Raw genomic sequence first — 72,089 nt, forward strand, 5'->3', positions numbered from 1 at the left:
GCTTCCAATCTTTGGGTCAGTTTCAAACTTAGATCCCAGAGGTGAAGACCAGTTTCACTGAGTGCGCCATGTTACTCACAGAACAAGGATACCTGGCATGAGAAACAGAAAATATGACATCCAGTGCTGTAAGAGATATTCTTCTGAGGGTTTTGGTGAAGTACGTCATTGGGCCAGATTAGGGTAAGGATATCACCACTTTAGTCCCAGAGTCTCCAAGAATTAGAAATTCAACTCCTGGACACTGCTACAAGCAACCTAGGAGAAAAATCATCGGGGCATTAAATAAAATTGTGCCTATTCATTTTCTCTGCTCACTTCTTTTTAATTGGTTAGAAAAGTATTGTTGATAGAAACTGGGTGGGCCAGCTGCAAGTGGGAGGTCTCCTGATGACACCTCCAGGAATATGTTCAACCAAATTTGGCAATCTTAGTGTCGACCACGAAGTACTTGGTGCTAATGCTCGAGGGTGGAAATTGGTATGCGTACACTTATTGTTTGGGTGTAAAGTGGGCCCATAATATACTAATTTAGCGATGGGATGGCTAGTGCCAATCTGTACAGGCTTTCAGCACACTGTGAAATTCGTGGGCCCATTTTTTAGGCAACACAGTGGCCCCCTAAAACAGGGGTTAGTCCTTTGCATATATTAATTAGTGGCCTATTTACCTTTTGAAGGACCCTTCTGTACAATTTGTTTCCAATGTGCGACTCTGGTGTTAGGCCAACGATTCTTCTGCTTCTCCTGTGGCCGCTAACCAAAGGTGAGTTTTAGAGAACCTTTCTGCAGAGCTAGGGATTGCTTGAGTGACCATCCGGTCCTCTGCCCCATCCCCTGACTCCACTCTCCTGGTAATTCCTCCCTCCCTGTTGACTCTGGAGAGCTGGCTGGACTTTTATCAACCTCCTCACAACAATTTTATTACCTGATATTGTAAGATTGATGTTCAGACACCTGTTCTAGAGAGTGACATACAATCATACAGCACAGAAGGTGGCATTCGGCCCATCATGCCTGTGCTGGCACTATGAAAGAGCTATCCAATCAGTCCCACTCCCAATAACACTGCATATATATCCTTTTCAATTTATATCCAATTCCCTTTTGACAGTTACTATAGAATCTGTTTCCACCACCCTTTCAGGCAGTGCATTCTAGATGATAACAACTCGCTGCATTTAAAGAATTCTCACCATCTCCCACTCGGCTCTTTTGCCAATTATCTTAAATCTGCATCCTCTAGTTACCGACCCTCCTGCCAGTGGAAATGATTATACTATCAAAATGCTTCATAATTTTCAAAAGCTCTCTTAAACCTCCTCTTAACCTTCTCTATCTAAGGATAAAAGTCCTAACTTCTCAAGTCTTTCCACATAACTGGAGACTCTCATCCCTGGTATCTACTGCAAGAGGGACAGATAACCAATGTAGCACCAAAGGCTTACTGGGAAACCCACTTGTATGTGTGGTGGTTTGTGGGTCAGGAGAGTTGGGTGGAAAATTGCTGCACCTGTCTTTGATTCCTAACACAGTGAATGCCTTTTCAACTGCCATTGGGTAGGCAGGTGTAAAGGGAGATACTGAACACAAACTTGTCATTCGCTGGGGGCAGATTGGGAGTGGGGGGGTGGGGGGCAAGGGGGTAATGACAGTTGGCATAAATCCCTGTCTGTCCCAACCTATGGAGAGTGGCATGCAGCTGATTGCCAGCCTGCCCACTCAAAGCTCACCCGATGATCTTGTCGGTAAGTGGGAGCTTGGTGCTATCCAGACCCAAGGGACATAGCTTTGGTCACCAGTCTGTGCTGATCCCAAACAGTCCGGCAATTGACCTCGGTGCTTTGGGCTTGGGAGGGGAACAATTAGACAGGCTTTTCATTCCGGATTGTAATTCAGTGACAACCCCAACACTGGAAATCATGGGGGAATTTATAATCTGCCAGGTGGGTGGGTGTTGTTACAGGCAACCAGTTCAAAAAGCAAGAAAATGCTGGCACACCAGGAAACCTCTGTGAGACAGACAGCTCTGCTATTAACATATGTTAAAAGGCAATTGAATGCATTTTTAACCCTGGATTCTGTCTTTAACTGAAAGCACGCAGATTTCCTGGGCTTCCTGGAACTCACCAGATTGAACAAGGACAGCGGGGAGTAACCAGCGCTGAGCAACTGACAGTCTGAGAAATGACGGCTCCTTCTTTGCCTAAGTGTAAGATATTTACTCACAGGACTTGTTCTGAGAGTGTGCTTTTACTGCTTTGGAGGCGATTTCCAAGACTTTGGAGGTAATTTCTGCTACTTTGGAGTTTATTTGCCTTTAATCTGCTGTTCTCAGCAGTTAGTCTTTGCAGCAGCATGGGAGCTGCTTATGCAGATTTACCTCTTATGAAGAGCAAGAGGAGCAGGACCAGCAACACCAGCAGCAGTGGGAGCAACACCAGCAGAAAGGAGCAGTTGTCTTCTCCACAGCTACCTACTGCTCCACAGGACAGAGGGGATGAACACAGAGATCCAAATCGCAGGAGGCGATTATCCCCGCAGAGGATACATAGACAGAGGATTAGCTTTCTGGATATGACTGAGCAACAGTGCCTCAGGCGGCTCAGACTTTCCCGTCAGGCCACTGCTGACAGTTGCAGCCTCCTGGAAGTAGACCTCCTGCCAAGTGGACCAGGTGGAGATGCAATGCCAGTAGCTGTCCAGGTCACAACAGCCCTGAATTTCTTCACCTCCAGCTCCTTCCAGGGATCTACTGGTGACATTAGTAGAATTTCATAATGTGCTGTGTACACATGCTTCTCCCAGGTGACAGATGCCATATTTGCCAGGCCCGTCACTTAAGTGAACTTTGCTAATGATGAGGCCGGTCAGAATGAGAAGACCCTCAGATCTGCTGCTCTGGCTGGATTCCAACAGCCTGACGTAGTCCGACTCACCAAATCGTACCTTGCAGCCAATATCCCAGACTCCTCATCACCATCCCTGAGTATGTCCTGACCCACCAGCAGGACAGACCCACCAAAGTGGTGGCACAGTGGTATACAGTCCAGAGGGAGTGGCTCTGGGAGTCTTCACCATTGACTCCAGACCACATGAAGTCACATGGCATCAGATCAAACACAGGCGAGGAAACCTCCTGCTGATTACCACCTACTGCCCTCCCTCGGCTGATGTATTACTCCTCCATGTTGAACACACATGGAAGAAGCACTGAGGGTGGTGTAATGAGTTCTTTTTATGTTGTCTAATGCACCATAAATGAGATGTGTGGAGTCCTGTCAGTTGAAGATCTCAAACAGATTTATTACAGCTAACTATTATATACAGTACAGAACTAATTATTTACAGAGCCTTACTCTGGGTGTGACAATAGCAGACTGATGTTAGCATGTAGTCACATGACTGCATCCAGGTACTTAGCTCATTAGCACACTAAGATCTTAAAGGGATATCACTCTTAAAGGCAATCATACAGCAGGTAGCAGAGGCAAAGAATGTACTCTGGGTGGGGGACTTCAATGTCCATCACCAAGACTGGCTCGGCAACATCACCACTGACCAAGCTGGTCGTGTCCGAAAGGACATATCCACCAGACTAGGCCTGCGGCAGGTGGTGAGCAAAACAAGAGAGAAAACTTACTTGACCTCATCCTCGCCAATCTACCTGTGGCAGATGCATCTGTTCGTGACAGTATTGGTAGGAGTGACCACCACACAGTCCTTGTGGAGAAGAAGTCCCGTCTTCACACTGAGGATACCCTCCATTGTGTTGTGTGGCACTACCACCGTCCTAAATGTGACGATTCAGGACAGATCTGGTAGCTCAAAACTGGGCATCTATGAGATGCTGTGGACCATCACCAGCTGTAGAATTGTATTCAACCACAATCTGTAACCTCATGGTCCGGCATTTACCCCACTCTATCCTTATCATAAAGCCAAGGGATCAACCTTGGTTCAATGAAGAGTGCAGAAGGGCATGCCAGGAGCAGCACTGGGCATACCTCAATATGAGGCGCCAAACTGGTGAAACTACAACACAGGACTACTTGCATGCCAAACAGTGTAAACAGCATGCGATAGATAGAGCTAAGTGATCCCATAACCAACGGATCAGATCTAAGCTCTGCAGTCCTGCCACATCCAGTCATGAATGATGATGGACAATTAAACAACTTACAGAAGGAGGAGGCTCCACAAATATCCCCATCCTCAATGATGGGGGAGAACAGCACGTCAGTGAAAAAGACTAAGCTGAAGTATTTGCAACAATCTTCAGCCAAAGGTGCCGAGTGGATGATTCATCTCAGCCTCCTCTTGAGCTCCCCAGCATCACAGATGCCAGTTTTCAGCCAATTCGATTTACTCCATGTGATATCAAGAAATAGCTGAAGACACTGGATACGGCAAAGGCTATGGGCCCTGATAACATTCCGGCTGTAGTACTGAAGACTTGTGCTGCAGAACTAACCGTGCCCCTAGCCAAGCTGTTCCAGTACAGTTACAACACTGGCATCTACCCAATAATGTGGAAAATTGCCCAGGTATGTCCTGTACACAAAACACAGGACAAAAACAATCCAGCCAATTACCAGCCCATCAGTCTATTCTCGATCATCAGCAAAGTAATGGAAGGTGTCATTGACAGTGCTCTGAAGTGACACTTACTCACCAAATAACCTGCTCACTGACGTTCAGTTTGGGTTCTGCCTGGGCTACTTGGCACCAGACCTCATCACAGCCTTGGTCCAAATATAGACAAAAGAGCTGAACTCCAGAGGTGAAATGAGAGTGACTGTCTGTGACATCAAGGCAGCATTTGACTGAGTATGGCATCAAGAATCCCTAGCAAAACTGAAGCCAATGGGAATCAGGGGAAAACTCTCCACTGGTTGGTGTCATACCTAGCACAAAGGAAGATGGTTGTGCTTGTTGGAGGTCAATCATCTCAGTCCCAGGACACTGTTGTAGGAGTTTCTTAGGGTAGTTTCCTAGGCCCAATCATCTTCAGCTGCTTGATCAATGACCTTCCCGCCAACATAAGGACAGAATTGTGGATGTGCGCTGGTGATTGCACAATGTTCAGTACCATTCATGATTTCTTATGTACTGAAGTAGTCCGTGCCTGCATGCAGCAAGACCTGGACACCATTTAGGCTTCGGCTGATAAGTGGCAAGTTGTGCCACACATTTGCCAGGTAATGACCATCTCCAACAAGAGAGAATCTAACTATCTCGCCATGATATTTAGTTGCATGACCATTGCTGAATCCTACACCATCAACATCCTGTAGTTACCATTGACCAGAAAATTAACTGGACCAGCCATATAAATACTGTGGCTACATGGGTAGGTCAGAGGCTGGGATTCTGTGGCAAGTGACTCATCTCCTGACTTCCCAAAGCCTGTCCATCATCTACAAGGCACAAGTCAGGAGTGTGATGGAATACTCTCCAGTTGTCTGGATGAGTGCAGCTCCAACAACACTCAGGAAGTTCAACACCATCCAAGACAAAGCAGCCCGCTTGATTGGTACCCCATCCACCACCTTCAACATTCACTCCATCCTCCATTGGTGCACAGCAGCAGGTGTGTGTAGTATCTATAAGATGCACTTCAGTCATTCCTTCGCTAGCACCTTCCAAACCCGTGACCTCTACCACCTAGGAGAACAAAGGCAGCAGATGCATGGGAACACCACCACCTGCAAGTTCCCCTACATGCCACACACCATCCTGACTTGGAACTATATCACCGTTCCTTCACTATCGCTGAGTCAGAAACCAGAACTTCCTTCCGAACAGCACTGTGGGTGTACCCACACCAGATGGACCGCAGTGCTTCAAGAAGGCAGCTCACCACCATCTTCTCAAGGACAATTAGGGTTGGGCAATAAATGCCGGCCTAGCCAGCGATGCCCACATCCCAGGAACGCATAAATATTAAATAAAGTACCACAGGTCCAGGGAGTCATAGAGCTGGATTTTAGGATCCCATCCAAGATATCGGCAGCGAGTTCAAAAAATGGCATCCCGCACGTGTGGGCCGCAAACCAAAGAGCCACCATGATCTCACGTGCGGTGGCTCATTTATCTAACCAGGGCAGCCCACCCCCGCCCCCCCAATCACATGGAAGGGACGGGCTGTCCATCCCCGGCTATGGCATCAGCTGCCTGTGTGCAGGCGATGACGCCATTTTTAAAGGGCAGCCAGCCCTGCTGGTTAGTTTGAATTTTTAAAGATAAGCCCCCTCAAAATGTATTAAATAAATTACTAGCGCCCCTTTCCCCTGCCCCCCCATAACAATTACATTAACTATTTGCCCTTCCCCCCCTCTTCAAAACACTTACCTTTTAAATCTGACCTTCCCCCACCCCCTTCCCACCATCTCCTACACCCATTACATTTAATTTGATCCCGTTTCACCTCCCCCCACTCCCCACTGAAAATCTTAACTCCTCCCCCTCCCCACCAGTGTCATGCCGGCTTTCCCTGGACGGGGAATTGAAGGCGTGGGAGTGCCGGCCGCTGCGCCAAGGATTGCACCGGGCCTGGAAGATTGAAGGCAAGTTCATTTGAACTTATGGATGTCATTAATTTAAATATTAAAATCCAGGTCCTGATGCACAGCGGCAGGGGACTGCCATGGAGCCTCGCCACTGCTGGGAGGATTGGGCCAGGCCCTCCTGGTGTCGGCCTCCGTGGCAGACCGCTACCGGCCCCATCTTTCGGCAACCCCACTGTCCGCCCCCCCCCCCCCCCCCCCCACCGCCAAGGAGCCTGACATTGAGTGCTTGGTAAATCCAGCCCATAGTTTGCATACATATGACAATTAAGGCACTGTCAGATCTGCTGGTAATATCATCAACTGAAAGGGATTCCACTCCCTTAATGTTCAGCTGGTATGTGACTACTGAAAGATTATCATGCATGTCTTTGCAAGATACCCAGGGAGCTGCCACGATTCCTTCATTCTGGTCCAGTCAATTTTCCTACAGATACTCGCACCTCCAAGTAGTGTCAATGGGTGGCTCCTTGAAGACAAGGGCTATCCTCTGAGGACATGGCTGATGACACCTATGAGGAGCCCTACTACTGACGCTCAAGAAAGATGCAACTGAAGCCACATGTGCACAAGAGTGGTCCTTGAGTAAGCCATCCGGGCGCTGAGGATATGATTCAGGTGCCTGGACAGACCTGGGGGTGCCTTCAGTATGCAGATTAAAGGGTGTCCAGAATGATAATGGTCTGCTGCACCTTGCTCAACTTTGCACAGCAGCAAGACTGGAGCTGCTGGAGGAGGAAAGTGATGAGCACTCTGCATCTTCAGAGGAGGAGGAAGGGAAGGAGCAACAGGAGAAGCAGGAGGACCAGGAGGAGGAGGAGGGAGCTGATGTGGTGAGGGCACCTGCAGCCACTCACTTAGCTGCCAGGGTAGCCCGGGACTGAATGATTCCGGCACATTTCAGCTAATCTGAGGCACTGCAGTCATCTGTCATACCGATTCTGAACCCATTGTGCCCACAACCATCACAAAGCAGTCCCACAGTCAAACAATCCATCTCTCTCACTGACACCCATTGCTCATCTTCTACTTTAAGGAAGGATGTAAATGCATTGGAAACTGTCCAGAGAAGGTTTATTAGACTGATACCTGGAATGGGAGGATTGTCTTATAAGGACAGATTGGACAGGCTAGGCTTGTATCTGCTGGAATTTAGAAGAGTAAGAGGCGACTTGATTAAAACATATAAGATCCTGAGGGGTCTTGACAGGGTGGATGGGGAAAGGATGTTTCCCCTTGTGGGAGAATCTAGAACCAGGGGTCACTGTTTAAAAATAAGGGGTCACCCATTTAAGACAGAGATGAGGAGAAATTTCTTTTCTCTGAGGGTTGTGAGTCTTTGAAACTCTCTTCCTCAAAAGGCGGTGGAAGCAGAGTCTTTGAATATTTTTAAGGCAGAGGTAGATAGATTCTTGATAAGCAAAGGGGTGGAAGGTTATCGTGGTAGACGGAAATGTGGAGTTAAGGTTACAAACAGATTAGCCATGATCTTATTGAATGGTGGAGCAGGCTCGAGGGGCCGAGTGGCCTACTCCTGCTCCTAATTTGTATGTTCATATCTTCGTATGTACTGGTTGTACCATTTTCATCAAGGTTGAAGGCCACCTGGCCAGTGACAGGCAACAATGAGGAGGACAGGACAATGGAACTTTGAAATACAGTTTATGATTCATAAACATTGAACAGAAAAGTGACAATGCAACACATTGTTAAACACCCCAGTGATTTCCCATATGCAACTACAAATTCTTTCTTTTCCTTTTGATATTACTCCTATTTAGTGTAACTCCTGTGGCTTCAGCAGAGCTAGAGGCAGGCTGCTCATTCCCCTGCTCTGACTGCTCAGATGCTTGTGGCAGACGTCCTCTGGGTTTTGGAGCCTGTGAGTGTCCCGCCAAAGACTGTCCCACCTGCGCTGTGCAGGGGCAGACTCGGTCATCGGGCAGGAAGCAGCATATGGGGCTCTAACTGAGGGGCGGTGGCAAGTGGGGAGGAGTGGAAGCGCTTTGAGCAGAGTCCCTACTTTCATGTCTCCCTTCTCCCTCTTCCCTTTCATGGCCCACCTGCACTTCCTTGCTAACCAAGAGCTGGAGAGCACTTTGCTGCACTTCAGTGAGGCGTTAAATGGCCAAGGGGAGGCTTTCCTCCCTCCTACCTAAGCTGGTACTTTTTTTTAATTTCCAAAATATACAAAATATTCATAAAAATCTGTCAGAAATACATGACAAAACAATTCCAAACAGCACCAAACAAATATTTTCCGGATACAGTTCGAAGGGTTTCCCATGGATCCAACCCCTCAGTTCAGCTTGGTGGGGGGACCTTACACTGTGGTCTTTCCCCATTGAGCCTTTGCTGCGGCTGCCCCAAGCTTTAGTGCGCCCCTCAGCACGTAGTCCTGGACCTGGAAATGTGCCAGTCTGCAACATTCCGTCGTGGACAACACTTTGCGCTGGAAGACCAGCAAGTTTCGGGCAGACCAAAGGGCGTCTTTCACTGATGGTCCTCCAGCAGCAGTTGATGTTTGTCTCGGTGTGCGTCCCTGGGAACAGCCCGTAGAGCACAGACTCCTGTGTTACAGAGCTGCTTGGGATGAACCTCGACAAAAACCACTGCATCTCTTTCCACACCTGCTTTGCAAAGACACATTCCAGAAGGAGTTGGGCAACTGTCTCTTCCCCACCACAGCCACCGCGGGGGCATTGTGCGGAGGGGGTGAGACTTCGGGCGTGCAGGAAGGATCTGATGGGGAGACCCCTTCTCACCACCAGCCAAGCTACATCTTGGTGCTTGTTTGAAAGTTCTGGTGATGAGGCATTCCGCCAAATGACTTTGGCGGCCTGCTCGGGGAACCATCTGACAGGATCCACCATCTCCTTTTCCCGTAGGGCCTTGAGGACATTACGTGCAGACCACTGGCTGATGTATTGGTGGTCAAAGGAGTTTTTCTGCACAGACCTTTCCACAAGGATACGTGGTACGGCACGGTCCAACTGGATGGAGCGTTCCACGGCAATGTGACCAGGCCCATCCTTCGCAACACCGGGGACAGATAGAACCTCAGCATGTAGTGACACTTGGAGTTTGCGTACCGGAGGTCTACACACAGCTTGATGCAGCCACACACGAAGGTGGTCATCAGGATGAGGGCGACGTTGGGTACATTTTCCCCGCCGTTATCCAGAAGTTTGAACATCGTGTCCCTCCGGACCTGGTCCATTTTGGATCCCCAGATGAAGCGGAAAATGGCTCGGGTGACCGCCACAGTGCAGGAGTGGGGTATGGGCCAGACCTGCGCCACAGACAGCAACAACGTGAGCGCCTCACACCTGATGACCAGATTCTTACCCAGAATGGAGAGAGATCGCTGCCCCCACATGCTCAGCTTATGTTGTACCTTGGCTACTCGCTCCTTCCAGGTTTTGTTGCACATCCCGGCCCTTCCGAACCATATCCCCAACACCTTCAGGTAGCCTGACCTGACGGTGAAGGGGACAAAGGATCAGTCAGCCCAGTTGAAGAACATGGCCTCGCTCTTGCCATGGTTAACTTTGGCTCCCGAGGCCAGTTCGAACTGGTCGCAGATGCTCATCAGTCTGTGCACAGACAGCGGATCCAAGCAGAAGACGGCGACGTCATCCATGTACAGGGAGGTTTTAACCTGAGTGCCTCCGCTGCCTGGGATTGTCACCCTCTCATGCTCGCATCCTTCCTAATAGACTCAGCAAGGGGTTCAATACAGCAAACAAACAAGACAGGGAAGAGAGGACAGCCCTGTCTGACTCCAGATTTGATCGGGAAACTTTCTGATTCCCACCCATTGATTGAGACTGCGCTACTGATGTTAGTGTAAAGCAGTTGGATCCAATTGCAGATTCCCTCCCCAAACCCCATTTTGGAAAGCACGTCCATCATGTAGGGGTGCAATATCCTGTCAAAAGGCTTTTTGGTCTTTTGGTCTTTTGGTCTCCTGGTCCAGGCTGATGAGGCAGGTGTCCACCCTCCTGTCCCGTACGTAGGCGATCGTATCCCTGAGCGCGAGAGTATCAAAGATCTTCCTGCCGGGTACAGTACAGGTCTGATCAGGGTGAATAGCCAACTCCAGAGCAGACTTGACTCGACTGGCGATGACTTTGGACAGAATCTTGTCGTCAGCATTAAGCAGTGAGATGGGCCGCCAATTTCTGATTTCCACCCTTTCCCCCTTCCGCTTGTAGATGAGGGTGATGATGCCTTTCCTCATGGATTCTGACATGCTGCCGGCCAGGAGCATGCTCTCGTATACTTCCAGCAGGTCCGGGCCGACCCAGTCCCACAGAGCTGAATACACCTCGACCGGTAAGCCGTCACTTCCGGGAGTTTTACTCGTCTCGAAGGACTTGACGGGTTTTGTCAGCTCGTCCAGAGTTAGCGGCTTGTGCAGTCTCTCCCTCCTGCTGTCATCTAAGACCTCTGTGATAGATGACAGGAAGGACTGGGAGGCTCTGCTGTCTGTGGGCTTTGGGTCATACAGCCCAGCATAAAAGGATTTGCTGATCCTGTGTATGTCGGACTGCGAAGACGTTACCGAGCCATCCTCTTCCTTCAGGCTCAGCTGGTACATGACTGTGCAGGGCCAGCCTGCAATTGGTGACCTGCTGTGTCTGATTCTTCAAGCAGGTGGACACCCTTTCAATGGAGGTGGACATCATCACAAAGGCCTGAGATATAATGGCACTCATGGTGGAGACAGAATTCTCCAATCTCTCTCCAAGGGTACGCAGTGCCTCTGAAAATGCTGACTTTACCTCACACATTTTCTGCTACTGCTCTGGAATTGTTCCCTTCCTCAATGACACACAAGACTCAGCATTTGCATTCAGCTGAGTAGAACTTGGTGGGTCCTTCACTGTCTTATGGGGACCCTGCCCTGCTGTCCCTCTCTCTAACACCTAACAACAATATGTCTTGGAGGTCCCACTGAGGGGTGTGTATCTGAGCAGGCGGAGGGTGCTCATGAATCTTCCTCAAAGTGAGTGACCTCCTCTGTGGTGGCCTCATCCTCCTCCGGTGGCAGCTCTTGAAGGATGTTCTCAGGACCTGTAGAAGATGAAAGACTTGAATGAGAACTGACAAGATGAAAGGGTTCTCAGTAAGCATTGTGCAAATCATCACTTTTCATTGCCGGCTGACATCAAGTCAACGTGAGTGAGTGTTTAATGCCATGTGGATATGTGACATTTTATCCTGTCACCAGGTAGCTGGGAGACCCCCATCTCTCTATCACCAATGGTCATGCCAAGAGTCTGCTTATCTCCAGCATGTCGCTCTCCACAGCCATGAGGATGACTGGAGGGCCACCCCTGTTTCTCTGCCTCTTACTGGCTTTCTGTGCTCTCCATTCCTGCAAGGAGCGGTCAAAGAGAATTATGTGTGGGAAATGGACAGTTTTGAGAAGATTGCAGCACAACGGGCCGGATTTTCTGCTCATCCTGGTGCCGGGTTTTGTGACGGGGGGTGGGGGAGGCTGGAGAATTGGGGCAGAATCGCCTGCTCCCAGCTCCGATTCTTCCAGGGGCGGGATAGGCTGATGACAGCCTTCCTGTCCAGAAGCCAAATGAGGGCCTCTTCCTGCCACTGCTGGGATCTTACCAGCAGCGGGTGGGGCCTCCGCCATGTGGCGATGACGCCTTATAAAATGAGACGCCCTCCCTGTGTGCTTGGGGTGGGGGAGATCCCTCGTTTGTGGGCAATTTGTGGCCCATGGAGGACCTCCACTGGGAACAAATGTATGCCCCGGGACCCCCTCCACTGGGATCCCCCTCCCCCTGGACTGATCACCCACACCCCCACCCACCCTCGCTGGGGCACTCCGGACTGGCCTTAGCGACCCGGCCTCACTTACGTGAGGTCTGGGGTTCCACCGCTGGGTCTGGGTCTGTGTCCTCTGCAGTACCGGCATTGGCCACTGCTCCCAATGGCGCTACCGATACTGCTGAGCTGCTGGCTCTGTGATTGGCAGCAGCTCTTGGGGGCGGGATCCCCGTCTCCATTAAGTGTTTAAAGAGACAGGGATCCCGCCTCCTTAAAATTAGACACCAAAAGACTGGAGGATCACTTCAGGGGTCAGAAAAAATGCAGAGGCGGGGTTCCCCTGATGTTTCTGCCTGGCGCCGGGAGCCTTGCCTCCTGCATAAAATCCAACACATTTGTGGAGGGTCACTGTGAGGGATGGGTGTGACATTGCTATAAGTTGAGGGTGTGTGTCAGTGGTGGCTGGTCAGGTGGTCATGATTCCCGCCACCTCCACCCCCCCCACCACCCCCCACCCCCCCGCCCCACTCTAATTGGTCAGGAAACCCAGAAGTGGGATGCTAATAGTGTGGCTGAGTTAAAAAGTCACTGAGAAACCCAGAGATCCAGATTCTCAAACTGCTGCCAGCCTCCCTCGTTGCGAGCAGGAGCAGGTGAAAACGGTAGAACTCCGCCCCGTGTATGTGTGGATGTTGAGTGAGAACAGGATCAAGCTGAGCTACGATGACCCCTCTAGTATCACAGCTTCCTAACACTCACTGTCCAGGATCACACAGGAAGAATGGGTTGAATGGAATAAAAGTTGGCGACCAGCCCGTGTGGATCTGTACCCCAATAAGACTCAGCAGACTTCTGGTGCTGGACCCCAGTGAGGGAGTATTTTGACCAGCACGAAGGCCAGGGACTAGGAGGAAATAAGTAAACATTATAAACCTGTCATCTCTTTCGTCCAAGGGGTTAGTTGCAAGAACTCCGTCGGATTGCAGTGCATGAGCTGTGTGCTGAAAAAGAGGACAGAACAGTGAAGTATGAAGCACCAGCCAAGAGCTTTAATTAGCTGTTCGAGACTGGAGCCGACAATTTCTGGCTCTAACGCCATAAACCATTAGTGGGTGGATTGGAGCAGTTTCCTTTATTGAGGTGCCTCATTCTGCTCTGGGAAACTTCTAATTAAGTTTTTAGACTATGGAACTCTATTGGAGATAAGTGTGAATTCATCAGTGAGTCATCCAGTACTGTTTTAATAAACTATTAAACATATTTCAGGACACAGTTACTGTCAGTGAACATGGGCAGGATAAAATGAACATTTTTTTATTTGTATTATTAGAAGGAAGCTACTGCAGCATCTGGAGCACTCTTCAAAACCTGGGCACACGTCAACTGAGAGCTTTGGCAATCCAATTCTTTCCTCTCAACTTCCCACGCTAATGAGCCCAGGAGACGTGCATCTCTGATATCCACGCTGGACTGTCTATATGGAAACCTCTTGCATTGTTGGAATCAACTTAAACTGACTTCTGTTTGATAGACGCTCACTTCCTAAAGACACATGGAGCGTCTGGCACTTGACAAGTAATCAATGGCTGTGTTTACAGTTGAACCGCAATGTCCCTGCTAATTGGGAACACGGGTAGGGAGGATGTGAATCAGATACTTGATCTGTTTGGGGAATCAGTCTCTAATTGAGGGGACAAATTATTATGAACTGGAATGCACTGCCTGAAAGGATGGTGCAGGTCTATGGAGAAAGGGCACAGGAGTGAGACTAATTGGATACCTCTTTCAAAGAGCTGGCACAGGGATGGCAGGCTGAATGGCCTCCGCTGGGCTGTATGATTCTTTGATTCTATGATATTTTACAGTACCTCTTTATTTCTGTGCCTGTGTTACACAATGTGCTGTACTGTGAGGGTGTTACTCACGGAGAGAAAGAAAAGGAGGTGAAGGGCCCTAATTTCTGACGATATCGATAATGATTTTTGACACTTTGTGAGTAACTCCCCTCCTGACTCCCCAAAGCCTGTCCATCATCTACGAAGCACAAGTCAGGAGTTTGGTGGAATACTCTCCAGTTGCCTGGATGAGTGCAGCTCCAACAACACTTGAGAAACCCAATATCATCTAAGACAAAGCAGCCCGCTTGATTGGCACCCCATCCACCACCTTCAACATTAACTCCCTCCACCACCGGCACATTGTGACACCAGTGTGTACCATCTACAAGATGCACTGCAGGAACATGTCAAGGCTCCTTCAAACCCGTGACCTCTACCACCTAGAAGAACAAGGGCAGCAAACGCATGAGAAAACCACCATCTACAAGTTCCCCTCCAAGTCTCACAGCATCCTGACTTGGTAACTATATTGCCGTTCTTTCGCTGTCGCTGGGTCAAAATCCTGGAATTCCCTCCCTAACAGCAGTGTGGAAGCATTGCCATCACATGGACTACAGCGGTTCGAGAAGGCGGCTCACCACCACCTTCTCAAGGGCAATTAGGGATGGGCAATAATTGCTGACCTTGCCAGCGAGGCAATATAAATATAAAATATGAATATAAAAAGCTTTCCATTTGTTGGCTTAACACAGCTACTGGACTAAAGACATCTTCTGAGTCAGTTATTGAGTGAATCCTGGAACTGAAGCAAGCCAAACATAGGAGGAATGTGGAGAGAGAATCAGAGTTTACATTTCAGGTCAGTGACCCTTCATCAGTTCTGATGAAGGGTCGCTGACCTGAAACGTTAACTCTGCTTCTCTCTCCACAGATGCTGCCAGACCTGCTGAGTATTTCCAGCATTTCTTGTTTGTGTTTCAGATTTCCAGCACCTGTAGTATTTTGCTTTTATTAGAGGAGGAATGTTATGAATTGCATTCCTGGCATGCAGCTTTGCTCATTCAAATAGGAATTTGGACCTTTATGCTCCATGACTTCCTGCCTGGGAAATGATTGTATTTTTACAGTGCCTTATCACATCCTCAAGACATGCCAAACCTCTTCACAACCAATAGGTTACTTTTGAAATTGTTATTGTTATGAAATTGTAGTTGTTATTGTTATTATGTAGGCAAATGCAACAGAGAACCTATGCATTTCATCGCCTCACAACCCTCTTATATAAAAATGTATTTCCTGTTCTCTCTCCTAAGTTTTTTCTTCCCAAAAATAGACTTTATTCATAAAAATCTGTAAAAAAATAGATTACAACACAGTTCAAAACAGTTCCAAGTTGACATTCCAAAAACTGAAAAGGAAATCAGTTTTCTTCAATACAGAAGTGAGTTGCCTCACAACTCTTCCATTCCATTTTACGTGCCATGTACATTTTACAGTAAGCCCATATTTGATGTATACAGCCCGAGAGGTTTTCCCCCCTCAGGTCCAGCCCCTCAGTTGACTATAGCGGGAGGATCTTACACTGTGCTATTTTCCCATTGAGCCTTTGCTGCAGCTGCCCCAAGCTTTAGTGCGACCCTCAGCACGTAGTCCTGGACCTTGGAATGTGCCAGTCTGCAACATTCGGTCGTGGATAACTCTTAGCGCTGGAAGACCAGCAAGTTTCGGGCAGACCAAAGAGCACCTCTCACCGAATTGATTGTCCTCCAGCAGCAGTTGATGTTTATTTCAGTGTGCGTCCCTGGGAACAGCCCGTAGAGCACAGACTCCTGTGTTACAGAGCTGTTCGGGATGAACTTCGACAAAAACCACTGCATCTCTTTTCACACCTGCTTTGCAAAGACACATTCCAGAAGGAGGTGGGCAACCATCTCTTGCCCACCATAGCCACCTTGAGGGCAGCGTGCGGAGGCGGTGAGACTCCGGGCATGCAGGAAGGATCTGACGGGGAGGGCCCTTCTCACCACCAGCCAAGCTATGTCTTGGTGCTTGTTTGAAAGTTCTGGTGATGAGGCATTGTGCCAAATGATTTTGGCAGTCTGCACGGGGAACCATCCGACAGGATCCACCATCTTCTTGTCCCATAGGGCCTTGAGGACATTCTGTGCAGACCACTGCCTGATGGCTTGGTGGTCAAAAGTATTTTTCTGCACAAACTTTTCCACGAAGGCAGTGACTGGTGGGGTACCGCAGGGATTGGTGCTAGGACCCCAGCTATTCACAACATACATTAATGATTTAGATGAGGGAACTAAATGTAATATCTCCAAATTTGCAGATGACGCAAAACTGGGTGGGAGGGTGAGTTGTGAGGAGAATGCAGAGAGGCTTCAGGGTGATTTGGACAAGTTGAGTGAGTGGGCAAATGTGTGGCAGATGCAGTATCATGTGGATAAATGTGAGGTTATCCACTTTGGTAGCAAAAACAGGAAGGCAGATTATTATCTGAACGGCTATAAACTGAGAGAGGGGAATATGCAGCGAGGCCTGGGTGTTCTCGTACACCAGTCGTTGAAGGTAAGCATGCAGGTGCAACATGCGGTAAAAAAGACAAATGGTATGTTGGCCTTCATAGCGAGAGGATTCGAGTACAGGAGCAGGGATGTCTTGCTGCAATTATGCAAGAACTTGGTGAGACCACACCTGGAATATTGTGTGCAGTTTTGGTCTCCTTATCTGAGGAAGGATGTTCTTGCTATAGAGGGAGTGCAGTGAAGGTTTACCAGACTGGTTCCTGGGAAGTACTGACGTATGAGGAGAGATTGAGTCAGTTAGGATTATATTGGCTGGTGTTCAGAAGAGTGAGGGGGGTTCTCATAGAAACCTATAAAATTCTAACAGGACTTGACAGGGTAGATGCAGGGTGGATGTTCCTGATGGTGGGGGAGTCCAGAACCAGGGGTCATAGTCGAAGGATACGGGATAAACCTTTCAGGACTGAGATGAGGAGAAATTTATTTACCCAGAGAGTGGTGAGCCTGTGGAATTCGCTACCAGAGAAAGCAGTTGAGGCCAAAACATTGTATGTTTTCAAGAAGGAGTTGGATATAGCTCTTGGGTCTAAAGGGATCAAAGGGTATGGGGCGAAAGCGGGAACAGGTTACTGAGTTGGATGATCAGCCATGATCATAATGAATGGCGGAGCAGGCTCGAAGGGCCAAATGGCCTACTCCTGCTCCTATTTTCTATATTTCTATGTTTCTATATTTGCTAACCTCCAATCCGCTCCCTGACTAGTCTCCTTTCTCGCTTTTCTTAATCCCTGTTCAGTCTCCTTCCTCACTCTCCATCTCCTTGTTCTCCTTTGTCCTCTTCCCTTTCCTCACTCCCTATTGATCACCTTCCTTTGTCCCTTTTCCTCACTGATAAGTCAGTGTTGCCCAGATGCCAGTAATGATGGAGCAGGGGAGGGGCAGTCACAAGCAGCATGAACACCCTGATACTCGAGATTCTCACTATACGTGCTGGTATCCGACTATCAGAAGTTAACTGTGGAACTGGCCCAGCTCTCCTGGTTCATTGCAATTGGCATTTCCTAAAGGCTGAGATGCCTGCAGCACACACACTCTATCAGAGTGTGTTCAGTTTCTATGGCAACTCTTAGCACTGAATGTTCGGCATCGGATTCCAACACTTAAGAAAATTGGAACAGAATTTTTTTTATGTGTACTATCCATTAAGAAAGATAATAATGTCGTTTTAAAGGGACAGTTTTGAACATTTATATTAATGTATAATTCCCTATGCTTGATAAGGTTTTTTCAGCACTGGACCTGTGAGTGAAACTGAGCCCTGGGTACATTATCATTACAAACTGATCTTTAATTTTCATAATGAGTGTGAAAGTGTTTTTTTCCAAAAATATACTTTATTCATAAAAATCTGTAAAAAAAATACATTATAAAACAGTTCCAAGTTGACATTCCAGAAAGTGCAAAAGAAATCAGTTTTCTTCAACACAGAACGCGAGTTGCCTCACAGCCCTTCCATTCCATTTTACATGCAATGTACATTTGCATTACACAGCAAAACCATATTTTGGTGCATACAGCCCGAGGGGTTTTACACAGGTTCCAGCCCCTCGGTTCACTATGGCGGGAGGACCGTACACAGTGGTCTTTCCCCATTGAGCCTTTGCGGCGTCTGCCCCAAGCTTTAGTGCATCCCTCAGTACGTAGTCCTGGACCTTGGAATGTGCCATGCAACTCTTTGTACTGGAAGACCAACAAGTTTCGGGCAGACCAAAGGGCATCTTTCACCGAGTTGATGGTCCTCCAGCAGCAGTTGATGTTTATCTCAGTGTGCGTCGCTGGGAACAGTCCATAGAGCACAGACTCCTGTGTTACAGAGCTGCTTGGGATGAACCTCGACAAAAACCACTGCATCTCTTTCCACACCTGCTTTGCAAAGACACATTCCAGAAGGAGGTGGGCAACTGTCTCTTGCCCACTACAGCCACCTTGAGGGCAGCGTGCAGAGGCAGTGAGATTCTGGGCATGCAGGAAGGATCTGATGGGGAGGGCCCTTCTCACCACTAGCCAAGCTATGTCTTGGTGCTTGTTTGAAAATTCTGGTGATGAGGCATTGTGCCAAATGACTTTGGCAGTCTTCTCGGGGAACCATTCAACAGGATCCACCGTCTCCTTTTCCCGTAGGGCCTTGAGGACATTCCATGCAGACCACTGCCTGATGGATTGGTGGTCAAAGGTGTTTTTCTGCACAAACTTTTCCACGAAGGATAGGTGGTACGGCACGGTCCAACTGGATGGAGCGTTCCACGGCAATGTGGCCAGACCCATCCTTCGCAACACTGGGGACAGATCGAACCTCAGCATGTAGTGACATTTGGTGGTCTGTGTACTGCGGTTTTATGCACAGCTTGACGCAGCTGCACACAAAGGTGGCCATCAGGACGAGGGTGACGTTGGGTATGTTTTTCCCCCCTTTACCCAGAGATTTGAACATAGTGTCCATCCGGACACAGTCCATTTTCAATCTCCAGCGGAAGATGGCTTGGGTGACTGCCACAGCACAGGGGTAGGGTATGTGCCAGACCTGCGCCACGTACAGTAACAATGTGAGTGCCATGTACTTGATGACCAGGTTCTGACCCACAATGGAGAGAGATCGGTGCTCCCACATGCTCAGTTTATGGTTTACCATAGCTACTTGCTCCTTTCAGGTTTTGGTGCATGCCCCAGCCCCTTCGAACCATATCCGCAGCACCTTCAGGTAGTCTGACCTGATGGTGAAGGGGACAAAGGATCGGTTGGCCCAGTTCCCAAAGAACATGGCCTCGCTCTTGCCACAATTTACTTTGGCTCCCGAGGCCATTTCGAACTGGTCGCAGTTTGCTCATTAGCTTAAGATCGGATAGCGAATCCGAGCAGAAGACGGTGACATCGTCCATGTACAGGGAGGCTTTTACCTGAGTGCCTCCACTGCCTGGGATTGTCATCGCTCTTATGCCCACATCCTTCCTAATGGAAGCAAAAGGTTCGATACAGCAAACAAACAAGACAGGGGAGAGAGGACAGCCCTGTCTGACTCCAGATTGGATCGGGAGATTTTCTGATTCCCATCCATTGATTGAGACTGTGCTCCTGATGTTTGTGTAGAGCAGTTAGATCCAATTGCGGATTCCCTCCCCAAACCCCATTTTGAAGAGCTGATCCATCACGTATGAGTGCAATATCCTGTCAAAAGCCTTCTCCTGGTCCAAGCTGATGAGGCAGGTGTCCACCCTCCTGTCCTGTACATAGACGATCGTATCCCTGAGTAGCACGAGACTATTAGATATCTTCCTGCCGGGTGCAGTACAGGTCTGGTCAGGGTGAATCACCAACTCCAGAGCAGACTTGACCTGACTGGCGATGACTTTGGACAGCATCTTGTAGTCAACATTAAGCATGAGATGGGCTGCCCTCTCCCCCTTCCGCTTGTAGATGAGGGTGATGATGCCTTTCCTCATGGATTCTGGCATGCTGTTGGCCAGAAGCATACTCTCATACACTTCCAGCAGGTCTGGGCCGATCCAGTCCCACAGAGCCGAATACAAGTCAACCGTTAAGCCGTCGCTTCCGGGAGTGTTACTCGTCTCGAAGGACTTGACGGCCTTTGTCAGCTCGTCCAGAGTTAGCGGTTTGTCCAGACTCTCCCTCGTTCTGTTATCTAAGACCTCTGTGATAGATGACAGGAAGGACTGGGAGGCTCTGCTGTTTGTGGGCTTCACGTCGTACAGCTAATCCTTGGTATGTCGGACTGCGAAGACATTACTGAGCCATCCTCTTCCTTCAGGCTGCTGATCACAGAGCTCTCTCTCTGTACATTTTGGAAGAAGAAACAGGAGCACGTCTCATCCTGCTCAATGGACCTGGAGGCCTCCATGGCTGAGAGCGAGACCTGCTGGCTCTTCACCTCTTGGAGATCCTCCTTGACGTCGACCCCCATCGACTGCAGCCGGAGAAGATTCTGCATTCTTTTCTGGAGTCAGGACATTTCCCTCTGTCTCTCTCTCACCGTCTGAACACCTTTGAGGAGAAAGAACCTCTTGATGTTTGCCTTGATCGCTTCCCACCAGTGCACCGGAGACTCAAAGAGAGGTTTCACAGTTCTCCAAACTTTGTAATCCTTTTGGGTTCCTCAATGTTCTCTGAGGTCAGCAGTGTAGCATTCAGCTTCCATGTCCCCCTGCAAACTCGCTGCTCGTCCTGAAAGTGATAGTCGGCCAGTAAGAGGCAGACGAAAAGGGGGGAATCACTTGACTGGGACTGTACTACAGGCCTCCAAACAGTCAGGGAGAGATCAAGGAGCAGATATGTAGGCAAATCTCAGAGACGTGTAAAAATAATAGGGTAATAATAGTAAGGGATTTTAACTTCCCCAATATCAACTGGGATAGTCTGAATGCAAAAGGCTTAAAGGAGAGCTTTTTGAGCCAGCACGTAGAAAGTTCTACAAGAGAAGGGGCAGTACTGGACCTAATCCTAGGGAATGAAGCTGAACAAGTGGTAGAAGTGTCAGAGGGGGAGCATTTCGGGGATAGTGACTATAACTCTAAGATTTAAGGTAGTTATGGAAAAGGACAAAATGGACTGGAAATAAAGGTACTGAATTGGGGGAAGGCCTATTTCAATATGATAAAACAGGATCTGGCCAAAGTGGACTGGGAGCAGCTACTTGCAGGAAAGTCTACATCAGATCATTGGGAGTCATTCAAAAAGGAAATAGTGAGAGTTCAGGGCCAACATGTGCCCGTAAAGGTGAAGGGTAGCACCAACAAGTCCAGGAAACCCTGGATGTTAAGGGATATAGAGGATTGGATAAGGAAAAAAATGGAGGCTTATGGCAGATTCAGAGTGCTGAAAACAGCGAAGGCCCTAGAGGAGGGTAGGGGGGTCTTAAAAAGGTAATTATGAGAGCGAAGAGGGGACATGAAAAAACACTTCCGGGCAAGATAAAGGAAAATCCCAAGATGTATTTTTAAGTATATTAAGGGCAAGAGCATAACCAGGGAAAGAATAGGACCCATTAGGGACCAAAGTGGCAATCTATGTGTGGAGCTGGAGGACTTGGTGAGGTTTTAAATGATTACTTTTCATCTGTGTTCACTATGGAGAACGACGATGTAGGTGTAGAGATCAGGGAGTGGGATTGTGATATACTTGAACAAATTAGCATTGAAAGGGAGGAAGTATTAGCTGATTTAGTGGGCTTAAAAGTGGATAAATCCCCAGGCCCAGATGAGATGGATCCCAGGCTGTTATGTGAAGCAAGGGAGGAGATAGCGGGGGCTCAGACATAAATTTTCAAATCCTCTCTGGCCACAGGAGAGGTACCAGAGGACTGGAGGACAGCAAATGTAGTACCATTATTCAAGAAGGGTAGCAGGGATAAACCAGGCAATTATAGGCCGGTGAGTTTAACCTCAGTGGTAGGGAAACTGAGAAAATATTCTGAGGGATAGGATTAATCTCCACTTGGAGAGGCAGGGATTAATCAGGGATAGTCAGCATGGCTTTGTCAGGGGGAGATCGTGTCGAACAAACTTGATTGAATTTTTCGAGGATGTGACGAGATGTGTAGATGAGGGTAAATCTGTTAATGTAGTCTACATGGACTTGAGTAAGGCTTTTGATAAGGTCCCACATGGGAGATTGGTGAAGAAAGTAAGAGCCCATGGGATCCAGGGCAATTTGGCAAATTGGATCCAAAATTGGCTTAGTGGCAGGAGGCAGAGGGTAATGGTCGATGGTTGTTTTTGTGAATGGAAGCCTGTGACCAGTGGTGTACCGCAGGGATCGGTGCTGGGACCCTTGCTGTTTGTAGTGTGCATTAATGATTTAGACGTGAATATAGGAGGTATGATCAGTAAGTTCGCAGATGACATGAAAATTGGTGGTGTTGTAAACAGTGAGCAGGAAAGCCTTAGATCACAGGATGATATAGATGGGCTAGTAGGATGGGCGGAGCAGCGGCAATTGGAATTTAATCCTGAGAAGTGTGAAGTGATGCATTTTGGGAGCAATAACAAGGCAAGGGAATGTACAATGGGTGGTAGGACTCTAAGAAGTACAGAGGGTCAGAGGGACCTTGGTGTACTTGTCCAAAGATCACTGAAGACAGCAGCACAGGTAGATAAGGTGGATAGGAAGGCATATGGGATACTTGCCTTTATTAGCATAGGCATAGAATATAAGAGCAGGGAGGTTATAATGGCGCTGTATAAAACGTTAGTTAGGCCACAGCTGGAGTGGTGAGGTGACAGTAACTGCCCTTGACATCAAGGCAGCATTTGACCGAGTATGACATCTAGCAAAACTGAAGTCAATGGGAATCGGGGGAAAGCACTTCGTTGGTTGGAGTCATACCTAATGCAAAGGAAGATAGTTGTGGTTGTTGGAGGTCAATCATCTGAGCTCCAGGACATCACTGCAGGAGTTCCTCAGGGTAGAGTCCTAGGCCCAACCATCTTCAGCTGCTTCACCAATGACCTTCCTTCAATCATAAGGTCAGAAGTGGGGATGTTCGCTGATGATTGCACAATGTTCAGCACCATTCGCGACTCCTCTGAAGCAGTCCATGTAGAAATGCAGCAAGACCTGGACAATATCCAGGCTTGGGCTGATAAGTAGCAAGTAACATTCGCACTACACAGGTGCCAGGCAATGACCATCTCCAACAAGAGAGAATCTAACCATCTCCCCTTGACATTCAAAGACATTACGATCACTGAATCCCTCGCTATCAACATCCTAGGGGCTACCATTGACTAGAAAATGAACTGGAGTAGCCATATAAATACCATGGCTACAAGAGCAGGTCAGAGGCTAGGAATCCTGAGGCGAGTAACTCACCTCCTGACTCCCCAAAGCCTGTCCACCATCTACAAGGCACAAGTCAGGAGTGTGATGGAATACTCTCCACTTGCCTGGATGGGTGCAGCTCCAATAACACTCAGAAGTTCGACACCATCCAGGACAAAGCAGCCTGCTTGATTGGCACCCCATCTACAAACATTCACTCCCTCCACCACCGACGCACAGTGGCAGCAGTGTGTACCACCTACAAGATGCACTGCAGCAACGCACCAAGGCTCCTTAGACAGCAACTTCCAAACCTGCGACCTCTACCACCTCGAAGGACAAGAGCATGGGAACATCACCACCTGCAAGTTCCTGTCCATGTCACACACCATCCTGACTTGGAACTATATTGCCGTTCCTTCACTGTCGTTGGGCCAAAATCCTGGAACTCCCTTCCTAACAGCACTGTGGGTGTACCTACCTCACATGGACTGCAGTGGTTCAAAAGGCAGCTCACCACCACCTTCTCAAGGGCAATAAGGGATGGGCAATAAATGCTGGCCTAGTCAGCGATGCCCACATCCAATGAATGAATTAAAAAAAAGTACTGTGTACAGTTCTGGGCACCACACTATCGGAAGGATGTGATTGCACTGGAGAGGGTGCAGAGGAGATTCACCAGGATATTGCCTGGGCTGGAGCATTTCAGCTATGAAGAGAGACTGGATAGGCTAGGGTTGTTTTCCTTGGAGCAGAGAAGGTTGTGGGGGGACCTAATTGAGGTATACAAAATTATGATTGCATTGATAGGATAGATAGGAAGAAGAGTTTTCCCTTAGCGGAGGTGTCAATAACCAGGGGGCATAGTTTTAAGGCAAGGGGCAGGAGGTTTAGAGGGGATTTGAGGAAAAATATTTTCACCTAGCGGGTGGTTGGAATCTGGAACACACTGTCTGAAGGGGTGGTAGAGGCAGGAACCCTCACAACATTTAAGAAGTATATAGATGAGCACTTGAAAAGCCATAGCATACAAGGCTATGGGCCAAGTGCTGCAAAATGGGATTAGAAAAGATAGGTGCTAGATGGCCGGCACAGACACAAAGGTAATAAAAACAAGAAATGCTGGAAATACTCAGCAGGTCTGGCAGCATCTGTGGAGAGAGAAGCAGAGTTAACGTTTCAGGTCAGTGACCCTTCTTCATACACGAACGGCCTGTTTCTGTGCTGTATAATTCTATGACTCTATGGTTGGAGAAGAACACTGGCTTGACATCAATGGATCTGACCGTGACAGCATGGGACACAAACAGGATGTCAGTCCTGGAATGGGCAGACCTGTCCGGTCTTGACCAGGTGTATCTACACTGCGCTCCATCTGCAGGTTTGCTGAAGACGTCATGCAGCTTGGCATCTTTTACTGTTTCCATTAGGAATCTGGTCAGGTTGCTCATCCACCCTGCAGCCCCCACACTCATCCAAGCAAGCTGAAAGAACCTCAAACCTGTTGGACATTCACAAAGGCTGAGGCTCCTGCACTCCTTGCCCCTGGGACCCCTTACGTGCCACAGCTGCAGCCATACTCTCCTGTCCCTGACCACTGACCAAAAAGAAGATCCTATCCTAAGGGGTGTGACTGCCTCATGGTACAAAGTGTCCAGGTAACTTTCCCCCTCCCTGATGTGTTGCAGTGTGCAGCTCAGCCTCCAGCTCTATGACTCTGAGCCAAAGCTCCTCAAGCTGCAAACACTTACTGTTTGCCCTGAATCACACTGGAATCCAGCAGCTCCCACATGCTGCAGCCGTGACACATCACCTGTCCTGCCATCCTTAATGTGTTTTAATTAACTGCTTAATTATCTTATCCAATTTTTTTTCCTTTTTTATATATTTTATTTACCTCAGCACCAGTTCCTGTACTATTTTAAACCTTTGGAATAGAATAGACCTTAAACACTTACTCGATACTTACCAAACAGGTAGCTTCTTCCCCTGTAGTAAACAACCAAATCCTACAGGGTGAAAAAGTTAGAAAAAGCAAAGGAGTACCTCCTTCCCCAACTTCCTCAACTCACCGAACTCCCATCATTCTGTTCAACTCACACTCAGTCTATTTTTTAACAATCTAATTAGTATCCTGTTTAAACTATCAATTTTAATTACTATCTCCAATCCTGCTCTGTGCTTATACTCTTATTACAGCACTTACTGTTACACTGCCCAATTGAATATTTTTAATTTGCAGGTCTTAATTTGAACCAATACACTCCCTGCTGGTCTCTCTCACTCACTTTGTATGATAAATTATAAAATCCACCTTAGTTTTTAGTTTATATACAAATGAATTGATTAAGTCTTATTTCATTAAAAGCAAATTACAGCAGATGCTGGGAATCTGAAATAAAAACAAGAAACGCTGGAAATGCCCAGCAGGTCTGGCAGCATCTGTGGAGAGAGAAGCAGAGTTAACGTTTCAGGTCAGTGACCCTTCATCAGTTCTGATCTGAAACGTTAACTCTGCTTCTCTCTCCACAGATGCTGCCAGACCTGCTGAGTATTTCCAGTGTTTCTTGTTTTTATTTAAGTCTTATTTCATATTTGATTGATTTAGATTAAGTTAAATTAAAAGCTTATCACTCTGCTCACTGGGCTGGCTTTCTGTTTCCGTGCTCTCTCTGTTAATTGTGACGCCGCTCTGATATCACATTTCAACTTTTTTTCTCCCACTTTGCTCCCGCTGCTCTCTCCGCAGCCTTCTGTCCTTTTGGCAGACTTTTTAAATCTCTGCTCTGCTCTTGCAATCTCCAATCAGGAGATGACACATCAGGAGACTTTCTGGGACATTTTCTCGAGACGTAACCAATGCATGAGCAACATTTATTCTGGAAATTCTCTGAGAGTGCCACATAAAAACGTAACTGCTGTCCTATCGCACCTTATTGGACATGTTATCGGAGTCACCAAGCAGAAAGGGAATGCTTGGTGATGGACATTGTTGTGTGATTGCCTTTAAGAGTGATGTCCTTTTAAGATCTTAGTATACTAATGAGCTGAGTACCAGGATGTGGTCATGTGTCTACATGCCATCCTTACTCTGCAGCTGTGACACCAAGAGGCAAGACCTGCAAATAGATAGCTCTGCACTATATATTCTTGTTAGCTGTTAATAAACCTGTTTGAAATCTTCAATCAACTGAACTCCACGCATCTCATTTATGTTGCATCAGACAACATAAAAAGCTTCTCATTACATAGTGGCAGCTGTGGTGAGAAGACAGAATCCAAGATTGAAGACCACAGGAAAACAGCATTAAAAACTACCTGCAGCTAAAAGAGAGAAGATTAAAAGAAATACTGGCCCCAACAGTGCAAAGAAGAAAAAAACTCACCTTCAGCTGTAGAAGAAACAGCTGAATGACAGGCTGCAAATCAATCACTGCGATCGGGTGAGTCAGAATCCCTGTTGAACAAAAAAAAGTTTTGAGGTGCTTGCAAAGTTGATTTTTGTTAAAGGGCCAGTAAAAGAAAAAACAGGAAAAACCCAATCTCTATCTCAGGCTGATAAATTGTTTTCAAAGGCTCCTCCAGGCTGATCAGGTCCATGCCATTACAGGAGGCACCCGAAAGCAAAATAAAAACGTGAATCCTTCATTCATGAAGCTTGCAGCTGGAGCTATAAAAAGAAATCATTAAATAATTCCAGCATGAAGAGCTTTCATTCAGCTGAAGTTTGAAAAAAAATCATAAAACCAGTCAACCGTGAAGCGTTGCCTATTGAACAGCTGCATAAATGAACTCCTAAAGAAAGCACTTGAAATGCCTATTGCACAGCTATACAAAAACAGACTAGAGTTCCAAAAGCTAGATAAACAGACAAGCTGCTCCTGTCAATCAGACCAGCCAGTCTAAAGTAGAGAATGTTTTTTAAAGGGAAGCAGTACAGAGTCACAGAAGCAGCTTCTTAAAGCAAGGTAAAAGCAAATAACAGCAGGAACATAGATACCAATTTTTCCAGCATGAACTGGAAAGCCTTGGATATCCTATCAGAGTTCAGAGAATGCAAATGTGCTTTACAGATCAAATCATTGTAGAATCAGAAAAACAGGCTGTAAAAATAATGATAGCAATTAGAAATGACAGATTATACAGAATAAACACCTCAGCATATCTGAAGAGGACCAGAAAGATCACGTGATGATATGGAAATTGCTGGAAGATCAACTCAAATTAAGAGTGAATTTTAGAATTCACCGTCTAGAACTGTTGTCCTACAGACAACAGCCACAGGAATCGATACAGCAGTTTGTCAGCATATGAATGCAATTTCTCAGAAGCTGAGCAGTCAGACTGAATAATGGAGCTGGTGATTGTATCAACACCCATTGAAGCATTCCAGAAAGACCTCTTGGGGAAAAAGGTCACGGCATTGATGCACTGCTGGAAGATGGAAGGAAATACGAAGCTGGATAACAGCACCTGCAAGCATCAGGTGCAACCAACAGTATCGGCACCACAACCAGGTCGAGAAGAGAAAGTAAGCTGTGTGGTAAGTGTGGCCTGTCCCACTTACGGTGAAATTACCCTGCATTTGAGACCTGTGTAAGGTGTACTATTTAAAGGACACTGGGCCCGCCTATGCAGGAATTCTGGCTCCAAAGATGCAGCCAGAAATAACGGTTGAACACAAACAAACAGAAGGCAGGTGCAGCAACAGGGCAACAGCAGCAACGAAAGCGCCAAAGACTTGTATAGACGCAAGTCAATTCGTGAAGGCCACAACAAAACAGATCTGAGGCATGACTCAGCTAGGAGCAAGTCTCAGTCAGAAGATGAACAAGCATTGTGAACCTGACACATTGGGCTGGATTTTACATCCCCCCCGATGTCAGGGGTCATGGCGGGCGTGGGGGGGACTGGAAAATGCCTCTGGTAGAGGCCCACCATGGGTCTCGATGCCGGAAAGGTCTGGCCCGATATTGCCGGCGGCGGCGAAGCCTCGTGGTGGCTCTCCTGACGCTTGGCAACAGGAGCAATATCTGCATGTTTAAAAAAATGCAAATAAATGAATTAATTACTTAGTCGCTATTGCCATCCATCCTGCTCCGAGATTGGTACCGGTGGCTGGCACTCCTGTGCCGTCGGATACTTGTCCGGGAATCCAAGGTGGGACACTGGTGGGGAGGAGGGAGCAGCATCAGAGTGATTAGATTGGTGTAGGGGATGGTGGGACAGGGTAAAGATTAAAGTTTGTGAATTTTGGGGCGGGACGTTCAGGTGCACAAGGTAAGTATTTTGCGGGGGAGAGGGCAAGGAATTAAATCTATGCTTGTTGGGCAGGTGTGGGAGAGGGGCTAGATCAATTAATTTAATTTTGAAAACCGATTTCCCTTCAAAGATTTAAATGTAACGATAGGGCTCGAAGCTCTTTAAAAATGGAATCAGTGCCTGCATAAAGGCTGCTGACACCATTGCTGGGGACGGACTGCCAGCCCTCTCCACGTCATCGGGGTGGGCGGTCCATTATTCCTCACTGTCACTGGGTCAAAAACCTGGAATGCCCTTCCTAACAGCAATGCTGGTGTACCTACTCCACATGGACTGCAGTGGTTCAAGAAAGCACTTCGTCACTACCTTCTCAAGGGCAATTAGGGATGGGCAATAAATGCTGGCCTAGCCAGCGGTGCCCACATCCCATGAACGACTAAAAAAAATCATGTTGATGAAGTCCAACCAACGATTTCACCACGATTAACATCATGTGCCCAAAGAAAGCTGGCAAACACACACTCAAGGTCAAGATTGACACTGGCCCGAGTGCAAATATCCTACCAGTCCGAATCCTCAAAGATATGGACCAGAGTCATTGGAGATCGATGGTACAACCGACAACTGCCAAGTTATCTGCATACAATGGGTCACCCATCCCTTGCAGTGGCACATTGACAATACAATACAAATACAGCAAGTCAGCATGGAAACCACAAACGCTGTACCTAGTAGACACAAGTGGACCAGCAGTGGCAGGACTACCACAGTGTAAGGACCTCAACATCATCACCATTCATGATAGCATTGCCCAGGGGAAATGTGCAAGGTCCGGAACCCACTCATAGACTCTGAGCAACATCAAACGGTGCAGTCTGGAAACCCAGCAACAACACAACCATGCTGTGCCTTCACTCTTGCTCTCTAGAGAACTGCCAGCACCACAATGGGCCAGAACGGACAGATATCTCCATGAGATCAAGTATTCTCCCCCAACAAGTCCTCAACCTTGAGCCCCAAGCCTACAGACATGGAGGATGAGGAGAGGCGAAGGACACACAATGTCCTGAGGAGGCAGAGGAGAAATGAGCTGAAGCATTGTCTGTTAGCTTTTTGAGATGAGGGGACAGAACTTTCTAAGAATGAAAAGGCCCCAAAAGTGGTCATCTTGAGAAAAGCAATAGAGTACGTTCGCAGGCTGAAGGCCGAGCAACAGAAACTGAATGCAGAGAGGGAGAAACTTCAGAAAAAACTGCAACAGATGAGGTGCAAATTCCCTGAGCAAGAGTTGTCAAACCACTGGGACGATATATGGACTTTTGAGCCTCTATACTTGGAAAGTTCACATCTCCACCCATGTGTAAATAATTTTGATGTTATCTAATTTTATATGTTTTTGCTTTTAGCATACGAGACTTATCTTTGGAAAGAAGGGGGGGCGTTGTTGTATGATTGCCTTTAAGAGTGATGTCCCTTATGCTAATGAACTGAGTACCAGTATGTGGTCATGTGACTACATGCCAGCCTCACTCTGTAACTGTAACACCAAAAGACAAGACCTGCAAATAGATAGCTCTGCACTGTATATACTTGTTAACTGTTAAGAAACCTGTTTGAGATCTTCAGTCCACCAAACTCCGTGCATCTCATTTATATTGCATCAGACAACATAAGAAGCTTAACATTACAGACATCTTGGTAGGGGTCCCTCTTGGTCTAGATGAGGAATGGTTGGGGGACATGAGGCCAATCAAAGCAGCACCAGCTGCTGCAGGAGAGAGGGACAGTAGGATGAAGTGACTTCCTTCCTCCCGAGGGTACATGACATCCCGCCTCCTCTGGACCTCTCCCACAAGGACCTTGAGAACCTGTGCATCCTCTGCCTTGGCTCTTGAGACTTCCTGCAACATGCTGTTGTGAGTTGTCCAGAGCGCTCCACACGTTCATTGGAAGTGGATGTGAGGACCCTGCTGGTGAAGTGGTGGTGTAGTGGTAATGGTATTTGATTAGTAACCCAGAGCACCAGACTAATGCTCTGGGGACATGTGTTTAAATCCCACCACAGCAGATGGTGGAATTTGAATTCAATTAATAAATCTGGAATTAAAAATCTAGTCTAATAGCAATCATGAAACCATTGTTGATTGTAAAAACCCATCTGGTTCACAAATGTCCTTAGGGAAGGAAATCTGCCTTAAAGCCTGGCTCGGGTATAAAATTAAAACCTGGCCCGAATTTTTTCCACGCCCGACCCGACACGAATACCGTTCATCCATTCCAGCAGCCGGCTAGTCCTGCAGATGGAGTTGTGGGGAATCATGGGTAAGTCTGATCTGTGACCTATGCCCGAGCTCGAATGCTGGCTTCGGAATATAGACCCCAGTCGACCCGAACCCGACACATGTAGTCGGGTCTCGTTGGGTTTGGGTTGGGTAGCCAGGCTTTAATCTGCCTTACCTGGTCTGGCCGACAGACCCACAGCAATGTGGTTGACTCTGAAATGGCCAAGCAAGCCACTCAGTTGTATCAAACTGCTATAAGGTCTAAGAAAAGGAATGAAACTGGACAGACCACCCAGAATTGACCTAGGCACTGGCAACGACAACGGCAAACCCAGCCCAGTTGACCCTGCAAAGTCCTTTTTACTAATATCTGGGGATTTGTGCCAAAGTTGGGAGAGCTGTTGCACAGACTAGTCAAGCAACAGCCTGACATAGTCATATTCACGGAATCATACCTTACATACAATGTCCCAGACGCCACCATCACCATCCCTGGGTATGTCCTGTCCCACCGGCAGGACAGACCCAGCAGAGGTGGTGGCACAGTGGTATACAGTCAGGAGCGAGTTGCCCTGGGAGTCCTCAACATTGACTCCAGACCCCATGAAGTCTCATGGCATCAGGACAAACATGGGCAAGGAAACCTCCTGCTGATTACCACCCGCTACCCCCCACTTTGACTGATGAATCTGTGCTTCTCTATGCTGAACACCATTGGAAGAAGCACTGACAGTAGCAAGGGCACAAAATGTACTCTGGGCGGAGGACTTCAATGTCCATCACCAAGAGTGGCTCAGTAGCACCACTACTGACCAAGCTGGCCAAGTCCCAAAGGACGTATCTGCTAGACTAGATCTGCAGTTGGTGGTGAGGGAGCCCAGAAGAGGGAAAAGCATACTTGACCTCGTCCTCATCAATCTACTTGTCACAGATGCATCTGTCCATGACAGTATTGGCACAGTCCTTGCGGAGAGGAGGTCCCGTCTTCACACTGTAATAAAATTTGATATCTGTGATTATTTTCAGGTGGGTGACCACCTGATCAGTATTATTCTATTGTCCACCCCGAACAATTTGAAGTTTGACTCCATTGCTACACAATGGGGGATGGATGGTGGCTATTTGCACCGACTTATGATTTAACTGGTTTATTACAGCTCTGTTTGTGAAGTTTCGAGCTCAGAGACAGTGGGCTGAATCTTCTGTGCCCGTTGCCGATGTCGGCGGTGGGCGAAGACAACAGTGGCTCACCAGCACGGGCCGCATGTCACGGAGCAGCCGCAATCTTCCCTGTGGCGGCTCATTTAAATAGCTGGGGCAGGCCGCCCCCCGATCACATGGAGAGGGCTGGCTCTCCGTCCCCAGCAACAGTGTCAGCTGCCTGTGCGCAGACGCTGGCACCATTTTTAAAGGGCTTTGACCCCGACCAGTAAATTTAAATATTTAAAGTCAAAGTAGATAAAAAATAAATAAAGACATTTCTTCTGCCCCTCTCCCACCCCCTAATAACAATTAAATTAACTATTTGCCCTCTCCCCGTCCAAACACTTACCTTTACCATCTGACCTCCTCCCCAAACTGCTTAATCTTTAACCTCAAACCCTTCCCACCATCCCCTACACCAATGATGTTACTTTGACCCCATTCTCCCCCCTCTCCCCCCACACTGATAAACTTACCGTCTCCCCCCTCCCCACCAGTGTTTCCCCAGACAGGAATCCGAAGGTGCGGGAGTGTCAGCCAGTGGCACGAGGATCGCAGAGGGACATCAGGCGACGGCGTAAGTATCATTTTTTCATTCATTTTAATTTATTTTACATATTGAAATGGGGGTCTCGTCGCCGAGCAGCGCGGGGGCCACAATAGGGCCTTGCTGCTGTCAGTAATATTGGGCCGGGCTCTTCCAGCGTCGAGGTGCGTAGCGGCCCTCTCCCAGAGGCATCTTCAGGACACCCCCTCCCCCCATCCCCCACCACGGACCCTGACGCCTGGGGGAGAACAAAATTCAGCCCAGTGAGTGTAGGAGTCCATGGATATTGAATTTGGGGTAAGACAACAAACAATAGGAGATGTGAATTCCACAAAGGGTTTTGTCTTGGGGTTTCTATTCAAGGGAAGCAGTCTACCCATGGTCCTTCAATTAGGAACTTTCCGGATGCTGGGCCAAAACTGCAGAAGCCACCTGACCCTTGGCAGCCATGTGATGCAACATTTTAATGTCCATTGTCTTTCACTGAAAAAGAAAATTCAGCTCCAGTAGATTCTATGTTGAATATAATCCATGTTTAAAGTTATGAATAGGACATGCCTTTACTGGGCATGACATACTGCTCCATAAAAATTGCATCTTGAGTGCTAAAAGCATAGATTTCTGGTAGCTGCTCCATGCCAAGTTTAAATTATGGTAATCAGCAATTAGGACAAAAATAGTCAAACAGTCTAGTATTATTATCACAGCACCAGTTCATGTCTGTTTTCATCCTTTGGTGGAAATAACACCTCCCAAAATTTTTAAAATCTCAATCCTAGACACAACCTGACTTGGACCCGGCAACTTCTGGTTTTCGAAGGCTAGAACATTTACTGCACAGAAGGAGACCATTTGGCCCATTGTGTCTGTGCTGAATGAAAAAGAGTTCTCCAGACGAATCCTACTTTCCAGCTTTTAGTTCGCAGGCTTGTGGGTTATGGCACTTTAAGTGCATGTCCATATATTTTTTAAATGCGATGAGGGTTTTCTGCCTCTACCACCCTTTCAGGCAGTGAATTCCAGATCCCTATCACCCTCTGGGTAAAAAATTTCTCTTCAACTCCCCTCTAATCCTTCTACCAATTACTTTAAATCTATGCCCCCTGGTTATTGACCTCACTGCTAAGGGAAGTAAATCCTTCCTATCCACTCTAACTTGGTTCCTCATAATTTTATACACCTCGGTTAAATCTCCCCGCAGCCTCCTCTGTTCCAAAGAAAACAACCTGAGCCTATCCAATCTTTCCTCAGAACTAAAATTCTTCATTCCTGGCAACATCCTCTTAAATGTCCTCTGTATCCTCTCTAGTAGTTCACAACCTTCTTGTAATGTGGTGACCAGAACTCTAAGCAGAACTCCAAGAACTCTGGCTGAGGCTTAACTAGTGTTTTATACAGTTCTAGCATAACCTCCCTGCTCTTATATTCTAAGTTCTGATGCAAGGTCACTGACCTGAAATGTTAACTCTGCTTCTCTCTCCACAGATGCTGCCAGACCTGCTGAGTATTTTCCAGCATTTTCTGTTTTTATCTTATATTCTATGCCTAGGCCAATAAAGATAAGTATCCAGTATGCCTTCTTAACAACCTTATTTACCTGTCCTGCTACCTTCAGGGATCTGTGTCCAAGCTCTGTTCCTCTAAACTTCTCAGTATCCTATCATTTATTGTGTATTCCCTTGCCTTGTTTTTCCTCCCCAAATGCATTAACTCACACTTCTCTGGATTGAATTCCATTTGCCACTTTTCTGCCCATGTGACTAGTTCATTGATATCTTCCTGCAGTTTGCAGCTTTCTTCCTCATCATCAACTACATGGCCAATTTTAGCATCATGTGCAAACTTTTTAATCATGTCTGCTACATTTAAGTCTAAGTTATTGATATGTACAACTAAAGGAAGGGGCTGAGTACTGAGCCCTCTGGAACTAGCCTTCCAGTCACATAAACACCTTTCGTCATTACCCTTTGCTTCCTGCCACTGAATCAATTTTCGACACAACTTGCCATTTGTCCTTGGATCCCAGAGGCTTTTACTTTTCTGACCAGTCTGCCATGTGGGACTTTATCAAAAGCCTTGCTAATATCTATATAGACTACATCAAATATGCTACCCTCAATTACCCTCCTTGCTACCTCCTCAAAAAATTCAATCAGGTTAGTCAGACATGCCCTTCTCTTAACAAATCCATGCTGATTGTCCTTGATTAATTGATGCTTTTTGGGATTTTCTTCTCCCTGCTGCTTTCACATGCGTTCAAATCCTCTGAAGAAGGAATTTTCCTCCACACAAGATCAGGGGGCAGATTGTTCAACCTTGCCCGTCTAAGAGCGAAGTCCAAAGTACGGAAAGTCCTCAAGAGAACTCCTCTTTGCTGACGATGCTGCTTTAACATCTCACACTGAAGAGTGCCTGCAGAGTCTCATCGACAGGTTTGCGGCTGCCTGCAATGAATTTGGCCTAACCATCAGCCTCAAGAAAACGAACATCATGGGGCAGGACGTCAGAAATGCTCCATCCATCAATATTGGCGACCACGCTCTGGAAGTGGTTCAAGAGTTCACCTACCTAGGCTCAACTATCACCAGTAACCTGTCTCTAGATGCAGAAATCAACAAGCGCATGGGTAAGGCTTCCACTGCTATGTCCAGACTGGCCAAGAGAGTGTGGGAAAATGGCGCACTGACACGGAACACAAAAGTCTGAGTGTATCAGGCCTGTGTCCTCAGTACCTTGCTCTATGGCAGCGAAGCCTGGACAACGTATGCCAGCCAAGAGCGACGTCTCAATTCATTCCATCTTCGCTGCCTCCGGAGAATACTTGTCATCAGGTGGCAGGGCTATATCTCCAACACAGAAGTCCTTGAAGCGGCCAACACCCCCAGCTTATACACACTACTGAGTCAGCGGCGCTTGAGATGGCTTGGCCATGTGAGCCGCATGGAAGATGGCAGGATCCCCAAAGACACATTGTACAGCGAGCTCGCCACTGGTATCAGACCCACCGGCCGTCCATGTCTCTGCTATAAAGACGTCTGCAAACGCGACATGAAATCGTGTGACATTGATCACAAGTCGTGGGAGTCAGTTGCCAGCATTCGCCAGAGCTGGCGGGCAGCCATAAAGACAGGGCTAAATTGTGGCGAGTCGAAGAGACTTAGTAGTTGGCAGGAAAAAAGACAGAGGCACAAGGGGAGAGCCAACTGTGCAACAGCCCCGACAAACAAATTTCTCTGCAGCACCTGTGGAAGAGCCTGTCACTCCAGAATTGGCCTTTATAGCCACTCCAGGCGCTGCTTCACAAACCACTGACCACCTCCAGGCGCGTATCCATTGTCTCTCGAGATAAGGAGGCCCAAAAGAAAAAGGAGAAAAAAAGAATTGATGCTTCTGTAAATGATGATTTATACTGTCCCTCAGAATTTTTTCCAATAAATTGCCCTGAACCAATGTTAGACTGGCTGGCCTGTAAATACTTGGCCTATCTCTTTTTAAACAAAAGTGCAATGTTAGCTGTCCTCCAGCCTTCTGGCAGCTCCTAGGCCGAGAGGATTGTAAAATGATTATCACAGCTCTGCTGTTACCTCTCTTGCTTCTCTTAGCAGCCTGGGATACATTTTATCCGGGCTTGACAATTTATCTACTTGCAAAAATGCTAAACCCCTTAATATTTCCTCTCTCACTATGTTTATCCCATCCAATATTTCACACTCCTCCTCCTTAACTACAATGTCTGCAGTATTCCCTCTTTTGTGAAGACAGATGCAAAGTAGAATCATGTCCACATCTTCTACCTCCACACACAAATTCCCTTTTTTTGATCTTGAATAGGCCCTACTCTTTCTTTAGTTATCCTCTTGCTCTTTATGTATTTATAAAACATCTTTGGGTTTTCCTTGATTTTACTTGCCAATATTTTTTCATGCCCTATCTTTGCTTTCCTAATTTTCTTTTTAATTTCACCCCTGCACTTTCTGCTGTAAGCTTTCTGCAATATTGAGCTCTCCCTATCTAACATAAGCTTCCCTTTATTGCCTTATCCTGCTCTGTATGCCTTTTGACATTTTGCAGGACCCTAGATTTTAGAGTCCTACTCTTTTTCTTTCTGGGAACATATTTATTTTGAACCCTCTCTATCTTCTCCTTGAATGCTTTCCACTGCTCTGTCACCTTCAAGTAACTGTTTCTAGTCTACTTATGCCAAATCACATCTCAGCTTAGTAAAATTGGCTCTTCCCCAATTCAAAACATTTTTGCTCAGTCTATCTTTATCCTTTTTCATAAACATGCTAAATCTAACTGAATTATGATCACTACCACAATGCCTTTACCACCTGTCCAGCTTCATTCCCAAAATTAAGTCCAAAATTGCCCCTTCTCTTGTTGGGATTGCTACACACTGGCTGAAAAGGTGCTTCTGAATACATTTTAAGACTTTGCACCCTATGTATCTATTGCACTGATTCTACCCCAGTTAATATTAGGGTAGTTGAAATCCCCTACTGTTACTTCCCTATTTCTTCTGTGCTCAACAATTTGCCTGCATATTTGCTCTTCTATCTCCCTCTGACTGCTTGGGGGGTCTATAGTACATTCCCAGCAGTCTGATTGCCCCTCTTTGTTCCTCAGTTCAACCCATATGGTCTCATTTGATGATCCTTCTATCCTATTATCCCTGCTCACAGCTGTGATTATTTATTTAACCAATATTGTTACCTTGCCTCCTTGCCTCCTGACTGCAAACCCTATAACCAGGAATGTTGAGCTGCCATTCCTACCCTTCTTCAAGCTACATTTCAGTAATAGCTATGATATACTTCCAAGTGGTTATCTGTGCCCACAGCTCATCTACCTTATTCACCAGACTCCTTGCATTGAAGTATATACCATTAATCACTGAACAACTCCTTTGTTGTCTATTTTCTAGTCTTTGTTTCCTAAGCCTTTCATACTCGCTTACTAATTTTCTGCCTTCCTAGCTTTGCCTCTCTCCCTTCTGAATCTATGCTCAGATTCCATCCCCTTGCCAAGCTAGTTTAAACCCTCCCAAACAGCACCAGCAAACCTCCCCACCAGGACACTAGTACAACCTCATTGAGTAAAGTTCCCACCCATCTGTACAGGGCCTGCACAGGTCTCACCTACCTCCCCGAAATGGTTCCAATGCCCCAGGATCTAAAGCCAGCACCATTTCTCCAGCCGTGCATACACCAGCTCTATCCGCTTATTTCTGTACTCACTTGCCCATGGGACTGTGAGTACTCTGGAGATTACTACCTTTAAGGTCCTCCTTTTTAATTTCTTTCCTAGCTTCCTAAAATATGCCCATCTGCCTATGTCATTGGTACCAACATGGACCAAGACCGCTGGCTGTTCACTCTCCCCCCTCAGAACATTTTGCTGCCACTTAGTGACATCTTGGACCCTGGCACCAGGGAGGAAATGCACTGGACTATATTATCAGTGTGCTTTAGTATTGAATGAGGAAAGTAGACTCGGGTCAAAGTAACAGGAAGTTATTTACAGGGGTCTTCTTACTAGAGTATCTATATGAACACTGAGCAACATGAGGTTCAGACTCATGACATTACATCCTATGATGATGCTTAAGGTCTATATATATAATCTACCCAGCAACAGCGTATGTACATAATACTACATTTCCCCCCAACTCTCTGACTTCATTCATTAGATCTATAATGCTGTGGGGATCTCACGACTCTGCCATAGCATGTACTTTTACTTGTTCGGGGTATTGAGTCTTTCAGTTCTTCTTCCTCACTTTGCTGTGTGTGAGCGAAACTAATAGATGACTCATGTTCTCTGTCTTCATTGTCGTCTGGGTGATCTGTTGTTGGTTGTATCACCGGTTCATCAACTCTCTCTGGTAGCTGATTCTCTTGCTCTTTCATCATTTTTTCTGGATGGTATCATCTCTTTGCGAGATGGAGACAAACCATAATCATTCCTTTCATGTGCGGGAGGTCCTCTTGAGCCGCTTCCTCTTCCCGCCATTTCTCCACTTCGCATTGCCCTTAAAGGAAGGGGCCTTTTAGGTGGTGATACCTTCCTCTTAAGCTAGTGCTGTTCCTTCTCCTGAAACCACTCCGTGTGCCCACCTTTCTTTGGAGGATACCTCTTAGGAGGACCATGGCTTCTTGGGGGTGGAGGTGGTCAACGTTGTTTACTACTTTCAAATGCTAGTCTAATAGCTTGCTGTTAGGGTTTTCCATCCAAGGGCTTCCCATTCATCCCCCGGGCTGCATCCCACTCATCTCTTGGACTTCCAAAAGTAACAAAAGCAAACCCCCTCGATTTATTTGTTTCATGATCTTTCATCAGCAGGATTTCCACTATTCTTCCATATTTGCCAAACACTGCTTCAAGTGCCTTTTCATTTGCTTCAGTATTAAAACCACCAATGAAGAGTTTCCTGGACGATTTGCTTTTTTACTAAGGAGTGAACAGGCCTGGTTCCTAGTAATATATTGGGTTTCCGGGATTGTGTTGTTTCTGTGTGTTAAGGTTGTCTGTATTTCTCCTAAAACCTTCAACTGAATCCCCCCTGGCCCAGATTTTTTTTGTTGGTTTAAGTCTTTCTTTCCTCAGCCAAGGTGTTTGATCAGACATCATAGAAACCGCTGCTACTGTGGCTAATTTGAATGTGGTTTTACTTTCTCCCATTAAAATTTCTGCTTCCCAGCAATCTTCGTTTATTCCCTGCATTTCTCCTAGGAAGGGAGTATCAATTGTTTGACCCACCTTTATTTCCTCCATTTTTTTACCATTCTGCAGCGTTTATTTTCTGCTGCGACAGACCTGCTGAAAAATGCCCCTTTGTCTTGCATCAGAAACATTCAGCTTCCTGGGCTGGGCAATCTTGCCACCAGTGCCGTTCTCAGCCACACCTACTGAAATTCAGTGTTGCTGCCTGTAGGTGTCTTTCCCCCCTCTTGGGCTTTCTGGTGCTATTACTCTCTGCCTTCTGAACGGACCCGATTGATTTCAGAATTTTTAAGCCTGGACTTCCCCGATCCCCCCAACCTAATGGTCAATCACTCTTCCATACTTCTGCCTGCTCAATAAAATGGATTTTTTCAAAGTCAGATCTTCTTTCGACTGAAGCTGGTCTGACAGCACTTCGTCTATAACCCTGACTACTATTCTGTCCCGAATCAGTTCCTCTTGCAGACTCCCATAGTCACAATCTTCCGCTACTTTATACAGCTAATTAATAAACATACTTTCAATGACTTTTTGAGTGTGCCTGTTGAAGTTAGCTCTCTCCATGATTGTATTTTTCCTGATCTGAAAGTATCCTTCTAATGCTTTAATCACCTCGCTGTATGGGGTTTCTTTTTCATTGATCCTCAGGGTAGTCAGAACATCATCTGCACTGTCTCCCATGGCGTAAAAGAAAACACTGGCCTGTTCTCTGTCCGATTGTGCTCTTAAACCTGACGTGGAATGGAACCTGTCGAATCTTTGAATCCATCTCGGCTGCTTCGGCCTGGTTGGGCCCCGCTGCTCGCTCGAAACCTTCTGGTAATGGTATCGGATTTTTCATTTTTCTTTGAAGTTTTCGATCACTTCTGTGTTCTTATGCTGGGAAAATCGTTTTTACCGCTGCCTCCATGTACTATCTTGTCAGTGTGTTATTAGTATTGAATGAGGAAAATAGACTCTGCGTCAAAGTAGCAGGAGTTTATTTGCAGAGGTCTTTTTACTAAGGGATCTACATGAGCATTGAGCAGCATGAAGTACAGGCTTGTGACAGCACATCCTTTGATGATGCTTAAGGTCTATATACATAATCTACTCAACAACAGTTTATGTACGATATACTACCCATACCATCCTGGAATCAGATCTGCAGTCACAGAAACATCTGTCTGTTCCCCTAACTATTGAATCCCCTATCACTATTGCTTTTCTGATTTTCCTCCTTCTCCCCAGTACAGCTAGCATCACCCTTGGTGCTGTGGCCTTGGTTCTAGCTGTACTCCCCAGAGGAACCATCACCTTTACCAGTATTCAGAACTCAATACCTGGTTAGAGAACAAGATGAACTCAGGGGACTCCTGTACTACTTGCCTGGTCCTCCTTGTCTCTCTGGTTCTCACTTATTCCCTCTCAGCCTGCATACTCTTAAGCTGTGGCCACCTCCTGCAGTGTGTTACCATGGAGCTTTCAGCCTTGCAGATGCACCGCAGTGTTGCCAGCTGCTGCTCAGGCTCCAAATCCTGCAGCTTGAGCTGCTCCGGACAAGGACACTTCCTACACATGTGGTTGTCCAGGACACAGGCAGCATCCTGGAGTTCCCACATGGCGCAGGATGTGCATTCAATGGGACTGAACTGCCCTGCCATGGCTCTTTTTATTAGTTGAGTAGCTAAAGTTACCAGAAATAAACTTAAGACATGTCCTTGATCTGGACAAAGAAAAAAACACACTCACCAGCTACACACCAATCACCTCACGATCCCTACCTCTAGGCTTTCTAATTGAAGACATCTTTTGTTAAAGAAAGAAATTTCTTGCTGTATACTCCCCGACTTATTCAGTCTTGAAGCTCCTCCTCCGTATTCGCTGTGACATCACTGTTGACGCCACTTAGCAAATTCTGAGAATCCTTTGGTGTTTGTGCTGGATGGTTTCTCCCTCAGTGATTCATGCTGATTGTTAACAGAGGTGAATGGGGCGGTGGGATGGTGGGATAGTGGGCAACCTATCTGCTCCCAGGTGGTGAATCGCTCATTTAAATATTTTATTGAGGCTGCAAGCCTTATATTTTAGCTCGCTTTTAAACTTAACCTTGGCCGGCTCCATTTCCCAGACCTTGGGAAACCCGGCAGCTGAAGGGAGGTGAGGATTGTGCCACGGAAGGAGTAAGGGCCATTCCAGCACTACTTGTGAGCCAGGAGGAGCAGGAATGCTTCTTTCCAGTCCCCCATGATAACCTACTCCCACCCCACCACATTGCCTTTGGATCCCTCCCCGTGAACCCTCAGGTCTGGCCTGATCTGTCTCTGATTCCCTGCGATCAACCACAATCCTGCAAACCACACTGTACTCGCTGTCCCCAGCACTGTTGTGATCAGCAGGGAACCTACCTGCTCCCAAGCTGCTGGCTCTGCTGCAACGTTCCCCATCCAAGCCTATCAATCTCCACAACTGACCAGAATATCCCTCACCACCTGCCCCCCCCCCCCCAAGCCTGCCCCCAGCTTGCAGATCTACCCCAGTGAAGATCGGGACTAACTTTCCAATACTGGGACATTTTCTTGTTAACTTTTGCTATTCTTGCAAATGCTTTCACACCACAGCATTGCTGCAGTTCTTCTGTTGTTGCTGCCTTGCATCTTGCAGCACATCCGATCTGTTGCCAGGTTTGGTTATTTCCACCTCCACAACATTGGCCATTCTACCCCACCCGCCCCACCCCCATCTCAAACCAACACACCCTCACCACACCCCACCCACCACACGTCACCCCATCCCATCCTACCCCATCTCCTCCCAACCCAACCCCACTCCTCCCCACCCTCATCCCAACCCACCCACACCCCAATCTCATCCCAATCACCCCCACCCCCAGCCCACCCATCACACCACATCCCGACCTAACTCACCCTCAACCCAATCCACCCCACCCACCTCGCCAACCTCACTACACTCAATCCCAAATTCTCCTCATTTCCCCTCTTGCTTTTTTAACCAATTACCTAAAATCGGAATCCTTTGTTAACCGACCCTCCTGCCCAGTGGGTTTCTCCTTATTTTCTCTATCAAAATCTTTCATAATTTTGAACAGCTCTATTAACACTCCCCTTAACCTTTTCTGCCCTAAGAAGCAAATGCCAGTGTCTGCAGTCTCTCCACCCGCTGGCGCTCACTGCCTCGGGTTACATGTGAAGAATGGACACTTGGCAGCAGGATCAGTGGGCACCTGAGGTCCATGTAGCCTGAGGCACAGTGAAGACATTGGTGGGGGTGGAAAGAGAAATCCCAGGTCTGGGGGACAGATCACTATGGAGCAAAGGAGCTCATTATAGAGACTGCGTCAACAAGCAACAGAATAAAAAATAGCTGTTTATTAGTGGGTGGTATGAAGAGTTTTTGACTCTATCTGTTTGTACCTCATCGTTTGCAAAACAGTGAAGAAATAAAATATTGAAATGTGGTGCTGATTTACATACTAATAAATGTAATGAATCCTTCCAGACACTTTACAATAATGCTGGGAACAGGCAGCATCTGCAGCAAGGGAAACAGAGTGAATGTTGCAAATCGATGACCTTCCATCAGAACTGGAAGTTGTTAGAGATTTAGCAAATCGGTGGGGGAGGTGGAGAGGGGAATGGGGGGCAAAAGGAACGTCTCTGATTGAGTGGAGGGTAGGAGTAATTAAATGACATAAGTGACAACTGTTGCTCTTGAAGAGAGCCAGCACAGACATGACAGGCTGAGTGGCCTCCTTCTGTGCTGTAACCATTCTATGATTTTATGAAAGGCAAAAGCAGATGGCATGGGGACAAGTACAGAACCAAAAGGTGGGTGAGAGGAGGCGTAAATGGTGACAGTAGAAATATTCCCCGCGGCGGCCATCCAAAAAAATTGGGAGCAGTGATTACGATCTAAAGTTTCTGAGCATAACCACTGCTCCTATTTTCCCTTTGTTCTTTCCTCCTCCTCACTTTATTCCCTGGCTGTGCACTCGCTTAAAAACTGTTTAATTTCGAAACTCTTCCACCAACCTGAAACGTGAACTCTGTTTCTCTCTCCACATGTGCTGCCAGATCTGCTGAGTATTTCCAGCACCTTCTGTTTTTATTTCAGTTTTCCAGCATCCACAGTATTTTGCTTTGATTCTGCAGTGTTTCTCATTGAAGGGAAAGTGGTTTATGCAGCAGGATGTGGATCCTGAGAAAGAGGCCGAAGGAGACAGGGACTGGGTGAAACCATAGTCAAAAATAAGAGTTATGAAGCAGGAAGAAAGGTTTCGAGTGCAGGGATTTCAGGAGGGTTTCCAGTAGGTGGGATACAAGGAATAAATCACAGTCGGAGGAAGGGAGGAAACATGTGAGGGTGCATGGCTGGAGGAGATTGTTGAGGTAGGGTGGGCAAGGTCATGGAGGGCTATGAAGACAGTTTATATTGGGAGGATATTATAGGAAGAGTCACAGTTAATCAGGGAGTCCAAACAGTGGGCCCACGTGTCGGGCTCCATGGCGGTGGGATGGGGGTGGGTGGCGGTGCGAAAGATAGTTGTGGCAAAGGCCTGCCATGGTGGCCTTTGCCAGGAGGGCCTGGCCTGATCCTCCTGGTGGCAGCGAGTCTCCGTGGTGGCCCCCGACTGCCGGGTGACAGGGCCTGGATTTAAATGTTTAAATTAATGAGGTGAATAAATTTAAATTAACTTACCTTGACTCTTCCGGGCCTGCCGCGATCTTTGGCACGGCAGCTGGCATTCCCGCACCTTCAGTTCTCCGTCTGGGGAAAGCATGTGTGACACTGGTGTGGAGGGGTGGGGGAAGAGCTCAGATATTTATTGTGGTAGGGGAGGGGGCAACGGGGTCAAATAAGCATCATCAGTGTAGGGGATGGTGGGAAGGTGTGCGCTTTCAGCTTTGTGCAGTCTGCTGGGGAGTAGCGGAAGGTCAGAATTGAAAGGTTTAAGTGTTTTGGGAGGGTGGGGGGGGGGGGGGGGGTGGGGGGGGGGGGGTGGGGAAGGCAAAAGCTTCCTGTAATTTTTGTTGGGGGGTTTGGTGTTACAATGTTATTTTGTACATTTTGCAGGGGCTGAGGTTTCACTTGAAAAATTCAAATTTGCCAGCAGAGATGGCTGCCCTAAGGTGTGTGACCTGTGTGTGCAGGCTGCCATTTTTTGAGCTGGCCACCAAGAGCAATGGCAGGTTCTTAAAATCCAGCCCAGTGTATGTAACATTGGATGGACTGGGGTTGCAAAAAAGAAGATTCCTGCTGTAAATTTGCCAGTATAAGATAAATAATATGCATATTTCAATAGGACATGCTTCTCAATCTGAAATGTGTAGAGTGGGTGTAAATTGGCTTTTTCCAATTGACATTTAGGAATATGTCCAACTCAAGTTGGCAACTCCACCTTTAATACATGTAGAGAATAGTCAGAATAATGGTGAGGGCAATTTGACCCATTATGTATATCAGCAGTGAAACTAAAAGTGGCTGTAAAAGTCCAGAACTTCCCGGAGATCCCTGCTATCCATCTACTCACCATCTGTTCCTGCATGTGATACAGACAAGATTCAGGCTACGATTTAGTCACAATCTTCAGGGACATTTGATTTCCATTCCCATTGCTTTCTATTTATTATACATTAATCAAACATAATTTTAATAGGCAACTAAACGAAACAAAAAATTATCCAATCCATACAGTTTTCGGAATTGTGATTCACACTACTGCAAGTCAGGCAATGAAATCAGCTCATAAGGGCCATAGCAACAAGACCGTGCAAAGTATAATGGCTGCAAATGTAAACACATACAACCAGGTCCATTTGAACATTTTCTTCCTCTCTGTCAATGGAAAGTTAGGTCAGCAGAGCTTCAGACTTTTAATCTGACTCAATAGACCAAGTCACCTTTAGGCAATGGTTTGGCTTGGTATCTGGAAGGCTGTGACCAGTGAGTCGAGGAATTTTCTTGATCCACGAATCCTGCTCTGATCCCACTCTTATTGGAAGGCAGCAAACATAAACCACTATTTAAGAAAGAAGGGAGAGAGAAAATGGGAAATTGTAGGCCAGTAGCAGGCAAAATGCTAGAATCTATTATTAGGGATGTGGTTACAGGGCCCTTCGGAAATTATAGTATGATTAAGCAGAATCAACATGGATTTATGAAAGTAAAATCGTGTTTGACAATTCTGCAAGAGTTTTTTTGAGGATTGTAACTAGTAGGATGGATAAGGAGGAAGCCAGTGGATCTAGTATATTTTATAATTTTCAAAAAAAGCATCGATAAGGTGCCACACAAGAGGTTATTACACAAAATTAGTACTCATGGGATTGAGTTAATATATTAGCGTGAATAGAGGATTGATTCATTTGAGAGTAGGAATAAATGGGACATTTTAGGATTTGGCAGTCAGTAACTAGCGGGATTCCACAAGAATCAGTACCAGGGCCTCAGCTATTTACAATCTATATTAATGAGTTAGATGAGTGGGTCTGAATTTAATGTATCCAGGTTTGCTGATGATACAAAGTTAGGTGGAAAAGTAAACAGTGAAGAGGACACAATGAGGCTGCAAAGGGATCTAGACAGGATGGGTGAGTGGACAAGAGCAAAAGCATTCTGGAGTGTGAGGGTGCACAGCCGGAGGTCCTGGTCCATGTTGGTACCAATGATATAGGTAGAAAGAGGGATGATGTCCTGTAAAAAGAATTTAGGGAGCTAGGTAGCAGATTAAAAAGTAGGACCTCAAAGGTTGTAATCTATTCCGATGCCACGGGCTAGTGAGTATACTAATAGGAGGTTAGAGTAGATGAATGCATGGTTGAGGAGATGGTGCAGGAGGGAGGGCTTTAGTTTCCTGGATCACTGGGCCTGTTTCTGGTGAAGGTGGGATCTGGATAAGATAGACGGGTTGCACCTGAACGGGAACGGGACCAGCATCCTTGCTGGGAGGTTTGCTAGTGCTGTTTTTGGGGAGGCGGAGGGGGGGGGGGGGTTTAAACTAATTTGGCAGGGGGATGGGATACAGAGTGGAAGCACAGTAGGGGGTGATGTACAATCAAATATAAATGTGAAGCTAAGTCAGTCTGGAGGGCAGAGTAAATGTAGACCAGTTAAGGCTCAAGCAAATAATGCAAGGCTGGATTGTGTCTATTTTAATGCAAGGAGTCTTACTAGTAAAGCAGATGAATTGAGGGCGTTGATTAACGCATGGGAATATGATATTATTGCTATCACTGAGACATGGCTGAGGGAAGGGCAGGACTGGCAGCTCAATATCCCAGGGTTTAGAATCTTCAGACATGATAGGGGAGGGGGTAAAAGAGGAGGTGGCATTGCACTGTTGATTAAAGAGTCAATTACTGCAGTAAGGAGGGATGATATCTTAGAAGGTTCGTCTAATGAGGCCATATGGGTAGAACTTAAAAACAAAAAGGGGGCAATCACTTGGCTGGGAGTGTACTACAGGCCTCCAAACAGTCAGGGAGAGATAGAGGAGCAGATATGTAGGCAAATCTCTGAGAGGTGCAAAAATAATAGGGTAATAATAGTAGGGGATTTCAACTTCCCCTATATTAGAGGGGATAGTATTAGTGCAAAAAGCTTAAAGGGGGCGGAATTCTTCAAGTGCATTCAGGAGAGCTTTTTGAACCAGTATGTAGAGAGTCCTACAAGAGGAGGGGCGGTACTGGACTTAATCCTAAGGAATGAAGCTGGACAAGTGGTAGGAGTGTCAGTGGGGGAGCATTTCGGGGATAGTGACCATAACTCTGTAAGATTTAAGGTTGTTATGGAAAAGGACATAGAGGGACCGGAAATAAGAGTACTGAATTGGGGGAAGGCCGATTTCAATATGATAAAATAGGATCTGGCCAAAGTGAACTGGGGGCAGCTTCTTATAGGAAAGTCTACATCAGACCAGTGGGAGTTATTTAAAAAGGAAATTGTGAGGGTTCAGATGCAGCATGTTCCTGTAAAGGTGAAGAGTAGGACCAAAAGGTCAAGGGAACCCTGGATGTTAAGGGATATAGAGGATTGGATAAGGAAATAAAAGGAGGCGTATGGTAGATTCAGAGTGCTGAAAACAGCGGAGGCCTTAGAGGAGTATAGAAAGTGCAGGGGAGTACTTAAAAAAATTAGGAGAGCGAAGAGGGGGCATGAAAGAATCACTGGCAGACAAGATAAAGGAAAATCCCAAGGCATTTTATAAGTATGTTAGGGGCAAGAGGATAACCAGGGAAAAAGTGGGGCCCATTAGGCATCTAAGAGGTAATCTGTGTGTGGAGCCGGAGGACATAGGTGAGATTTTGAATGATTACTTTTCATCTGTGTTCACTATGGAGAGGGACGATGTAGGTATAGTGATCAGGGAGGGGGATTGTGATATACTTGAACAAATTAGCATTGAAAAGGAGGACGTATTAGCTGATTTAGCAGGCTTAAAGGTGGATAAATCCCCAGGCCCAGATGAGATGTATCACAGGCTGCTATGTGAAGCAAGGGAGGACATAGTGGGGGCTCAGATATACATTTTCAGAACTTCTCTGGCCACAGGAGAGGTGCCAGAGGACTGGAGGAGAGCGAATGTGGTACCATTATTCAAGAAGGGTAGCAGGGATAAACCAGGTAATTACAGGCCAGTGAGTCTAACCTCAGTGGTAGGGAAATTATTGGAAAAAATTCGGAGAGACAGGATTAATCTCCACTTGGAGAGGCAGGGATTGATCAGGGATAGTCAGCATGGCTTTGTCAGGGGAGATCCTGTCTAACAAATATGATTGAATTTTTTGAGGTGGTGACTAGAGGTGTAGATGAGGGTAAAGCAGTTGATGTCGTCTACATGGACTTGAGTAAGGCTTTTGATAAGGTCCCGCATGGGAGATTGGTTAAGAAAGTAAGAGCCCATTGGATCCAGGGTAATTTGGCAAATTGGATTCAAAATTGGCTTAGCGGCAGGAGGCAGACGGTGATGGTCGAGGGTTGTTTTTGTGAATGGAGGCCTGTGACCAGTGGTGTACCGCAGGGATTGGTGCTGGGACCCTTACTGTTTGTAGTGTACATTAATGATTTAGAAGTGAGTATAGGAGGCATGATCAGTAAGTTCGCAGACAATGAAAATTGGTGGTGTCGTAAATAGTGAGGAGGAAGGCCTTAGATTACAGGACAATATAGATGGGCTGGTAAGATGGGAGGAGCAGTGGCAAATGGAATTTAATCCTGAGAAGTGTGAGGTGATGCACTTTGGGAGGACTAACAAGGCAAGAGAATATACAATGGATGGTAGGACCCTAGGAAGTACAGAGGGTCAGAGGGACCTTGGGATGCTTATCCATAGGTCACTGAAGGACACAGCACAGGTAGATAAGGTGGTTAGGAAGGCATACAGGATACTTGCCTTTATTAGCCAAGGCAGAGAATATAAGAGCAGAGAGGTTATGCTTGATAAAAGACTAGTTAGGCAGCAGCTGGAGTGCTGTGTACAGTTCTGATCACCACACTATAGGAAGGATGTGATTGCACTGGAGAGGGTGCAGAGGAGATTCACCAGGATGTTGCCTGGGCTGGAGCATTTCAGCTATGAAGAGAGACTGGATAGGCTGGGGTTGTTTTCCTTGGAGCAGAGAAGGCCGAGGGGGGACATGATTGAGGTATACAAAATATGAGGGGCATTGATAGGATAGATGGGAAGAAACTTTTTCCCTTAGTAAAGGGGTCAATAACTAGGGGGCATAGATTTTAGGTAAGGGGCAGGAGGTTTAGAGGGGAGTTGAGGAAAAATATTTTCACCCAGAGGGTGGTTGGAATCTGGAACACACTGCCTGAGGGGTGGTCGAGGCAGGAGCACTCATGACATTTAAGAAGTATTTAGATGAGCACTTGAAACGCCATAGCATACAAAGCTACGGGCCAAGTGCGGGCAAGTGGGATTAGTTTTGGACGGGTGCTTGATGGTCGGTGCAGGCGCGTTGGGCCAAAGGGCCTGTTTCTGTGCTGCAAAACTCTATGACTCTACGACTCTATGACAGATGGAATTACAATGCGGTGAAGTGTGAAGTTATCCACTTTGATAGGAAAAATAAAAAAGCAGAATTTTTTTGAATGATGGGAGACTGGGAAATGTTAACGTTCAGAGGAACCTGGGTGTCCTTGTACGTGAATCACAGAAGGTTAACATGCAGGTACAGCAAGCCATTAGGAAAATAAATGATATGTTAGCTTTTGTTACAAAGGGATTGGAGTATAAGAGTAAACTACAATTATATAGGGCATTAGTGAGACCACACCTGGAGCACTCTGTGTAGTTTTGGTCTCCTTACCTAAGGAAGGACATACTTGCCCTAGAGGGAATGTAACAAAGGTTCACTAGACTGATTGCTGGGATGAGGGGATTGACCTATGAGGAGAGATTGAGTTGACTAGATTTATATTCCCTGGAATTTAGAAAAGTGAGAGGTGATCCAATTGAAACATATAACATTCCTAAAGGACTTGGCAGGGTAGATGCTGAGAAAAGTTTTCCCTTGGCTGGGGAATCTGGAACTTGGGGTCACAGTCTGAGAATAAGGGTTGGCCATTTAGGACTGAGATGAAGAGAAATTTCTTCACTCAAAGGATTGTAAATCTTTGGAATTCTCCACCCCAGAGAGGTGAGGATGATCAGTCGTTGAATATGTTCAAGTTGAAGATTATGGGATTTTTGGGTACTAAGTGAATTAAGGGATATGCAGATTGTGCGGGAAGGTGGAGTTGAGGTAGGGGATGAGCCATGATCTTATTGAAGGCAGTGCAGGCTCGAAGGGCCAAATGGCCTTGTCAAGCTCTTATTTCTTATGTCCTTACTTTCTTACCAGGTGGCCACTAAAAATTCTGCCCTTTCCAGAAATAGTTTTGAAAAGGTGAACCATATGAATTTTTGTTGCTGCAACTGAAATTGTGAAAATGGTGCAACATTTGTTGGGCTCCACAAGCGTAACGCGGGCTGCTGTCGCCTCAGGCTCCCCATTCCTCGCCTCCATTGTGGGTTCAAGTCCCACTCCAGAGACTTGAATCCAGAATCTAGGCTGACGCTCCCGGGCAGTACTGAGTGAAAGTCTTGCCGTAGTGCAGGTGCTGTCTTTCAGATGTGGCATTAAGCAAAGGTCCTTTCTGCTTTTACAGATGGATGTAAAAAGTCCCATGGCTGTATTCATAGTCGCGGAATTCTTCCGTGTGTCCTGAGCCAATATTTATCCTTCGGCCAACATCAGAAATGAGCAGTTTATTTGATCATTTTCGCATCGCTGTTTGTGGGATCTTGCTGTGTGCAATTGTTTCCTTACATTATAACAGTGAAAAGAAAAACAAAGACTTGCATTCATCTAATGCCTTTCACAACCACAGGACCTTTACAGCCAATGAAGTGTCATCACTGATGTAATGTAGAAAATGCGGCAGCCAATTTGTGCACAGCAAGCTCCCACAAACAGCAATGACCAGATAATATGTTTTTTGTGATATTGTTTGAGGAATAAATATTGGCTTCACCACTACACTTCAAAAGTACTCACTGTATTTGGATTTGGAATGTTAGGAGATGGCCAAAGGTGCTATACAAATGCAAGTTTTTTTTCTATTTTTCCCTCTGTGGCTGCCCCCATCCCACTGGACCTATCTGGCAGGATCAGCTTCTGGACTGCCTGCATCATCACAGAGCCAACGAGTACAGCAAGGCACCCATTTGACCATCAACAGCAAGGTAAAAAAGGTAATGCTGAGGTGTTGGATGTGTTGGGAGCATAGAGAGAGGACACCCATGTCTCATGCTGCAGCCTGCTGTATGTGTGAGCACATGAATGTGGGTGATGCAGCAAGCTTTACCACAAGGGGGACCCTGACTTCAAACCACCAGTCATGTTATACTGCGACCGACGACCCAGAAAGTAGACCCTTCCCCCAGACATTTGTCTTTGGCTGTTGGAATGCTGCCTTCTTCAGTTGCGAATTGGGTTGTTCTGCTAGGCAATGAAGGCTGCTCATTTTTATTCCAGGAGGTCACATATTTAAGCATCATTTTCATCAAACCAGTCTTGGTGACGGCGATGTCTTAACCCAATGGCCTGGGCAAAGGAATCGAGTACAGCTGCCTTTAATTGATCCGACTGTTCTGGAATTGAGCTGGATGTGTGAAGATTTTCCAGATTTATCATGAGCTGCACTTGGAATTCCTCTCTTTCGCTGGGCTGCTTTAGGGCTGAGACATTAATCTTCTTCCTCTTGGATTTTTGGGTTCTGATGAAAGGTCACTGACCTGAAACATTAACTCTGTTTCTCTCTCCACTGATGCTGCCTGACCTGCTGAGTATTTCCAGCATTGAGTGAGGTGAGAGTGACTGCCTTTGACATCAAGGCAGCATTTGACCGAGTATGGCATCAAGGAGCCCTAGCATAACTGAAGTCAATGGAAATCAGGGGGAAAACCCTCCGCTGGCTGGAGTCATAACGAGCGTAAAGGAAGATGGTTGTGGTTGTTGGAGGTCAATTATCTGAGCTCAAGGATATCACTGCAGGAGTTCCTCAGGGTAGTGTCCTAGGCCCAACCATCTTCAGCTGCTTCATCAATGACCTTCCTTCAATCATAAGGTCAGAAGTGAGGATGTTCGCTAATGATTGCACAATGTTCAGCAACATTCGTGACTCCTCAGATACTGAAGCAGTCCGTGTAGAAATGCAGCATGACTTTGACAATATCCAGGCTTGGGCTGATAAGTGGCAAGTAACATTCGCGCCACACAAGTGCCAGGCAATGACCATCTCCAACAAGAGAGAATCCAACCATTGACATTCAATGGCATTACAATCGCTGAATCCCCCACTATCAACATCCTAGGGGCTAACATTGACCAGAAACTGAACTGGAGTAGCCATATAAATACCATGGCTGCAACAGCAGGTCAGAGGCTAGGAATCCTGTGGCGAGTAACTCACTTGCTGACTCCCCAAAGCCTGTCCACCATCTACAAGACACAAGTCAGGAGTGTGATGGAATACTCTCCACTTGCCTGGATGTGTGCAGCTCCAACAACACTCAAGAAGCTTGACATCATCCAGGACAAAGCAGCCTGCTTGATTGGCACCCCATCTACAAACATCCACGCTCTCCACCACCGACACACAGTGGCAGCAGTGTGTACCATCTACAAGATGCACTGCAGCAACGCACCAAGGCTTCTTAGACAGCACCTTCCAAACCCACAACCTCTACCAACTAGAAGGACAAGGGCAGCAAATGCATGGGAACATCACCACCTGCAAGTTCCCCTCCAAGTCACACACCATCCTGACTTGGAACTATATCGCCGTTCCTTCACTGTCGCTGGGTCAAAATCCTGGAAGTCCCTTCCTAACAGCACTGTGGGTGTACCTACCTCACATGGACTGCAGCGGTTCAAGAAGGCAGCTCACCACCACCTTCTCAAGGGGAATTAGGGATGGGCAATAAATGCTGGCCTGGCCAGCGACACCCACATCGCATGAATGAATAAAAAAAAAAATTCTATTTTTATCTCTATCTCTTCAATTCTGCATACAAGAAACTCGGTCTGTCCTTAAATGTTTCCTAAACAAAACTCCTATATCAACCCAAACCTGGTCAGCCAAATATTCCACCTCCCATATATGTTGAAGGATAGACTCTGGAATATTTTGAACACTTCTCATAACTTGGTTGCCACCTCTCTCAAAAGGCCACCATTGGTGAAGAGATCCAACACCAGATCAGCTGAAATAGAAACAGAAAGTGCTGGAAACACTCAGCAGGTCTGGCGGCATATGTGGCAAGAGAAGCAGAGTTAACGTTTTGGGTCAGTGACCTTTCATCAGAACTGGTAAAGGTTAGAAATATAATAGGTTTTAAGCAAATAAAGCAGGGGTGGGGAGAAAGAGAACAAAAGGAAAGGTGCTGATAGGACAGAGGGCTAGAGAGATTAACTGACAAGGAGGTCATGGGGCAAAGGCAAAGAGAGTGTGCTAGTGGTGTGGTGAAAGACAAAGCATTAGTGCAGATAGGGTGTGAAATGACTGTAAAGCGCAAAGCACTCTAAGCACAAACATGAAAAAAAACAGTGGGCAGGCACATGGTAAAAAAAAGATGAAACAAAATAAAATAAAGCAAAGATAAAAAAATAAAAAATACAAGTATAAAGGGCCAGTCATGCTCTGAAATTATTGAACTCAATGTTCAGTCCGGCAGGCTGTAGCGTGCCTAATCGGTAAACGAGATGCTGTTCCTCAAGCCTGCGTTGATGTTCACTGGAACACTGCAGCAAGCCCAGGATAGAAAGGTGGGCATGGGAACGGGGGTGTGGGGGGTGGGGTGTCCTAAAAATGGCCAGCAACCAGAAGCTCGGGGACAGGTTTACAGACTGAGCGGAGTATGCTAAATTGAAACAAGTACTAGTAAATCGCTGCTTCACCTGAAAGGAGTGTTTGGGGCCTTGGATAGTGAGGATAGAGAGGTAAAAAGGGCAGGTATTACACCTCCTGCGGTTGCATGAGAAGGTGCTGTGGGAAGGGGACGAGGTGTCGGCAGAGGATGATCCTTTGGATGTGGAGGCTGGCGGGTGGAAAGTGAGGACAAGGGGAAACCTGTCGCGGTTCTGGGAAGGAAGGGAAGGGGTGAGGGCAGAAGTGCGGGAAATGGGTCGGACACAGTCAAGGGATCTGTCAAACACAGTGGGGGGGGGGAATCCTCGGCTGAGGAAACAGGAAGACATATCAGAAGCGCTGTCGTGGAAGGTTGCATCAGAGCAGATGCGTCGGAGATGGAGAAATTGGGAGAATGGAATGGAGTCCTTACAGGAGGCAGGGTGTGAAGAACTGTATTAAAAGGTAGCTGTGGGAGTTGGTGGGCTTATAATGAATATTAGTGGACAGTCTATCCACAGAGAAGGAGACAGAGAAGTCGAGGATGGGAAGGGAAGTGTCGGAGATGGACCATGTAAAGATGAGAGAAGGGTGGAAATTGGAAGCAAAGTTGATGAAATTTTCCAGTTTGGACGGCACTGATACAGTCATCAATGTACCGGAAAAAGAGTTGGGGAAGGGGCCTGAATAGGACTGGAACAAGGAATGTTCAACATATCCCACAAAAAGACAGGCATAACTAGGACCCATGTGGGTACTCATAGTAACACGTTTTATTTGAAGGAAGTGAATGGAGTTTAAGGAGAAGTTGTTCAATGTGAGAACAAGTTCAGCAAGGCGGAGGAGATTGGTGGTGGATGGAGACTGGTTGGGCCTGTGTTCAAGGAAGAAGCGGAGAGCCCTCAAACCGTCCTGGTGGGGGATGGAGGTGTAGAGAGATTGGACATCCATAGTGAAGAGGAGGCGGTTAGGGCCAGGAAACTGGAAATTGTCAAAATGGCGTAGGGTGTCAGAAGAGTCACGGATGTCGGTGGGAAGAGTCTGGACCAGGGGAGAAAAGATAGAGTCAAGATAGGAAGAAATACATTCAGAAGGGCAGGCACAGGCTGAAACAATGTATCTGCCAGGACAGTCCTGTTTGTGAATTTTAGGAAGGAGGTAGAAGTGGGCTGTCCGGGGTTGCAGGACTATGAGGTTGGAAGCTATAGAGGGAAGATCTCCAGAGGAGATGAGGTCAGTGACAGTCCTGTGGACAGTGGCTTGATATTCGGTGGTTGGGTTATTGGTCAGGGGAGGTAGGAAGAAGTGTTTGAGAATTGGCGCTCAACCTATACAAGGTAGATGTCAGTGCGTCAGACAACAACGGCACCATCCTTGTCAGCAGGTCTGATCACAATGTCGGGGTTAGACCTGAGAGAACGGAGTACAGCAAGTTCGGAGGGAGACAGGTTAGAGTGAGTGAGGGGAACGGAGAAATTGAGGCAGTCGTTGTCTCACTGACAGTTCTCAATGAAAAGACCAAGAGTGGGTAAGAGGCCAGAGGGAGGGCTCCAGGTGGAGGGAGAATGCAGGAGGCGGGTCAATGGGTCTGCTGGTCTGGGGGTGGACCCCTGGTCAAAGAAGTGAGCACGGAAGTGAAGGCGATGGCAGAAGAGCTCAACTTCATGCCAAGCATGAAATTCATTGAGGTGGAGGCATAAGGGGATAAAACCGAGTCTGTTGCTGAGTACAGAACATCCAGCGTCAGAGAGGGGAGGGTCAGATGGTATATTGAATACACGGCAAGGGGTCAGATGAGAAGGGATGGGTCAGAGGGAAGTGAAGGTGAAGAAGGATGTAGAGGGGCATTAGTTCTCATCAGCTGCAGCAGCTTGCATTCCTTAACACCTGTAAGGAAGAAAAAAAGTTTTTTTGTTAATTCGTCGGAAAAGATGAAGGATGAAATGAAGCTGTGGAGTGGAACAGCTTTAGATAAGGTGAGGTGGTGCTTTTGGAGAGAGAGGTCCAGTGTGTAAATATAGTGGTGCATGGCACTGAGTGTGGATCTCAGGATGCGGCGAGTACAGCAGTCCGAGGAACATTGTATTTCTCGGAGATAGCTGTAACCCTGGGTGGAGTCAAAACACGAAGGACGAAACTTCAGTTGGAATCCACGTGGAATAAATCGGAGCTGAAGACAGTCACTGAGGAAGGAGATGTGGCTGTGAAAATGAGTTTGGTAGACACTTTATCAAACACCAGGAGGGAAATAGAAAGCAATGAAGGTGAACAAGGTAAAAGAGACAAATGAAAATCCTGTCAGCGAGAAGAGCAGAACTTCTTCAAGGTAGGCATCCTGGAAGAGAATTGGCAGTGAATTCAGCTGTACCAGCTCAGCCTTCTACAAACTAAGGTAGCGAGTGGTTGACAACAGAGACCTCTGCAAATCAGTGAATGTATTAGTGTACAGAAAAGTTGTCACTATGCTGTTGTACCTCAGTGAGACCTGGACTGTGTATCAGCGACACCTATGTGCCTGATTGCCATGCCCCCCGCCCCCCCCCCCTCCCCCACCCCAGGGCACGGAAAGGCCAGCAGCTATCGCAGGGCGGCCTTTCACATCCCCAGCGTGCCTGTTTGCCATGGGTAAATTACCCTTGGAGGTGGGCTAGGGCCCTTAAGTGGCCGTTAAGTGACCACTTAAGGGCCTTGATTGGCCTCGGGCGGGTGGGCCATTCCCCCGCCCCCCCCCCCCCCCACCCAAATGCCGTAAAGTTGGCCGGAGGCAGGAGCAGGGCAGGTACACCTCTCGGAGCCTCCCGCTCAATTTTATGCTGCCCCCATACCACCATCCGACCCGCTGGGGCGACGTAAAATTCAGCCCTATCAGTCTACTCTCAATCATCAGCAAAGTGATGGAAGCTGTCGTCGAATGTACTACCAAGTAGCACTTGCCTCGCAATAACTATCTCAGTGACCCTCAGTTTGGGTTCTGCCAGGGGCACTCAGCTCCTGACCTCATTACAGCCTTGGTTCAAACATGGACAAAAAGCTGAACTCAAGAGGTGAGGTGAGAATGGCTGCCCTTGATATCAAGGCAGCATTTGACCGAGTATGGCATCAAGGAGCCCAAGCAAAACTGGTGTCAATGGGAATGAGGGGGAGAAAGCTCTGCTGGTTGGAGTCATACCCAGCACAAAGGAAGATGGCTGTGGTTGTTGGAGGTCAATCATCCCAGCTCCAGGACATCACTGCAGGAGTTCCTTAGGGTAGTGTCCTAGGCCCAACTATCTTCAGCTGCTTCATCAATGACCTTCCTTCAATCATAAGGTCAGAAGTGGAGATGTTCACTGATAATTGCACAATGTTCAGCACCATTCGCGACTCCTCAGATACTGAAGCAGTCCGTGTAGAAATGTAGAAAGACCTGGACAATATCCAGGCTTGGGCTGATAAGTGGCAAGTAACATTCGCGCCACACAAGTGCCAGGCAATGACCATCTCCAACAAGAGAGAATCTAACCATCTCTCCTTGACATTCAATGGCATTACGATCACTGAATCCCCCACGATTAACATCCTTGGGGTTGCTATTGATCCAGAAACTGAACTGGAGTAGCCATATAAATACTGTGACTACAAGAGCAGGTCAGCAGATAGGAATCCTGCATTGAGTAACTCACCTCCTGACTCCCCAAAGCCTGTCCACCATCTACAAGGCACAAGTCAGGAATGTGATGGAATACTCTCCACTTGCCTGGATGTGTGCAGCTCCAACAAAACTCAAGAAGCTTGACACCATCGATGACAAAGCAGCCCACTTGATTGTCACCCCATCCACAAACATTCACTCCCTCCACCACCGACGCACAGTGGCAGCAGTCTGTACCATCTACAAGTTGTACTGCAGCAACATACCAAGGCTCCTCAGACAGCACATTCCAAACCCGTGACCTCTACCACCTAGAAGGACAAAGCCAGCAGATACATGGGAACACCACCACCTGCAAGTGCCCCTCCCAGTCACACACCATCCTGACTTGGAAATATATCGCCATTCCTACACAGCACTGTGGGTACACCTACCCCACATCGGAAGGATGTGATTGCACTAGAGAGGGTGCAGAGGAGATTCACCAGGATTTTGCTGGGCTGGAGCATTTCAGCTATGAAGAGAGACTGAAAAGGCTAGGGTTGTTTTCCTTAGAGCAGAGAAGGCTGAGGGGGGACATGATTGAGGTATACAAAATTATGAGGGACATTGATAGGTTAAATAGGAAGAAACTTTTACCCTTAGCGGAGGGGTCAATAACTAGGGGACATAGATTTAAGGTAAGGGGCAGGAGGTTTAGAGAGGATTTGAGGAAAAAAAATTTCACTCAGAGGTTGGTTGGTATCTGGAACGTACTGTCTGAAGAGGTGGTAGAGGCAGGAACCCTCACAACATTTAACAAGTATTTAGATGAGCACATGAAACGCCATAACATACAAGGCTACGGGCCAAGTGCTGGAAAATGGGACTATAATAGTTAGGTGTTTGATGGCTGGCACAGACACGATGGGCCGAAGGGCCTGTTTCTGTGCTGTATAACTCTATGAGTGCAGCAATTCAAGAAAGCAGCTCACCACCACCTTCTCAAGGGCAATTAGAGATGGGCAATAAATGATGGCCTAGCCATCCCATGAACGAATAAAAAAAACCCTTCCCAAATGCTTTCTTAAAATCCATATCAACAACGTCCACCGCATACCCTTCATCAACCTTCTCTGTTACTTCATCAAAGAAATCAATTAGATTAGTCAAGCATGATCTGCCTTTTACAAATCCATGCTGGCAATCTTTGATTAGCTTGAACCTCTCTAAGTGTCCATTGATATTTGCCCTAATTATTGTTTCCAAAACCTTACCCACCACTGATGTTAAACTAACTGGCCTGTAGTTACTAAATCTGTCCTTACACCTTTTTTTGAATAAGGGTGTCACATTTGCCATTCTCCAATCCTCTGGCCTTCCCTGTATCCAGGGAAGATTGGAAGATTATAGCAAGCCCTTCCGCTATCTCCATCCCTTCTTCCTTTAGATTGGGATGTAAGCCATCTGGACCAGGTGACTTAATTATCCTAAGCACAGCCAACCTTTTTAGTAAATCCCTCCTCTCAATTTTTATCCTATCCATTACCTCGACTCTCTCTGTTTCCATCGATATTTTGTCAGCCTCAATTTCCTTAGTGAACACTGATACAAAGTACTCATTATGTATATTAGTCTTGTCTTGCCTTGCGCTTCTAAGCATATATTACCCTCTCTGTCCCCAACAGGCCCCACTCCTCCACTTATGTAAGAACATAAGAACTAAGAGCAGGAGTCAGCAATTCAGCCCCTCGAGCCTGCTCCGCCATTCAATACGATTATGGCTGATCTCATCTCGGCCTCAACTCCACTTTCCTGCCTATTCTTCATAACCCTTCAGCCCATTACTAATTAAAAATCTGTCTATCTCCTCCTTAAATTTACTCAATGTCCCAGCATTCCACAGACTCGTGACCATTTGAGAGAAGTAATTTCTCCTCATCTCTGTTTTAAATCTGCTATTCCTTATCCTAAAACTATGACCTCTCGTTCTAGATTGCCCCATCAGAGGAAACATCCTCTCTACGTCTACTTTATCAATCCCCTTAATCATCTTATATACCTCAATTAGATCTCCTCTCATTCTTCTAAACTGTAGAGAGTAAAGACCTAAACTGCTCAATCTCTCTTCATAAGACAAACCCCTCATCTCTGGAATCAATCTAGTGAACCTCCTCTGAACTGCCTCCAATGCAACTACATCCCTCCTCAAGTAAGGGACCAAAACTGTACGCAATACTCCAGGTGCAGTCTCACTAATGCCCTGTACAGTTGCAGCAACACTTCCCTACTTTTATACTCTATTCCTTTAGCAATAAATGCTAAAATTCCATTTGTCTTCCTTATTACCTGCTGTACCTGCATACTAGTTTTCTGCGATTCATGCACAAGGACACCCAGATCCCTCTGCACCGAAGCACACTGAAGTTTCTCTCCATTTACATAATAATTTGCCTTTCTATTCTTCCGACCAAAATGGATAACCTCACATTTATCCACGTTAAACTCCATCTGCCAAATTTTGGCCCATTCACCTAACTTATCCATATCCATTTTTAAATTTCTTATTTCTACTTATTATCCCACCTATTTTAGTGCCATCTGCAAATTTGGCTATAGTACTTTTTATCCCTGCATCCAAGTCATTAATATAGATTGTAAATAGTTGGGACCTGAGGACTGAACCCTGTGGCATCCCACTAGTTACATCTTGCCAATCAGAAAAAAAAAATTATCCCGACTCTCTGTTTTCTGTTGGTTAGCCAATCCTCTATCCAAGCTAATAAATTGCTTCTAATCCCATGTGATCTTACCTTGTGTATTAACCTTTTGTGCGGCACCTTATCAAATGCCTTCTGGAAGTCCAGATATACTACATCTACAGGATCCCCATTATCCACTTTGCTTGTTACATCTTCGAAGAACTCTCGCAAATTAGTTCATAAAACCATGCTGACTCTGATAGATTGCGTTTTGACTTCCTAACTGCCCTGTTATTACTTCCTTAATAATGGATTCCAACAATTTCTCAACGACAGATGTTAAACTAACTGGTCTATAGTTTCCTAATTTCTACCTCCCTTCCTTTTTGAGTAAGGGCATTATATTAGCTTTTTCCCAATCCACTGGAACCTTACCTGCATCCAGGGAATTTTGGAATATTATAACCAATGGATCCACTATCTCCGCTGCCACTTCCTTTCAAACCCTAGGATGTAGGCCATTAGGCCCTGGGGATTTGTCTGCCTTCAATCCCAATAGTTTGCTCAGTACTTTTTTAGTAACCCTTTGTTGATCTTTAAAAGTTTCCCAATCTTCCAGCTTGCCACTGGCCTGTGCAATATGGTATGCCTTAGTTTTTATCTTTATGTTATCCTTAACTTCCTTGCTTAGCCATGGATGTTTTTTCCCCTCTTACAATCTTTCTCCCTCTCTGGAATATATTTTAGTTGGGAGGAATTGAATATCTCCTTAAACATCTGCCAATGCTCATCAACTGTCCTTCCTTTTAGTCTTCCTGTCCAGTCCACTAGGGCCAAATCTGTCCTCATGACGATGTAATTACCTTTGTTTAACTTCAGAACGCTAGTGTTGGACTCCAGTTTCTCGCCCTCAAACTGAATTTGAAATTCTAGCATGCTATGATCACTCTTCCCTAGAGGATCCTTAACTGAGATCATTAATTAATCCCACCTCATTACACAATACCAAATCTGGAATAGCCTGCTCCCTGGTTGGTTCCACAACATATTGCTCTAGAAAATATGGGCGGCACAGTGGCGCAGTGGATAGCACCGCAGCCTCACAGCTCCAGGGACCCAGGTTCAATTCTGGGTACTGCCTGTGTGGAGTTTGCAAGTTCTCCCTGTGACCGTGTGGGTTTTCGCCAGGTGCTCCGGTTTCCTCCCACCACCAAAGACTTGTCGGTGATAGGTAAATTGGCCATTGTAAAAAAATTGCCCCTAGTGTAGGTAGGTGGTAGGGAATATGGGATTACTGTAGGGTTAGTATAAATGGGTGGTTCTTGTTCGGCACAGCCTCGGTGGGCCGAAGGGCCTGTTTCAGTGCTGTATCTCTAAATAAACAAAATAAAACAATCTCTAATACAGTCAATGAACTCTCCCTCGAGGCTACCCTTGCCAATTTGGTTCATCCAGTCTATATGCATATTAAAATCACCCATGATTATTGCTGTACCTTTCTTACAAGCCCCCAGTATTTCCTGAGTTATACTGTGCCCCACTGCGGAACTACTGTTTGGGGACCTATAGATTACTCCCACCAGGGACTTCTTTCCCTTGCTATTTCTTATTTCTACCCAGACTGATTCGATGTCTTAATCTCCAGTGCCTATATCGTTTCTCACTACATCACTGATCTCTTCCCTTACTAACAAAGCTACACCACCTCCTTTTCCTTCCTGCCTATCCTTCCGAAATACTGAGTACCCTTGGATATTCAATTCCCAAACCTGGTTTCCCTGCAACCATGTCTCAGTAATCGCAACTAAATCATACCCATTCATGACTATTTGAGCTGTTAACTCATTTATTTTATTCCGAATGCTTCGTGCATTAAGATACAAAGCCTTTAAGTTTGTTCTATTATCAAATTTCCCTACTCTTATATGATTCCTTGGTGCAATATGACATTCACACGTTCTGTCCCTTCCTTTTATTTTCTGGTAAAAATCAGCCTCATCACTAACCTTCACTCCTATCTTCTCCTTTAACTTTGGCTTCCTAATTTTCCATGCAACTGAACCCTCCCTCCACCCCCCCACTATTTAGTTTAAAGCCCTATCTACAGCCCTAGCTATGCGATTCGCCAAGACTGTGGTCCCAACATGATTCAGGTGGAGCCCGTCCCATCAGAACAGCTCCCTCCTTCCCCAGTACTGGTACCAATGTCCCATGAATTCAAACCCATTTCTCCCACACCAATCTTTGAGCCACATATTTACCTCTTTAATCTTATTGACCCTGTGCCAATTAGCTCGTGGCTCAGGTAGTAATCTGGAGATTAATACCTTTTTGGTTCTGCTTTTTAATTTAGCCCCTAGCTGCTCATATTCCCTCAGCAGAACCTCTATCCTTGTTCTACCTATATCGTTGGTACCTACGTGGACAACGACAACTGGATCTTTCCCCTCACACTCCAAGTTCCTCTGCAGCCCATGAGATATCCTGAACCCTGGCACTAGATAGGCAACACAGCCTTCGGGGCTCTTGATCCTGGCCACAGAGAACAGTGTCTATGCCCCTATACTATCCCCGATTATGACTACATTTCTCTTTTCTCCCCCCATTTGAATGGTTCTCTGTACCACGGTGCTATGGTCAGTTTGCTCATCCTCCCTACAGTCCCTGCTCTCGTCCACACAGGGAGCAAGAATCTTGAACCTGTTGGACAAGGACAAGGGCTGAGGCTCCTGCAACACTACCTCCTGGATCCCTCTACCTGCCTCACTCATAGTCACACCCTCCTGTCCCTGACCACTGGCCGAATTCAAGGTAGTTAATCTAAGTGGTGTGACTGTCTCCTGAAACAGTGTCCAGGTAACTCTCCCTTCCTTGATGTGTCTCAGTGTCCGAAGCTGACTCCAGCTCATCAACTCTGAGCCGGAGTTCCTCGAGCAGCCAACACTTGCTACAGATGTGGTCACTAGGAACCACAATGGGGTCCACCAGCTCCCACATCATGCAGGTACAACACATCGCCTGGCCCTGTATCTCTATTTTATATCATTAGATTTTAATTTGTTTTTTAGATTTCCGACTGGTTTTTAGTTTTTTAACCCGCTTTAGTTTTTAAGTTTATATAATAAATCGATCAAGTCTTACTCTATATTTGATTTCAATTAAGTTAAAAGCTTACCTGAATACTGACCCCAGCTGCTTTCTGTTTCCCAGCTCTCGCTGTTGAATGTGATGTCACTTTTTGATTTTTTTTTTCCCTGGCTCTGCTCCCGCTGTGTTTTCTCTCTCTCTGGTCTCCGAGTTCTTGGTGTTCTTTTTAAAGCTCTGCTCCTGCTATGTTTTCTCTCTCTGTCTCTTACTACTCGCTTACTATTTACAAGCTGGTAGAAGATCTTCGGATTCCCTTTAATGTTGGACTGTCATTCTATTTTCATATTCTCTCTTTGCCAGTCTTATTTTCCTCTTCACCTCCCCTCTCAACTTATTGTATCTGGCCTGGTTCTCACTTGATGAGGTCACTTGACGTGCATCATACACCCTCTTTTTTTGTTTCATCATCATCTCTAGCTCCCTCGTCAACCAAGGAGCTCTGTTCTTGGTTCCCCTACCTTTCACCCTTGTTGGAATGTTCCTAGCCTGTACCTGAAGCATCTCTTCCTGTGATTCTTAAAGATAACCCACTGTTCCGATACAGCCCTTCCTGCTAGTCTTTGGGTCCATTCTAACCTGGCTAGACCCCTTCTCATTGTGTAGATATACCCACAGTGCTGTTAGGGAGGGAGGTCCAGGATTTTGACCCAGCTAGTGAAGGAACGGTGATGTAGTTCCAAGTCAGGATGATGATCGTGACAAAATAGAAATGTATGCCTTTGTAGTCTTATAGTTTTGAAGGCAATAGAAACCCAGAATGCAAATCATCCAACTGTGACAGAGACAATTTGCATTGCAGCTGGCATCTGACATTAGCCATTCAGTAACTAACTAACTTGATTAAACACGCCATGTGTCAAATATTTGATTGACTCCTATACCAATAAAAATGTACTGTAACCATGTAATTTCATTGCATGTGGATGTCGGGGCCTTTCAATTGTTTGTCACTGGTGTTGCTTGGTATTTTGATAGCATTGGTGCATAGGTGATAATTCAAATTGCTTCAAGAATGGAGCTGTTCAATTTCAAATCAGATGAGTTGACAAAACAGGTTTGCTGGCATGGCCAAACTGTGCAGGTAATCAAGGTTCGAAGAAAAGCATGAGAAAAACTGGAGGCAGGTTCCTCTAGGTGGTGAAGATAGACCAGTAACCCATTCCCCAGAGTGAAGGAGGTAGAAATCAATAAACGCTCCACTGAGAATTTTATTCAGTGTTACGGACTCTATTTTCATGTCTTGCATATTTGAAAAGGGATTTAACAATTTCATCTTGTAATGTGCAGTGTGGGCTAATATCCGTGCTTTGATAAATTGCTTCAGCAGAGAAACAAGTGAACTTTTGGTCACTTGTCCTATTGTCTCCTTTTGCGCAGTGCCAATTTTTGTCTGATTGTGCTTCTGTGAAGCTATCCTTGAGATGTTTTCCTATGTTAAAGGTGCAATATAAATGCTAGCTGTTACTTTTGTTGTTGTTGTGAACTTGGATAATCATGGAAGCAGAATGCAGAGATAGTTCAGCCTAAATCCAACCGTCAGGTGACTTGATTGGGTTATGAATTATCAGTACTGGTGATATCGACCCTAGGGCAGAATGCTTGGGCTATGGTCTCCAGGGGACAATTTAAGATTTAATTTAAAGTTTCTCCTTGGTGAGACAGGAAAACAGTTAAAGATCTTCCCCCAGTTCTTTAGAAGACTTTCTGTGCAAAGGAACACAACATTGGAGCAACATGAGATAGTTCCACCATTCACAGACAGCCAACAAGTGATGATTTACAACAGAAACTATTATTTCTTTCATATTGGAAAACCTAATCCCTTCCAAAGAACAATTCTGGTGAAAGGTCACAGACCTGAAACGTTGACTCTGCTTCTCTCTCCACAGATGCTGCCAGACCTGCTGAGTATTTACAGGACTTTCTGTTTTTATTATCCCTTCCAAAGAATATAATCCTTTCTATCATACAAGACTGCTAAAAATAATAGTGTAACTTTCTAAGGATGAATAGTAAAAGAAGGAAATGTACAAGGCCCGGGGGAGAGTTACTAAGTCATAATATACTTTGAAATACTGTCACTTTCTTCTGCTTTATGCTGTGGTGCTCTGGTCCTGAGAGTGTAATGGGAGAGCTTTAAAAGTGCATAATATCTATCATAAGGAGCATTAGACCAAGAGTGGATTTAAGAGGGGTATTATAAAATCTGCACAACTAAACTGCTCCAGCAGTCATAGCACCCAACAACAGCATAGAAGGATGCCATTTGGCCCATCATGATGGGGCTAGCTCTTTGAAAGAGCTATCCAATCAGTTCCACTCCACTGTACTTTCTCCATGCCCCTGCAAATGTTTTCCCTTTCAGGCAGTGCATTCCATATCATAATAACTCACTTTGTTATTTCTTTTTCCTCATGCTGCCTCTGATTCATTTTCCAATTACTTTAAATCTCTGTCCTCTGGTTATCAATCCTACTTCCACTGAAATAAAGTGCTGTAACCTGCAAAGCTACGGACCAATTCCTGGAGTTGGTATTAGATTGGGCGGCCAGTTTTTTCGGCAGGCGCAGATGCAATGGGCTAAATGGCCTCCTTCTGTGCCATAATTTTTCTATGGTTCTTATTTACCTTCTCAAAACCTTCATGATTTTGAATGCCTCTATCAAATCTCCCCTTAGCTTTCTCTGTTCTGAGGACAACAATCCCAGTTTCTCGCATCTCTCCACATAACTGAAGTCTTTCAACCCTGGTACCAATCTAGTAAATCTCCTCTGCACTCTATTCAAGGGCTTGACATCCTTTTTAACATGTGGTGCAATAATCCAACTGGAGTGCAGCCAGTGTTTTATGAAGGTTTAGCATAACTTCCGAGATTATTAATCTATGCCTCCATTTATAAAGCCAAAGATGCCATATGCCTTTTAACAGCCATCTCAACTTGTCCAGCCATCTTCAAAAATTTGTGTATGTAAATCCCCATAGTGAGAGCTACTTTGTTGTGTGTAATAATGAGTGTGAATGCAGTGTGTTATAGGAGGGAAGAGAACAAATCAAGGGGAGAGAGATAAAAGATACACAGACAATGAGAGAAGATCTAGAGATAAGGGAGAAGAGAAAGATCAACAGGAAAGGGAGAGGAAGAAATACAGAGACTGTGATTGAATTTTCACAAATTAAGTTCTCCAATGAATTATAAAAATTTGGTTCTATTATGAAATGTCTGAAGAATTGTCACGAGTTCAGACAGGTATAAAATTATATAAAAGAGCAAATTAAACTTTCAGTGTTGCACAGTGTTTGATGTATTCACTAATTGTCTTTTACCCTATCATTTGTGCAGTTTGGGAGAAGTGCTACTGACTGTTATTATTTGAAGTGTCACGTTCCTTTGTACTCGAGCTATTCTTTGCACAGAATGACTGGCTGAACAGTGAAGAGAGGAAATAAAAAAACAAGTTTACTCGCTATCTAATGCCGAGGTAAGTTTGTGTACTTGTGACCCTCGTTCCCTAGTGTCTCATCTTTCACAGTTCCTCTTGCAAAGAAGGTCCGTCACTCCAGCTCCCCTTATAGAGTTCGTACCACCCCCCACTATTGAGAGTGGTGCTGTTTTCAGACTCAGAAACTGGCTTAAAGCAATCTCCATCGCAATCGGTTTATCCGTTGGAATTTTGTGCTGGGGAATAGGATTCTTCCCATTTCAGCCACCCAGTGTCATTGGGCAGTCCCAGGTATTCTACTATTAGATCCAGAGTGATGCTCCATCTACTTTTTCCCCACCAACCTGCCTCAGCTCTGAAGAGTGTTCCATTATCCATTTCTCACACAGCCAGCAGTGGCTTCGTTGAGTGAGACATAATTAGGTGCGGTTGTGTTGTACGGTCCATGCCCAACTGGAACAGAATTGAAGCGGCCCAGGTCAGAGTCCCTACAACAAGTGTGGACTTCCCTCCTGTTGGTATAAATTGGATTTGAAGGCAGGTCGCAGAGGTTGCAAGGTGAGTGTTCATTGGTCCCAGTTATCAAACCCTATTTCCCTGCACACTGTGCCCTGTTGGTTGTCAGAATTGTTAAAGGTATGTTTTTAAACATGAGGCCAGGGACTTGCTGTAAGGCAGAGGAAGGCTGATTAGAACTGAGCTTTAGGCAGCTTGTCAGAGAAAGAGGAAGGGGGGAGGTGGGGCTGGGACCTTACACCTGACCTACCTCCTACCCCTGGGACCGCTCAGTGCCGTTGCTATAGTGAGAATGATAAGTGCAACAGCAGTGTAATCTCTCACTTTGACAACACCAGGAACGCACAGGAACAGCTCAAGCCAATCTATAAACGGTCCCAGTTGTCTTCACTCAACACTGCTGATTGTTCAGTGCAGGTTCCTAGCTCTCATCTGTATGGGACAAGCACATTAGTCAAAGCTTAGTTATTACAGGAACATCTGCTCTGAAACTATTATATAGTATGGATTATGTTTTTTAAAACCTAGTTTTGGCTCCAAACTTCATCCCTAGTCCCCTGTCACCCGACAGGCTGACTCTTGCTTGCTAATGGGTGCTTCTTGCCCCTGGTGTCCATTCATTAGATCGGAGTCCAGGAGGAGGGCTCAAGTGGGCTATTCGGCCTTGCTGTAAGGCTGTGGATGTCACAAAGTCCTCACCCTGACATCCACACATGTATTTCCTAGGAGGGATCACTGGATATGAAGACAGGGGCGGGAACTCCAGCTGGTTTATTTCCTCCTTGAAAGCGGCCTCACTTCCTCTCCAGCTGAGAGAAGCTATTACAGGAAAGAGCCGGCACAGGATTAAACCTGATTTGCATGGCTTGGTACCACATAGGGTGGTGGATTAACCCACTGGGACATGGGGGGGAACAACATTATAGGAAGTCTAAAACTAGTGGGACTAGAAATTCATCATGGGCAGTAGTGGATCGATCTTTTGATCCTTCCTGCATCACAAATGTAGCCTTCGTGGAAAAAAAAAAATCGCCGGCCTGAATCACCATGATGCAGCCTCGTGTTTGCAGTTGTGAATAGTCTGGTAGTAGACATGTTACAATGCAGAGGGTCTGAGATACCAATGGCGTTGGAAAAAAACTCCATAGCTACGTTTTGAAAATAGACAATAATCTTAGAAAGCTTTTGCAATTTTGTCGAGTTTAAAATTGCGATACCAAACAGTAATGTTTAATTAGCCCTTTCGAAAACAAACTCCAGCATCACTGCATGCAAATTAATCTAAATGCTTTTCGAGGTGACACCCTCCACCAGGTGTAGAAACGACCCCTACAGACCAGAACGTCTCAACTTCAATAACTGAAATAACTGAACTCAAACAACAGGAATTCAATAATTAGCCTAGTGTCGCTGGGCAACAGAAAGACTCCCATCGCTAGGAATGTGAACTCATTTTAGTGCAGACAAAGGCTGCAATCCTGTGCTGGTACAGCAAGAATGAATTCGACACTCTTGAAGGTTTAGTAAAATATAAATTTTAATTGACCCAGAACATACTCTTGGCTAACATTGAGATCACATAAGATGCTGGTGTGGAACATACATAGGTTAGGTTCCAGGTGTCTCCCCTCTTCATCTTCCAATCTATGGCTACAATCTCACCATATTCAGACTGTTTCTCACTGCACTTCTCCATAGGCATCTGCATCCTATAGCCCGTCACTCACTTTCAGTACCAGTTGCCATCAACATGTCCTTAGGCCCTGCTAAATATTGCAATTCTGTGCACAGAAAGCATTGATGTTTCAGTTAGCAAGGCATAAAATGAGGACTGAGCCTCCAGTGGGGTGTTAAAGTGAAACAACATGTGACCATGCCCATATGAGCTTGTACTGACACATTTTCAGCCTTTCAATTTTAGGGTTTTTAACTGCAGAAAAAGGTCCAAAATGTAATATCATTTAAGAATGTGAATGGATTGCCATTACTATTTCTCAACTTTAATCTTTAACACTGATCCTGATTGCTACCCTGTGACCTTGGTTGGAAAGTGTAAAATTGTATGGGCAGAGTGAGGACAGGAGCAACCTCTGCTATGATGCCTGCTATAGTCGAGTAGCTGGATGACACATGCTATCCGGACCCACATAAATGGCCGCATCGGTCTGTTACTGGAGGGCACTTGATGCCCACAGAATTATTAGCTGTTTCCATCGGTCACTGAGACAATTAACAAGAGAGCTTGGGCAGGATTTTCCCTGGTGGATTTTGAACCTAGCTGTCAAGCTGAATTGTGGGTCAGAAGCCCGCACTGTGTGGGAAACAGTCACTCAATGTGATTTCCCCGGGGTGGCCAATTAATGGCTAGAGGGCAGGCTTGCCTTCCGATTAAGGACGGTGGGTGGGCTCGGAAAGGTGGAGGGCCAATCAGAGGCCTTCCAGCTTGAAAGGAGCAGCAGGCTGCGATGGCAGGTAAGTGAGGGAGAGGGTGCTTCAAGATGGCGTTTCTCTCTCTTTTTAAAATTTAAATTAAAAAAATGGCTTTTGCAGCTAGGCCACCACTGTGGGCAGGGGGTGGTGGGAGTGGAGAGCCTGTCTGCAGGGTGGCCTGTGGCTGCTGCAGCACCCAGGCAGGCAGGCAGGGAGGGCCTTTAGACCAGCCTGGAGAGTTCAACCCAGGTCTGCTGGTGGGAGACCGTCTCCAGGCACCTAAACTGGGCCAAGCCACCTCCGGAAACCTGGAAGCCAACTGGAAAATCCCAGTCGGGCTCTGTTAATTGGCCTTAAGTGGTCATTAACAAGCGGTATCGACCAGCTGCCACATGCGGGTATGTAGTCCTGCTGCCCCCATATACCACCTCCACAAAGGTGGCCCGGGGGGGCAGGAAGGAGCCGGGGAACTGGCACACCGGCTGGAGGGGCTAGTTTTAGCTCCCGCCCACCTCCGATCCCAACACCTGCGGGAGCTAAAAATCAAGCCCCATGACTCTAAGATAATCACAGAAACAATTATGGGGTGACGATGGCATAGTGGTAATGTCACTGGTAATGTCCTGGTGACACGGATTCAAATCCCACATTGACAGCTGGTGGAATTTAAATTCAATTAATTGGAATTGAAATCTAGTCTCAGTAATGAAGGTGCCATGAAACTATCAATCGTAATAAAAACCCTTTTGGTTCACGAATGTTCTTGAGGGAAGGAAATCTGCCGTACTTACCTGGTCTGGCCTACATGTGACTCCAGACCCACAGCAATGTGGTTGACTCTTAACTACCCTCTGAAATGGCCTAGCAAATCACTCAGTTGTCAACACCCACATCCCATGAAAAATTTTTTAAAAATTAAATACTAGGTTGGGACTTAATTCTTTTCAGAGACAGTGCTTGGAGTACAGATTCTTTGCCATAAACCCCTGGTGAAGCAGAGTCCATCAACACCCTTAAAAAGGGAATTAGTCATTTGCAAAAGAAGAATGTTAAAAGGAGTGAGGAGTGAGCAAGAGACTGGGGCCTGAATTATTCTCGAAGCTGTCACCACTTCACCGGAGGTGTGGAATAAACAGGATTTCCAGCAAAGTTGCAGTGATGGAGTGGGAAGAGCACTGAGGCATCTTGACAAATACATGAATAGGATGGGAATAGAGGGATACGACCCCCGGAAGTGCAGAAGGTGTTAGTTCGGCAGGCATCAAAATCGGTGCAGGCTTGGAGGGCCGAATGGCCTGTTCCTGTGCTGTACTGTTCTTTGTTCTATTGCAGGAAAATATGGATGGATGGCAACCTTCAGGCTTTCCCAGTTAATCCTCCAAAAGTCAAGATGACCAAACCTACCTACCCTGAGTTTAATTAGCACCTAAAATAGTCCATAGACTAATACCTCTGCTTCCTGTGATTGTGCACAGGTAATTTCCCCTTTAAACAGGAATTTCTGTCGATCTGACAGTCTCATAGGTTGGGGGACAGGTAGGCAGGTGGTCTACCTGTGCTTGGTGAAACTGCATAACCCCATGTTCAACTCAGACTGTGACAATGCATGGAATCTGTGCCCCCTCACATGGGTTCAACTCCCTGTGGCCTCTGCCAGTTCATGATCCTGTGCAATTCAATTACCAGCCTGGCACAAGCTCCAAGCTGTTATTCAGCCTGAAACAGTGCCAGGAGGCTGGCATTGTGACCTCTTGCTTTACACTGCAGCTCACTGCAACAGTGTGGAAAATTTGACAAGGCACTGTGATTGCAGTAAGTAAACGGATATTAGCTATAAATTCACAATAAATGCAAATGTGAATCTCTGTCCTATGTGGAACTGAACGACTGCATCTGCTTGTCTTGGTTCCATACCCTCTAATGCTCCTGACCAACAAACATTGTGTCAGCCTGCTCCTGCCCCACTGAACTTATTTCTTCCTATCTAGACTCTATCTTTTCTCCGCTGGTCCAGTCTCTTCCCACCTACATCCGTGACTCTTCTGACGCCCTACGTCATTTTGACAATTTCCAGTTTCCTGGTCCCAACCGCCTCCTCTTCACTATGGACGTCCAATCGCTCTACACCTCCATCCCCCACCAGGATGGTTTGAGGGCTCTCCGCTTCTTCCTTGAACAGAGGCACAACCAGTCTCCATCCACCACCACCCTCCTCCGCCTGGCTGAACTTGTTCTCACATTGAACAACTTCTCCTTCAACTCC

Source organism: Heterodontus francisci, chromosome 33 (genome assembly GCF_036365525.1).
Source record: "Heterodontus francisci isolate sHetFra1 chromosome 33, sHetFra1.hap1, whole genome shotgun sequence".
Lineage (NCBI taxonomy): Eukaryota > Metazoa > Chordata > Chondrichthyes > Heterodontiformes > Heterodontidae > Heterodontus > Heterodontus francisci.